This window comes from Girardinichthys multiradiatus, chromosome 24 (genome assembly GCF_021462225.1).
Source record: "Girardinichthys multiradiatus isolate DD_20200921_A chromosome 24, DD_fGirMul_XY1, whole genome shotgun sequence".
Taxonomy (NCBI): domain Eukaryota; kingdom Metazoa; phylum Chordata; class Actinopteri; order Cyprinodontiformes; family Goodeidae; genus Girardinichthys; species Girardinichthys multiradiatus.
Window position 1 is genome coordinate 206,613 of NC_061816.1, and position 52,867 is coordinate 259,479.

The 52,867-nt window shown below is 44.3% G+C and overlaps 3 protein-coding genes and 1 long non-coding RNA gene across 7 annotated transcripts; 3 read left to right on the forward strand and 1 right to left on the reverse strand.

Annotated features, from left to right (window-relative positions):
* Positions 1 to 2,969: 2,969 nt before the first annotated feature.
* Positions 2,970 to 7,363, forward strand: LOC124861734 (CD59 glycoprotein-like). The gene is made up of 5 exons (XM_047355665.1): positions 2,970 to 3,045; positions 3,121 to 3,198; positions 5,125 to 5,226; positions 5,306 to 5,379; positions 6,855 to 7,363. Exons 2-5 carry the CDS (start codon positions 3,144 to 3,146, stop codon positions 6,975 to 6,977), a joined length of 354 nt encoding a protein of 117 aa, XP_047211621.1. The 5' UTR covers positions 2,970 to 3,045; positions 3,121 to 3,143; the 3' UTR covers positions 6,978 to 7,363.
* Positions 6,918 to 15,008, reverse strand: LOC124861735. The gene is made up of 2 exons (XR_007036729.1): positions 14,884 to 15,008; positions 6,918 to 7,859 (listed from the first exon to the last, which is right to left on the reverse strand). It is a non-coding gene; the product is annotated as an uncharacterized LOC124861735 (long non-coding RNA).
* Positions 12,140 to 17,836, forward strand: LOC124861732 (sorting nexin-9-like). Of its 3 annotated transcripts, none has more exons than XM_047355662.1 (17): positions 12,140 to 12,403; positions 13,265 to 13,351; positions 13,418 to 13,492; positions 13,619 to 13,718; positions 13,782 to 13,926; positions 14,224 to 14,308; positions 14,390 to 14,515; positions 14,648 to 14,765; positions 14,918 to 15,048; positions 15,146 to 15,249; positions 15,585 to 15,688; positions 15,981 to 16,058; positions 16,167 to 16,243; positions 16,330 to 16,419; positions 17,190 to 17,304; positions 17,378 to 17,469; positions 17,556 to 17,836. In XM_047355662.1, exons 1-17 carry the CDS (start codon positions 12,392 to 12,394, stop codon positions 17,601 to 17,603), a joined length of 1,587 nt encoding a protein of 528 aa, XP_047211618.1. In that variant the 5' UTR covers positions 12,140 to 12,391; the 3' UTR covers positions 17,604 to 17,836. The 3 variants fall into 3 exon arrangements, with proteins under 3 accessions (XP_047211618.1, XP_047211619.1, XP_047211620.1); XM_047355663.1 differs by having other exon boundaries at positions 12,143 to 12,403; positions 13,785 to 13,926; XM_047355664.1 differs by lacking the exon at positions 12,140 to 12,403 and adding an exon at positions 12,431 to 13,116.
* A 3,993-nt stretch (positions 17,837 to 21,829) lies between these two features.
* On the forward strand, positions 21,830 to 25,567 carry LOC124861276 (atypical chemokine receptor 3-like). 2 transcript variants are annotated; one of them, XM_047354851.1, is made up of 2 exons: positions 21,830 to 22,012; positions 24,440 to 25,567. In XM_047354851.1, the coding sequence occupies exon 2, from the start codon at positions 24,453 to 24,455 to the stop codon at positions 25,557 to 25,559; it is 1,107 nt and encodes a 368-aa protein (XP_047210807.1). In that variant the 5' UTR covers positions 21,830 to 22,012; positions 24,440 to 24,452; the 3' UTR covers positions 25,560 to 25,567. The 2 variants fall into 2 exon arrangements, with proteins under 2 accessions (XP_047210807.1, XP_047210806.1); XM_047354850.1 differs by lacking the exon at positions 21,830 to 22,012 and adding an exon at positions 22,030 to 22,183.
* The last annotated feature ends 27,300 nt before the right edge of the window (positions 25,568 to 52,867 follow it).

Genomic DNA, 52,867 nt, shown 5'->3' on the forward strand with positions numbered 1-52,867 from the left:
GAACACAGCCGCTGTTGTTGTCCTCATCTGCTCTTTGTTCAGCTTCACACCGAAGCTCCTTGTTTGGCTGTGGTCTGTCGGAGAAGCGAACACTGGAGCTTTTCATCATCTGAGCTGAGCTGAACAACTGGAGACGGAGCTGTCGTTCAGTTTCACCATCACAGAGGCAGAGGCTGTCCTTGGAATGACCCTGAACTGCTCTGTTCCTGGCTGTTATTGATCCATAAAACCACAAAAACTTTGACAGAAAGGCGGAACCACTTCCCTTTATTATCCTCTAAATGACTGGAAAAGGTCCAGCGACACATAAGAACAACACACATAAAGAAAGTGCTTTTAAATGCAGGGATGGAACCCCACTCTGCCACCAAAGACAACTTCAGCTGATGGAGATTTACTTCTTCACCTTATTTTTGTATGCAGAAGACATCAGCAATGACCTCAGAGAAGCAACTGTTTATTAACCTGGGAAGGGTTATAAGGTCATCCCCAAACCATCTGAAGCCCATCCTCCTACATAGAGGAAGATTATTCCCAAGAGGAAAACAGCTCAGACAGCTGCCAATCTTCCCTGGAGTAGAAGTCCCAGCAGATTCAGCCCAAGATCAAAGCATGAAGCTCAGAGAAATGACCAAAAACCCAAGAGCTCCATCTCAGACTCTTCAGGCCTCAGTTAGCAGGTTAAAGGTCATGAAGCTGTACCAGTCTAGCTGTTTGGAAGGGTTGAAGGAGAAAGCCTCTTCTCCCTAAAAACAAAATGGCAGCAGGACTGAGGTTAGGAAAGTTGCATCTGAATGAAGGACAAGACGTCAGAGTCCGTTGGACACAGCATCTCAGCAAAAACACCCGATACCAACCGTCAAGCACTTTTAGGTACCAGCTGTTCGAGCCCGTTTTGCAGCAACACGTCCTGGGCACCTTGCAGTCACTGAATAGACTGTTTGCTTGGGCTCTTAGCAACTATTAATAATTATAATGAATTATTATTAACAAAATCATTAACAATGCTTGATTATTTACTTTAGCCAAACAACTTTTGGTCGGTCTGGTATTGTCCTGGTAATCCCGGCCCAAAATGGCAGTACTATGTAACAGATGGAAGAGAAGATACAAGCCTTGGTGTTCAGTTAACAGTAAGCCCTGCACACATATACAGAATAAACACACATGACTTATCTCCAAAATTGATTTAAAAAATAATTACATTTAAAAACAACAAACTACACTAGTAACATTCAACTGGAGTTAGAACTATGGAAAGTTTGAAGAAAACTATTAAACTATGAAAAAGATAAATAAAATGACGCCTGAACCAAGGTTTGGCTTAAGGAGTTTGGGACGAGGTCAAATTATTTTGAACTAATTAGGAACAATAGTTTTTATGTGTCCAACAACCAGTTCACAATTCAAATCAGAAGGGTAAATAAAACATTAAAATATTATAAAAATATAATTTGCCAAATTAGAAACCAGTAGCCTTTTGAAAAAACGATTCTTCATGCTGTGTAATCAGCCATCACAGGAAGTGATGAAACACTAAAAATGGCGGCCTAAAGCGATTTTATTCACAATTTGACAAACGAACAGACATGATGTCACATCTGGAGTTAGCAGCTCAGCGAACACAAAGAAAAATAGCCTATTTTAGCAACCCTTTTAGTTCCACATGTACTTTCAAGTATAATTAATACAAATATTAAAGCTGTAGTAAGGAGTTCTGTGAAAACTGTGGACTTAGCCTGAAAATTTGAACAAGCACACCTTAAAGGTCCCTCCCTCTTGCTCTCTGCCCTCCCTCCACAGCAGAGCCTGCCGTGAACGTGCAGCTTGCTTTTCATCATAGGTCTTCTTCTGTTTATCCGTTTTGTTTTCTGAGTAGGTGCCACTCCAGAAATTGGCAGTTTTCCTGTAATATTAGGTAGTTGTTTATTTGCAATTTGCAAAGCTGCAGCACACCAGCAATCTTAAATGTCAACGACAGTATACGCTGTGCAGAAAAGGGGTGTGACCAGCGCGTATGCAAGTGTGATTGACAATCCTAAGATTTTCTTCCTGGCTCTTATTGGATGTTTCTGACAGGGACCAGTGTATTTCTTTCTGCAAATGGCAGACGGACCACTGGGAGGAACCAGAAGAGCTGGATTTTTCACAGACCATCTGTTTAATAGTGAGTTCGATTCCAGCTTCCTCCTGCCACATGTCGGTGTGCCCCTGGGCAAGGCACTTAACCTTAAATTGCCTACCAATCTGCGCATCGGTGTATGAATGTGTGAGTGTTAGTGAGTGCGTCTAGGTGAATGTGGCGCAAGTGTAAAGCGCTTTGAGTGGTCTGTATGACTGGAAAGGCGCTATATAAGTTCAGTCCATTTACCATTTAATATTTTACTGTCAGGACATAGTGACAGTTTTAACAAATATAAAGTGTTTCAGCGGATCAGTGTTTAAACTATTCATTAAAGTAAAGTTTGAGGTTGCAACGTTAAAATACAACCCAAAATAAGTAACTAGCATGAAGGCTTAGAGGCCTGTTAGTAATCAGGCTGTTTAGCACCACAATGAAAAAACCACAATGAGAATAAACAATTTTTAAATTGTTATACCCCTAACTAATTTTCTCTGCCCAGACGCAACCTCTTACATGAACCATTCTGATGAACAGGAGGTAGTTCTATAGAAGCAGCGGACGATTAACAGAGAAGACATAACGGTCGCTCTCAGCCTAGCTACCTAGAGAAAGTGTCTGCTCGGATTGACACATACAGGCAGCCTGTACATGTCTCTGTTTGATTCCAGATGGGCCTGCAGTCTGGACTTGGTTCTGAGACGTGTTGATCCAGAATCTGTCCCTGCAGGTATGTTAGTGATGCTTAATTGTGTCCACCTTCGAGTTCCTCAGTCAAAAAGGGTGGACTTGAAAACAATGGTGGCCTTTGAGACAGGCTCCTCCCAGTGGGCGGGGCATGTGAGGTGCAGTCATCCTTCAGTGTGAGTGGCTCAGTTTCCACTCCTCATCCTCATCAGTAACAGTCTTGCTGCTGCTGCTGGGTGAGTACACAGAGAGTAGCTACAGGAGTCCACAGACAGTTGATGTCTTCAATCACACCCTGTTTCTGTCTACAGGTGAGACTGTAAGCTGCAAAAAGATGAAGTGCTCCCTGGTGATCTGCCTGCTCGTCTGCTTCTCTCTGGTTGGATTTGGTATGTCTGGTTCTGACTGACAACTGTTAATAAGGTCATTAATAAGAATATTGATTGTTGGTTCTGTGTGTGAGAAATTAGTCGAGAAACTGGGATATTGGGTTCATCAGAGATTCAGGATTTAAAGGTTTCCAAAAGAAAAAGTTTCCATGTTTGATGTGTTTTAATCTGCTGCTGAAGGTTGAAGGAATTAAATTGAGGGTCTGACCACAAGGGGGCAGCATCTCCGAGCCCTGTCAGTTAGTGATGGGACTTATGGGTCGTTGAGCGGAACCAACCGAATCTTCAAGATCCGTTGAGGCGCCGCCGCTGAAATGATCCGTTTTTAGAAATGTGCATTTTACAAAGAATAGGCAGTTTTACCCCTAATATAGTGTTAAATATATTAATTTTAGAAAACCTGGCATGTGTGGGTGAAATGTACAACCAAATCATCTGTGTTTAGTAAGAATATTTTATTTAAAAAGTGCAAAATAGAACCACAGTATGTTCATACAAAAAAAAACTTTATGTATATATTTTCCCAAAACATAAATACAAAATATTAAAACATAAATATCAAATATCCTTGTAGTTCTTCCCTACAAGTGTGTGCATTACTAGCATTAAAATGCTATATATAATATAGAACGAAAATAAAGAGAAAAATGTAACAAAATAGAAGAAAAAAGGTGAACTTGAGTTGCGTTGGCAAAAATAGAAATCACAAACTGTAGCATTAATTATAACTAACAAGGCAACTGGAAACATGAACCATATGAGGTGTACAAACTTTTTGTTGCACCACTTATTGTTTGTTCCTTGAGCGACGAGCACGCCGTGACCTCCTGCTCTCTCTCCCACTGCATGTGTCGGCGTTGCAGCCATGTCGCACACAGCGCCACAGGTCTGCCGCCATGACTGGTGACCAAAACAACCTGGGAGCAATGAGCCGGCGCCATGTATGCTGGTACCTGCCCCCCTTCTGTTTCTGCATTTATTCGCCTAATTAATATAACATCATTTCAATTACATTGAACTGAACAAGTAGCATTATCAGCAAGCAAAGTAGTAATAAACAAAGAACGTCTCTCACTAAGACTCGAGTCCTTTCGAGTCCTTTCGTTCAAAGTAAGGAGCCGTTCAAAAGAATCGGTTCGATCTGGATCACTAGTCAGAGTCTGAGCAGGAGGCCAACCATGATCAGCCCAGGTTCTATTCAGATCTTTTAGTGAGAGGGTTCAGTTCCCCAGTCCACATCGACACAAAGTGGTTCATTTTCAGCATATTTAAAGGTCCAAACAGACAGAACAGGACTTTTCCAGCACACATTAAAGAGGTTTTATTGTCTTCCAGAGTGAGGTGTGGACAAACTTTTCTTCTGCACGTGCTCTGTAGAGGGTAGTTTCCTGTGCAGGTGTTTACCTGGCTTTCTGCTGCACCTGCTTCAGTTTTCAGAATACTCTTGGTATTGGCTGACTCATAAATGTCCTTCATGATGATGTCTGAGGAAACTAAAAAGCTTCAGGTACAACAGATACCTTGGAACCTCTCTGGATAGAGACTCCTGGGACCGCTCAGGACAACTTTCAGAAACAGTACAAGAACGTTTGGGGAATTCATTTTTTAGGAACAGAAGGTTTAGAGGATTTTACAGGAAGGAACCTTTACAGTTGAAAAATAAAAAGTTTTTAAAAAATCACAACGACATTTTGGGAACCTTTTAGAAACATTCTAGGCACTTTCTGCATATTTTCCAGGGACATTCAAAAGAGTTCACAAAGATTTCAGGAATTTTCCCATAGTCCAAAGAAAGAGAAGTGAAATTTGTGAAATGTCTGATCCAGAACCTGAACCATGGTTAAAGTTCTGCACAGTCTCTGAATCTTTGATGCTGTTCATAAACCACCATTAAGATGAACTCCAGGTGTGCTGCTGTGATTTTAGGATCAGCCATCCGCTGCTACAGCTGTAAGGACTACACCGGTAGCTGCACCAAACAAAGAGACTGCAGCTACGACGACGCATGCCTCACGCTCAACGAAAGAGGTCCGTATGGTACACCTGTCCTCCTGACCTCAGAGATCCCAGCAGCTCAGGTTTGCTTGTTTCTGCTGTTGTTCTGCAGGTGGGATGACCTTTCGTCAGTGTATGAAGTACTCTGACTGTGAGAAGAACCGCCTGTCTCAGATGTTCCCCCAGGTATCTGCTCCATCATTCATACAGCAGCCGACTTCTGGCCGAACCAGAATCAACCAGAGCCTGTATTTACTAAGAACACCATCTGGCTAAATGAACCTTTAGAGCTCAGGTCGATTAAGTTGTCTGATCCAGGACCGGGTCCAACCAGCTCAGGTCGTCACTCACGTTTCTACTCATTTTAATCCTACTGCTGGTCTTGGTCTAAACCAGACAGATGGAGGTAGGAACATCAGTCCTGTCAGAACCCGTCTCTGCACAGTCAGAACCCCTGAATGGACCTGTATATTCAGGTAGTAATTATTTGGTCAAGGACAAATAAACCACAGATCAGGTCTGAAACTAGTCAGAAGACAACCTCTCTCCCAGTCACCCAGCTGGTTCTGGTTCTGTTGGACATTAAAAATGAGCTCTGGGTTCTGTTTGATCCTCTGGTTGGTCTAGAGGTCAGATAGGTTTTACTCTTCAGCCTCTTTGTGTGTTAGGAGTCCTGAACTGATCAACTCCAACTGGAAGCAGGGACTAGTTGCTGAAACACACTGCTGGCTGTCATCTGACCAGCTTGGTTCTGGTACCATCAGAAATGATCACCAGCTCAGACCCTGGTCCTGGTTCCACCAGCTCAGTCCATGTGGCTTTTCTGTCTCGACTGCTTTTGTTTTTGCCCTTTGGTCCACTGATGATGAAAATTCAGCGGGGTTCTGGTTCAGTTTGGTGGAGGTCTCAGTGGCGCTTCCCTTTCAGTTCAGAAACAACAGAAAGGAAGCATGATCTCATCTGTCAGGATGATGCTAAAACGTTTAAGAAGGTTCCACCATGAACAAACAAAAATGCAGCAAAATCTTTAAAAAGCTGGTCAGGCTGGTTTTTATTTGGATTGGCCTGAAATTTCTGGTTCTGATTCTGTTCCTTGTCTATCTCAGACTCTGATCTCACCCATTTAAGGCTGGAGCAGCATCTACTAGATCTCCAAACCCTTAGTTTAGCCTCCCAGAGAGACTTCCAGAACCATCTGTAGATAAGACTGCCCTTCTAGCTTGAAGCTGAAGCTCCTTCAACATCTCAAAAAGGAGACGTTCTGTGCAGGTTCCTCTGGTTCCTGCGGTTCCTTGACCGCACAAAGACCACATCAAACCACTTTGACAGAACACCTGCATAGATGGACTCACAACTGAAATCAGGTCTTTGTGTTTAACACCCTTCTGAGCTGCTCAGAGCTGTTCTCGCTGGTCCAGAATTGTTCTGATGCCGGTCCAAACTGGTTCCGATTCTGGTGCAGACTGGCTCTGCGTTGGATCCAAGCTGGATTGGGGCAGATGGGTCATGTTTTTGGGTTTTCAGTTAAAAACGGATTCTGGTCCAAACTACTCCTGGTTAGTTCTAAACTGATTCTTGTGTAGACTGGTTCTGGTCCAGTCTATGTAGAATACTGCTGATAGTATAAGCTGATTTTTGACCATGTCAATGATTCCTTCCAGGTGTCCAGCTTCTACTTCAAGTGCTGTGACTCTGACCTGTGTAACTCCGCCCCCTCCTGTGCAGCCAGCTCTCTGATTGGTCTGCTGGCCTCCGTGCTGGTCATGTGGTGGTGTGTCCACTGAGGGCTCCGCAGCGCCCCATGCAGTCAGCTTGTGTAACAGACTTATTGATGACCCAGTGTGGGATCTAATCTCAGCTAACAGCAGGATGGGATCAAGTATCAGCATCTTCAGCGCCCCCTGGTGTCCGAATTGATCAGACTGATGGATGGACAGGAAGCTGATGGAGGTCTTTCAGTCATTAATAAAAGACCAAGATGTACCAGATCACATTAATCAATAATTAAACTACAGATCTGATCTGTTCACCTGCTTACTTCCACATTAACTACTGAAATGTTTGAGGAACATGTTCCAGAAACTTCTAGATGTCCTGCTTCTGTAACTGACTCCATCATTGACCTGCAACCAGCTATATCATTAAAAGGGCTTGAAAAGAGAATAAGAAATGTTTCCTCTATTCTTTATGAAACTGTGCTGATTAAAACTCTTACATGAATTTATACGGAAAATAAAACATCTGGAAACACAGAAAAATCCTTCAAACAGCTTGACAAGCACACCTGGAGAAACCTGGAGACACCTGGAGACAGCCGCAGGTGAGCTGCAGAGTCTGCAGGCTAACTAAGACAGACTGCCGCTGCAGCGCCCCCTGCGGATGGAGCACATGAACAACATTCAGATGTTAAAAACCATTTTATTTTAGGTGTTTAATTCTCAAAAATAAATAATGAGAAATTTCTCATCTCCAGCTTTAGGAGTTACATTCAGTGGAAGATGGTTGAAAAAGATTCGACATTAATTGAACTAAACAGAATGAGTCAAAGCTGGAGGATGAATCACTGGGTGTCAGTCAGGACATAAACTGTAGATGGAGGTTTCTCTGAATCTTTAATGAGCAGTTAGAGCAGCTGTACAGGCATGACGAAGATGGAGGGATGTGGTCTAAATCACAATAGAAATGAAAACCATATTAATTTACTCAAAGAAAACTCAACAGATACAAAGTACAGCAGTGGCACCTGCTGGTCATAAACTCACTGCAGGTGCCTATTAACTACTACAGAAGATAATTTACCTTTAACTACTAAGTTAAATGACTTAGGCGTCACATTAATCAAGCCATATAAAACTCAAATAATTACTGATAAGAGCACAGCAGGAAAATAAGTACAGCACCCAACCAATTACACCGCCTGTGCTCAGGGAAGAAAGGTTATCGAGGCGCAGCACGCCAACAACACTTCAATTCAGTTTTATTTATATAGCACCAATTCACAGCACATGTCGTCTCAAGGTTCTTCACAACAGTCAGGTTCATACATTCCAATTAATCCTAACCATTGAACAGTTCAGTCAGATTCAGTTATTTATTCAAATTGGATAAAAAGTTTTTCTATCTAAGGAAACCCAGCAGATTGCATCCAGTCAGTGACTTGCAGCATTCACTCCTCCTGGATGAGCATGTAGAGACAGTGGACAGTCACTGGCGTTGACTTTGCAGCAATCCCTCATACTGAGCATGCATGTAGCGACAGTGGAGAGGAAAAACTCCCTTTTAACAGGAAGAAACCTCCAGCAGAACCAGAACCAGGCTCAGTGTGAGCGGCCATCTGCCACGACCGACTGGAGGTTTGAGAGAACAGAGCAGAGACACAAAGAGAACAAAGAAACACTGATCCAGGAGTACTTTCTATGGGAAGGAAAAGTAAATGTTAATGGATGTAGCTCCTTTAGTCGTTTCATCTAGAAAGAAAGAACAGATAAACTCTGATCCAGTTTTCAAGGTTAGAGTCTGAAAGAGAGAACATAGAGTTAGTTACAGTAGAAGCTCAGTCAGTAGCCATGTCTAGGAGAGAGAAAGGGTTAAACACTGAAAGACAGGGCCATGTGGATCATCTGTAGAAGGTGAGCATTAAGTTGTTACCAGCAGAAGCTCGGACGATTCCCCTCTCCAGAAAGGTGTCACAGGTAGACACAGAGCCAGGCCAGGTGTAGCTTCTAGGAAGAGAAAAGAGAGAATATAAAGTTAAAAACTGAAATAACAGCAAATAATGAAAAATTGGAGAGTAGTGTGAGAATGTAGCGAAGAGGGTGAAAGTGGTCATTATGTCCTCCAGCAGCCTAAGCCTATAGCAGCATAACTACAGAGATAGTTTCAGTTTATTTATTTATATATATTTATTTACAACAGTCCAAATATCGACATAACTTCACATCGCAGGACGAAACTACATCAATACACTCAACTAATTCACCTGTGGGGATTAATAAAGAATGACTTACAATAAGTCAGTAACGCACATCAACTAGAGAAGGGAACAGTCTGCACCACCTAAAGCAACAAAAATCTCACCAATAGGTGGCACCCTTACTCCACCCAGGCTGAAACCAACATCAACTTAACACAACTGCACTGTAAAATGTTCATGTCCAGCAACAAGCATGAGCTTTTCTAACAGATTCCTTTTCACTGACTGTGGATGAGAACCGACTCACCATCTTGAAGGATGGTTGAACATGTAAGTCTTGGTTTATTTGTTTCATAATGAGAGAAATGGCCGACCTTAACCCGTTCTAATGGGGTGCAGCTTTCAGGCGTGGTAACCGAGCTGGGCTCCCTCCTCCTCTACTTCTGGGCAGATCTGAGAGCAGAGTTAGCAAGACGAGAAGCAGAGACAAAACACCAGAAACAGGCTCTGGAAGAGCAACTCTGGCCCGATGAGAAGACAGGAAGAAATCAGGCTTCCACAGAAATGTGATTGGACTATACCAATGCAGTACAAGGGTTACCATGTCAACAGACTCCACTTGAGTCTTGCAGCCTCTCTTGCAGGACAGGATGCCTTTTTAGTTTTTTGCTGCAAAACTGTCAGTTTATAGTTTATTAGCAATGATGTGGATTAATGTGTTAGAAGTGGTCCAGCTTCTTCCCATCTGAGAGAGACAGTCCAACAAACAGGACATGGAAAAGGAACCACCCCTGAGGTCAGAGGTCAAAGTCAAACTCAGCATACAGTCAATTAGGCAATGCAATAAAACATGGTTGTGGATTACCAATAATTTGTTTACTTCTTAAAGACCATTCCTATGTCAAAGGATTGAAAAGAGGTCCTTTGTCTTAAGAATATAGGGAAGGTTTTACTTTTTCTTGGAATGAAGACGAAGGAATTATTCATTTCCAGATAAACTCTCCAGTTATGCGGCTAAACAGATTTACTCCGTAACAAATAAAACCCTGAAATAACCCACACTGAACCGTTAGACCTCATCTGAGTCACATCTGTGTTTAACGTCCACTCAGTGGTGAAAGCAGCAGCAGCCTGAGAACAATGAGCTGGCAGTCAGGTGTCCTCTGCGGGTAGAGAGAGAGCAGCGACCGCCTGGTCAGCTGACTGCTGGCGGGCCAACAGGTCATTTATCAAACTTCTGGTGCTCTTCTCTGCCGTTGCTGCTCTGACCCACAATGAATCGTGGGATATGTAGTCCACTGCACAGGCAACTGAGACTGTGTCCTCTGCCGTCACCTAAGTGAACTGCATGTGCTTCATGGTGATTGCCACTGAAATATTTAGATATAGTTTATGTTTTTAAAGATTTTCCCTAATCGTTGCAGCCCTTGGGCACAGATTAACAGCTTCTGCAAGAGCATAGTGCCAGTCTTAATCACAATGCCAAAACATGAGGGATTGTCTCTGGTTATGTGACCATAGAGTTCTTGGAAAACATGACCCGACATTAATTTGGAATTGGGATGGAGCACCAGTCTTCAAAAGTTCAAAATACAGCATTTAGGCAATTCAGAGTCAGGTTTCGGAACTGCGTCCAGGTGTGAGGGAAAAACACTTTCAAATGTTTGTGTTATGGTTTGGGTCTGGTAAGCCATCCATATTTACATTACTAACACCATTAGTCAAAGAAACGGCATTATGGAGACTGAAGGCGCTGACTGTCAAGGCATACAGGGTAAGCATCATGTTTCTGAAGCGTTTGTGCTGATCTGTAGCTCTCATTCAGTGGCTCGGACGTTACTTTGTAACCCAAAGCAGTTCGGTGGCTTTTATGGCTGGGATTTTTGTTATTACAAAGGTGGATCCATAGGACTGACCTGAACCCCCAGCCCATTTTATTCATGCAATGTCTACATCAGTTGATGATCCCATGTTTGGAACCCCCTTTAATGATGCTTGGTCACCTCCAAATGATGACTGGTTTCATTGCTAAATATCAACACAAGATGCGTCTTGGAATCACTCTGCAACACAAGTCACACCAAGTGTCAAACACTGGGGGCCTTTATGGGATACCTCAACTTTGAGTCCAATAAGTATTTTCATGGAACGCAGTATGTCTCTTTACAAATAGCTACAAAATTCGTTTGAAATGAGAATTTCCTGAAAACGCCAGGCACACAAACATCTCTGGAAATACACAGGTTCAGTCATTTGTTGAAGAGCTTTAAGTCTATAAGTGTAGAACAGTAAAAATGCAACACACTGAATGGAAGTATCAATGGTTCTGGTCATCCCCCACGGCCAGAAAATATCCCGGCTCCACTTCGGCTTGAAACTGTTGAATTAGGTGGAAACCTAAGCTACTGCTTCTGCTATTCTAGATGATTTTGGTTGATGGAGTTCGGCATCAACGTCAGACATGACCAACTAATGAAGACAGGACCATAAAGATGGTTAACTGTGTTTAATTAAAAACTTGGCTGTCTTTAAACACGAGCCCTGGGCATCGGGCATGTTCCAAACCTTGCTGTGTTTCGGTTGAGAGAGTGACTAAATGAATGTACAGAGTTATTTCATACATGAGGTTAGGAAGACTGGAAACCTAAGAGCCATCTGGCCTGATATGGTAATAGTGGGATCCTTGACCAAATCCATATGAACGTTATGAAAGGAGCTGCTACTGCCTTACTCAAAGCCGTTTGACCTATGTGTACATAAAAAGCACATGTATTATAGTAATGGCTTATGTTAGGTGCCAGTCTGAATCAAGAACATAGACAGTAAGCTGAAAGTATTATTTCTGGTTGCTGTTTTAAAGTGTAAAATGATTTAAAACGGCAAAAATCAGTGTATAAATGTGGTTTTTAAACAGTGTGTTCAACCCGACGCTGTTCAGGGAACACCCTCTTCTTCCGGAAGTGTGACGTCACACGTCAACACCGGGGAACAGGAAGCTGACTTTCACAACAAAGCGTGAAGTTGCCACCAGTTTGGGATGCAGGTTTTATTGTGCGCAGTTATGCCTCCTTTAAAGTTGGCTGGGAGTTATGGACCGGGTCCATCTATGGAACCATCGCTGCTGCTGTGCTGAGAACACGGAGAACTGAATCCAGAAGGCTTTTACTTTGAAAGGAACAACCGGACGCCACCACTGCGATCCATCCAGCTTGATGAAGACAGCGGACAGGATGGATCTGTGATCGGAACCGCGCGCGGATCGGAACCATCTGCAGTGACGTTAGCATGGCTGTGAAGGTAAGACCTGACATGGACCCGGACCCGGACCAGGTACCAGAGGTGCAGTAGAAAGTCCGGACAGAAAAACAGCTGATTTCAGAAAACAGCTCGCGCACAGGTACCGTTCGAGCGGTACCTCAAAGATCTGGTGGAGTCCAAAACACACAGATCACCTGCGCACGAGGCTTCCACGTCGGTACTATTAACACCTGCAGAGATCAAAGACAAGGCGGCAAGGTGGGCGGGGCCTACAGGTGAACAGAACACGGAAATAAAACATCGTAGCAGCTGGTAAAGGATTCTGGGAGGTTGACCAGTTTAACCAGCATGGTCCCAGCTGCCTGCTGGTTGGAGACCAGAACCAGAACAAAATCATCTGGTGTCATTCCTCCTTCCTATAGTTAGTTTTAAAAGGGTGTTTTGGATCAGAACCTTCACCCGTCCATATATCACCATGGCAACCGCATAGGGTTTTTCTACATTTGATGACCGGAACCAACCTAAAACAAGGCATGTGGACAGACTGGGCCAGGACTAAAACTAGACGTAGAGTTGGTTTAATCATTGGACCTGCACTGAATAAACCACACATGCAAGAAAACCAGAATCATTGATGCTGTGGTTCCGTTCTGTAGCCTCCAGTGTAAGAAAAACCAGTCAGTAACAAAACAAGGGATTTAACGAACCTTACACCTCAGTTGTTTGGGTTCCCACCCGCCCTGACCATGAAGGTGAAGGAAACAAACACATGTTGGTCTCTGTAGAACCAACACAACAAACAAGCAGAACCATTTGAAGTTTAAATTCAGTCTGGGTACCTGTTTAACGATTCATTTATTCCCAGCAGTCAAGTCGGTTTGGGTCTTTGTTCTGTTTTAGGCTCTGGTTCTGTATGACTTCTCAGCTGAACCTGGAAACAACGAGCTGTCAGTCAGAGAGGGAGAGACGGTGACGATCGTCGACCAGGTACTCTCAGTACTTACAGAAATACTCCCAGAACACACTCAGTACTAACTGGTCTCTGCTGCACAGGCTGTGGGAGGAGGCTGGATCGCAGCTCAGAACTCCAGCGGACAGACTGGGCTGGTACCTGAAGGGTATTTACAGGTGAGTCTGATGATAGGTCACAAACTCAGCTCCTCCTCCAGATCATCATCATCATCTTTCTGCTGTTGGTGGCTATCAAGAACAAACAAATCTCAGCTCAAACTACTTCCTTTAATCATGATTCAGATTGGTGGTGGAGGAGACGGAGAATCCAGGTCAGGGGGCGGGGCTTGCGTCAGGAAAGGCGAGGGATGGGACACTCAAGCTTATGAACAGTCCCCTCCAGGTAATACACACCTGCATTGTTTCATTTGAAAGCAACTGTTCTGAAATGAAAAGTTATCTCCAGCAGCTGTGGAGGATGATGACGGTGAGTGGGACGACGACTGGGATGACCAATCGGTCAGCAGTTACCATGGAAACGGCCCCACGGAGGAGGCCGGGACCTCAGGATGGAGTACCCATGGACACTCCGTCAAGATCTCCCTCAACAAGTAATCACTTCTTCACGACACGTCAACATGAGCTCGACTTTCTGTACCAGAGGTTCAGGAGAGTTTCCAGTGTACTTCAGTGTAGTTCCCAGTACAACACACTGTAGTTCATGGCACAATCAAGTATAACTCTCAAGAGATTCTAGTAAAGTTCCCAGTACAGCACAGTTTAGTTCTTAGTACAACTTCATAAAGATTCCAGCATTATCCAGAATAGTTTAGAGCAGAATCCAGCATAGTTCCCAGTAAAACACAGTATAGTTCCCAGTAGAATCCAGTGTTGCGGTTTGTCCTTAGGTTCCCATTCTCCAAAGGACCGAGCCCAGAAGTCTTCCTATTGACCAGTCCGCCTGGGAACGACAGAGACAGCCTTCCTGTCTATGTGAGTCATCACTGTGATTGGTCACTGTCATAGATCCCTGTTTTATGCGCCGTGATTGACTCCTGCTTTCCGTCCAATCAGATGGGGGAGGTGGGACCAGTCTGGCTTTACCCCATGTCTGCTCTGGACTGCATCATCGCTGATCCAAAGAAAGAGTCCAAACTATATGGACTGAAGAGCTTCATTGAGTACCAGATCACTCCCAATGTGAGCCCACTGTCTGCAATACACTGTAGTATTCTAGAGTAGTCTGTAGTACTGCACATTGTTCTGTAGTACTCTGTAGTAGTCTGTAGTACTCATTATGACGGTGACACTCAAAATGACATTGTCCTGCAGACCACCAACAGACCAGTCAATCATCGCTACAAGCACTTTGATTGGCTGTATGAGCGTCTGCTAGAGAAGTTTGGCTCCTTGCTGCCAATCCCCTCCCTGCCTGACAAACAAGTGACAGGTAAGCTGTCGCTATAGCAACGAAACCTGACTCAAACAGCTGTATAACCCAACCAACCTGCTAAACATCTACTCCACTTTATCTGTTTAACACCTGTAACATTTCTATGGTCTACTACCTTCTGCATCACTGAGTTTGATCTGGTCTCTCAGGTAGGTTTGATGAGGACTTCATCAGGATAAGGATGGAGCGCTTGCAGGCCTGGATGACTCGGATGTGTCGCCACCCCGTGGTCTCTCAGAGTGAAGTCTTCCAGCTCTTCCTCACCTACAAGGATGAGAGGGTAGGTTAGGGCCTACACCCTGCAGGTGAGGTCTCATAGATGTGAGGAAATCTGGTTCTTTGTGCTGATTGGCTTTGGTGGTTTTCTGATGTTTCAGGACTGGAAATCTGGGAAAAGAAAGGCGGAGAAAGATGAGACAGTGGGTCCGATGATGTTCAGCCTGGTTGAACCTGATGCTGCAGAGCTGGATGTGGCCCAAGTGTAAGCTACCTGTCTGAGTGCAGTCCACACTGCAGTTGGTTTTTACAGTAGGCAGCAGGTTTCTAGAGTTTGCAGCAGGTTTCTAGAGTCTGCAGCAGGTTTCTAGAGTCTGCAGCAGGTTTCTAGAGTCTGCAGCAGGTCTTTACAGTCTGCAGCAGGTTTCTAGAGTCTGCAGCAGGTTTCTACAGTCTGCAGCAGGTTTCTAGAGTCTGCAGCAGGTTTCTAGAGTCTGCAGCAGGTCTTTACAGTCTGCAGCAGGTCTTTACAGTCTGCAGCAGGTTTCTAGAGTCTGCAGCAGGTGATTACATTGTGTTTAGATGAGTATTGTTGTGCAGGGAACAGAAGTGTGAGCACTACAGTCGGTTTACCAAGTCTATGGACGATGGAGTCAGAGAACTGCTGAACGTCGGACACACACATTGGAAACGCTGCACTGGACGTCAGTAAAACCAGCATACATACTCTTTTTACACACAGTTATCAGGGTTTACTCATCTGTATCCACCATGTCCTCCACCTTGTCACTCAGCCACTTTCTACCATCTCATCACATATGCACCCTGTCTTCCACTTCATAATGCATGCATCCCATCCTCTACCTCCTGACACATGTACTATGTTCTCCAGGTTGTGACCTATGTTCTCTGTCCTCCACCCCATGATGTGTGCATTATGTTCTCCGTCAGTTCCTCACCAGTGCATATTATTCACCTCTGCTTTTTGTGATGCAGCTCTGCCTAAAGAGTACGAGCGGATTGGTCAAGCCTTCAAGAACCTCTCGACTGTGTTCAACAGCAGCAAGTATCCAGGTGAGGTCAATCAGAGGTAAAGGGGTTAAGCCATGGTGCTTTCAAGAACGCTGGAACATCTAAGTTTTTGAAATTTCACTTTGATTAAAGGAAATGTTTATGTTATAGGAGAGGAGACGCTGACGAACGCATTGACAGCAGCTGGAAAAACATATGAGGAGATCGCTCAGATCGTTGCGCAACAGGTAGCATACAACCACATACACACACAGACACAAGCACACACACAAATAAAAACACCTTTTAATATGAATCAACGTGATGTTTTCAGCCACAGAAAGATCTCCACTTCTTGCTGGAGACCAACAGCGAATATAAAGGCTTGCTGGGATGCTTCCCTGAAATAATCTGTGTACACAAGGTACTGCTGGTATTATACACATTAACACTAGGTTCTAATACACTGGATCTGTTAAACAGCACTGTTGTCCAAAGTCAGTTCTTAAGGGCTGGTGTCCTGCATGTTTTAGATGTTTCCCAGGTTCAGTGCGCTTCTATCAAATGAACGAGTCATTAACAGGTTCCTACACCACCCAACATGTCCAGAAGCCAATTCTCCACCAGAACCAGCTGTGTTAGAGCAGAAACCCCTTTATAAAACATCCAGGACAGCGGCCCTATAGGACTGGAGTTGGCCAACCCTGATCTAGAGCATCAAAGCCAGTGGACACATAGAAGAAAATGACTGAAAGAAGCTCTTTTTAGTGATTACTTTCATTTATTGTGGCTTTTATTTTGAAGAATTCTCTTTAACGTTGTTTGTAGTTTTATTTTTTCAAAGCTCCTGGTCTCAGAGCTTTTGTTTAAGTATGCTGTTTTATTCAGTTACGCTTTTATTTTGTACTTTGGCAAAAATCAGTTTAAACTTTTATTATGTAGATTTATAATATTAGAGCATTTCATGATGGTTTACAGCTTTTTTGTAATTTTTCAATTAAATCTTTAATTTTGTAGTTTTTTTAATGAGTTCAACCAAATTTTTTTGTTTAGTTTTGTGTAGTTTTATTCTATCAAAGTTTTCAAATAAAGGCTTTTATTTTGTAGCTTTCAGGTTATTCAGTGTAAATAACTGCATCATATAAACACAGCCTATGGGCGGGGCTTAATGAAGGGACCATGCTTTGCGTGTAGGCTGCAGTGGAGAAGGTGAAGGAAGCCGATCGTCTGGTTTCTGCAGGAAGGATCAGCAGCAGCGACAAGAAGCTCATGAACCAGCGCCTCAGCTGCATGAACTACTCCCTGCAAGGTGACTGGACTACAAACAGTACATCACACTGAGCGCACTCAGAACCTAACATGTCACTTCCTGTCTCCTCCAGCTGAGATGAACCATTTCCACAGCAACCGGATCTATGACTACAACCGAGTATTGCAGTTCTACCTGGAGCAACAGGTGGCCTTCTACCAACAGGTAAGCTGACAGGAGGGGAAGAGGTAGGGTCTGGAAAGGTGAGCCGACCTGTGACATCACCTCCTGTGTGCTCTCTGATTGGACAGATTACAGACAAGCTGAGAGAAGCTCTCAGTCATTTCACCACCCTGTGAGGATGGAGCCTGGTGAAGTCATCTTCCGTTACTATCTTAACAAATTAAAAGCCTTTGAACTGTTTTAACAAAATAGAAGCCTTGATGTTTTCTTAACAAAATAAAAGCCTTTTACCTGTTACTGAGGTGGTCACATGAGACTACCAGTTTCTGTTTTGATTTATTTCAAAATATTTTTCACTCTTATTCCTGATGATTTGTCTAAAACAATAAATAACGTTTCTACCTCGTCACTCAGTTCTGTCTTTAATGTTCTAACAGTGGAACAGTGGGCGTTTTCCATGTCCTCCAACCGTTTCATTCATATTATGACATCAGAGAGGGAGAATGGGCTTCTGCAATAAAACTCAAACCAATGATTGTGTCACAGCACTTTATAACCTATATAGAGTCACTACAGGGGGGAGTAACTGTAACCATTTTGACAAGGATTCACCATCAAAGACCTCGGCTAGAAGAGAGAGCCGAGCTCCGGTTGGGACAAACAACCTAATAGGATAACCTGGGACTGCTTCACAGCGGTTACACTTTATAACCTATATAGAGTCACTACAGGAGGGAGTAACTGTAACCAACTCTGACAGGGTTTCACCATCAAAGACCTCGGCTAGAAGAGAAGGCCGAGCTCCGGTTGGGACAAACAACCTACTAGGATAACCTGGGACTGCTTCATAGCGGTTACACTTTATAACCAATATAGTCACTACAGGGGGGAGTAACTGTAACCATTTTGACAAGGATTCACCATCAAAGACCTCGGCTAGAAGAGAAGGCCGAGCTCCTGTTGGGACAAACAACCTACTAGGATAACATGGGACTGCTTCACAGTGGTTACACTTTATAACCTATATAGAGTCACTACAGGAGGGAGTAACTGTAACCAACTAAAAGGGTTTCTCTATTAAGACCTCAGCTAACAACCCGCTGGGATAACCTGTTACCTGTGGGTACACTCTGATATCAGCAGCAACAGTGGGTTTGTTTCAAATAAATGGAGCAGAGTTTGTTTCTTTGGATGGTCCGCTTCATTTCAACAGGTCTGAGAGCTCATCCTAATTTGGGCTCAATTTCAACAGACCAGAATCTTTATTATTTTCTGTAACATACAAAGCACTACTTGCAGAGAGAATGGCTGTGGATTCTGAGCCTGGTTCGGGTTCTGCTGGAGGTTTCTTCCCGTTAAAGAGTTGTTGCTTTGCACCTTGACTACAGGATCATTCAGCATAATTAACTGAACCTGACTGCATCGTTCTAGAAAGGTTGGATCCAAATGGATTCAACAGGAGTCTTGATTAGACTGATTATATATTTCTGTATATAAACTGGATTTGTTTATCTTGACGCTGTAAACTGCTGCAGTATAAAGAAACTGAACTGGACTGGAATGAAAGTTCTGTGATTTTTGGACCTTTTTTTCATTCCAGGCGAGTTTTAAAGAGTTAATCTGGTAAACCAGAAGAACCATTCAGAAGTTCTGATCCAAACCAGCAGAGAATCAAAGAACTGACACTACTTCTACTGACTATTATTATTATTACTATGATTAATATTATTATCATTACTATTATTATCATTATTATCATTACTATTATTATCATTACTTTGATTATCATTATTATCATTATCATTACTATGATTATCATCAATATTACTATTATTATCATTATTGTTATTATCATTACTATTATTATCATTATTAATATTACTATGATTATCATTATTATTATCATTACTATTATTATCATTACTATGATTATCATTAATATTACTATTATTATCATTATTATTATCATTACTATTATTATCATTATTAATATTACTATGATTATCATTAATATTACTATTATTATCATTATTGTTATTATCATTACTATTATTATCATTATTAATATTACTATGATTATCATTATCGTTATTATCATTACTATTATCATCATTACTATTATTATCATTACTATTATTATCATTATTAATATTACTATGATTATCATTATTATCATTACTATTATTATCATTACTATGATTATCATTAATATTACTATTATTATCATTATTGTTATTATCATTACTATTATTATCATTATTAATATTACTATGATTATCATTATTATCATTACTATTATTATCATTACTATGATTATCATTAATATTACTATTATTATCATTATTAATATTACTATGATTATCATTATTATCATTACTATTATTATCATTATTAATATTACTATTATTATCATTGCTATTATTATCATTACTATGATTATCATTATTATCATTACTATTATTATCATTACTATTATTATCATTATTAATATTACTATTATTATCATTATTGTTATTATCATTACTATTATTATCATTACTATGATTATCATTAATATTACTATTATTATCATTATTGTTATTATCATTACTATTATTATCATTATTAATATTACTATGATTATCATTATTGTTATTATCATTACTATTATTATCATTACTATGATTATCATTATTATCATTACTATTATTATCATTACTATGATTATCATTAATATTACTATTATTATCATTATTAATATTACTATGATTATCATTATTAATATTACTATGATTATCATTATTATCATTACTATTATTATCATTATTATTACTATGATTATCATTATTATCATTACTATTATTATCATTACTATTATTATCATTACTATTATTATCATTACTATGATTATCATTAATATTACTATTATTATCATTATTGTTATTATTATTATTATTATCATTATTAATATTACTATGATTATCATTATTATCATTACTATTATTATCATTATTAATATTACTATGATTATCATTATTATCATTACTATTATTATCATTATTAATATTACTATTATTATCATTACTATTATTATCATTACTATGATTATCATTATTAATATTACTATTATTATCATTACTATGATTATCATTATTATCATTGCTATTATTATCATTACTATGATTATCATTAATATTACTATTATTATCATTATTGTTATTATCATTACTATTATCATTATTAATACTACTATGATTATCATTAATATTACTATTATTATCATTATTGTTATTATCATTACTATTATTATCATTATTAATATTACTATGATTATCATTATTATCATTACTATTATTATCATTACTATGATTATCATTAATATTACTATTATTATCATTATTATTATCATTACTATTATTATCATTATTAATATTACTATGATTATCATTAATATTACTATTATTATCATTATTGTTATTATCATTACTATTATTATCATTATTAATATTACTATGATTATCATTACTATTATTATCATTACTATTATTATCATTATTAATATTACTATGATTATCATTATTATCATTACTATTATTATCATTACTATGATTATCATTAATATTACTATTATTATCATTATTGTTATTATCATTACTATTATTATCATTATTAATATTACTATGATTATCATTACTATTATTATCATTATTATTATCATTACTATTATTATCATTATTAACATTACTATGATTATCATTATTGTTATTATCATTACTATTATTATCATTATTAATATTACTATGATTATCATTACTATTATTATCATTATTAATATTACTATGATTATCATTATTATCATTACTATTATTATCATTACTATGATTATCATTACTATTATTATCATTATTGTTATTACTATTATTACAATTACTTTGATTATCATTATTATCATTATCATTACTATTATTATCATTATTAATATTACTATTATTATCATTACTATGATTATCATTACTATGGTTATCATTATTATGGTTATCATTATTATCATTACTATGATTATCATTATTAATATTACTATGATTATCATTATCATTATTAACATTACTATGATTATCATTATTGTTATTATCATTACTATTATTATCATTATTAATATTACTATGATTATCATTATTATCATTACTATTATTATCATTACTATGATTATCATTAATATTACTATTATTATCATTATTGTTATTATCATTACTATTATTATCATTATTAATATTACTATTATTATCATTACTATGATTATCATTACTATGGTTATCATTATTATCATTACTATTATTATCATTACTATGATTATCATTATTGTTATTACCATGCATCTTCATCGCATCTGTGTCCCTGTGAAGGTTCTGCTGTCGCTGTTTTCTGCAGTATTTCTGCAGGGCTTCTTGCGGGTGACGTTTGTCTCCCCTCGTCTCCAGCGGTGGGAGGTTCTTCCTCTAAAGTTCAGCCTGCAGTCCTCCTCGCTCTTTGCAGGGCTCTAAATCTGACTTTCCCTGGACCCTGTTCAAACCCGCACTGGACCGAGCCGAACCCTTCTGTCTGAGCTGTAAGTCTTGCAATACAAACTCCGCCGTTAGCTGATGCAAACTGCACCGTTTTTTAAACTTTGCTCGGTGTTTGTACATCCCGGTTGGATCAGAACCGAACCACCTGCGACAGGATAAGGCGCGTGGATTGTCCTGCTGGAGAAGAACACCTGGATGGTTACTGCCAGCAGGTACATGAGGATGTTAATCTGCTGTCTGATCACGGAACAGCAGATAACCTGTATCTACCGAGCGCGCTGCAGTGAAATCAGGGATCTGATTGGTGACCCACAAACAGAACCTGCAGGGTGGTGGTTCTGTCTGGACTCAGACAATCTGAGCCGAATTGAAGCTGAGGGTCAGTTTAATGTTAAAGTGGTAAATAAATATCGGTTTCAGGGATCTGAACTGTGTAGAGGACGCAGAAAAGCTGAAATTGACAGATTTCTGAATGGAGTCTGGTGGTTTCTGTGGGAACAAATCAAAGTGCTTTACGACCCTCTAACTGCTGCTGCTTTATGGGTTGATGGTGGTGAGTCTGAGGGGTCAGATGAACCTCAGCATGACACAGGTTTCAAGTTCTGATCCGGTCTGATACCCGGGCAGGTTCTGTGGGTGGTTTAGTCAGTTACTGTCCTGTTGTTCCGACTGTGTTTACTGCTAACTGATGCTGTGCAGAACCTGACTCAACTTCTTCATCTTGACTGAAAACTGCAACCCCTGGTTCTCCTCTGACCATCTGGATCTCTGCAGCATCGAACCTACTCTTTCTGTCTGCTGCATTAAGGCCAATAGATTCTGTGCAAGAACATAGAAATCTCTTCTTTTACTCCAGGAACAAGGACAACGTTGTTTCTGGCCCGTTTCTGACCCTTAGAGAGATTTCATGGTTCTGTTCTACTACAGCCTTTGAATATAAAACTGTTCAGAAACCATGAAACCTATCAAGTTCTGCCCAGAAGAACTCCCAGCCAAAGCTGCAGGCTGATGTTCTCTGTCCTTGTGTAGTAAGTGTTGGCCTTCAGTTTAGATGTTTTTGCCCTTTGAACTACGCCACCATCAGTGATTTTCTTTTTCTCCTCCTCCGATTCCTACAGCTGCAGCTCCTTTCAACCTCCAATTGGCTCTTTGTTGCTGCAATAAACCTTTTATTTTAAAGGTCATGACCCTTCAGCCTAAAGCGTCCTGCTGGGTTTGTGTTCTGCAGCTGAAGCTCCAGTGAGATCTCCTGTCGTCCATCTGTGGGACCAGCTCTCCCAGTACCTCCCAGAATGCTTCAGGACAAACAGGAAGAGCTTTAAACAGACCAGACAAAAAAATCTTCTTTTCTGTGTTGAAATGTGGTTAAATTGGTTTGTTATAGAATGGAAAACGTCAGATGTTCAACAATTATTGATGTTTTTAGCTAAAAAGATGCGTTTTTCTCAAACTGACGTCCAGAAATCTGAAGGATGTTCAGGTTTTAATCAATGATAAGGAGCGGTTAAGAGATGTGAGGAGAATGTCTGCTGTTTTCAGAGATGATCGACCCGTCTGTCGGTTCTGTTACTGATCACTGATTATCTGAGGCATCCTGAAACAGAACCTGCTGCTGTCCATCTGGGTTCAGCAGTAAAACCTTCAGGCTTACAGCCTCCTGTGGTCCTCACAATCAGCTTATTGTTCTTCATCACTCTGACCTCCATCCTCCTCCTCCTCCAGCTGATCGACACCATCAGCTGAATCGGAGCTGCAGGGTGTTCTTCCAGCAGCCTGAGGAGGGTCAACATGAGGCCCGCTGGCCGACTCAGGGTCACTGATCAGCAGTCGCTCTGAAACAACTGAGGGAAAATATCCCGATTTTAAATGTATTTATTGATGAGATATTATGACGCTCCTGATTATTTAATTACATTTTTATTACTTATACTGTCTTGGTATTAATAATGCCCACTGATCATTTCCTGTTATATCAGTCAGACTGTTTCTAGTAATCAGTCCTCGTTAACCTCATCACAGGAAGCAAAACTTCACAGAGTCTACTGACCTTCAGCGTTCTGAACAACCTGCAACTGGTTCAGAGAGGTTCTGGTCCGATATATGTAAAATGCATTACATTAATCCAGATGGGATGAAGCAGAATCCTGAATTATCATTTCCAGTTCAGGACAAGAGGCGATGGATTCAAGCTTGGCAGAAACAGAGACGAGACGAGACATGATTATCCAGAAAAGTGTGAGGTTCTTACTGGTTCTTCCAAGGGTTCTAACTAAGGCCCAGCGATCTCCTTGATCATAACGTTAGAGTATGGCCCACTCTGGCCCTCTTCTCTTGCATCTGGAACCTTTCCAAGATGAGCAACCAGTCCAAGCTAGTGGAGCTGAACCTCAACCAGAACCTCATGCTGGCTCTAAATTTAGATTCATGTTCTGGTTCTGGCTTCTGACTAATTGCCTCCTGTCTTTCAGCTGGAAACTCTCTATGATGAGTGTAAGCACCAGTGACCTCTCTGAGCTGGTGGAGCTGTGGGAGGAGCTGAACCTGACTGCCGCCCCGTCCAATCTGTCTCGAGTGGAGACCTTGATGTGTTCTGGTGCCATCAGCCACGCCACACTTCTCCACTTTCTCTCCATCTTCTATATCTTCATCTTCCTGGTGGGTCTGGCCTCCAATGTCCTGGTGTTCTGGGTGAACCTGTGTCCTGACAGGAACCGGTACCAGTCTCACCTGTACGTGGTGAACCTTGCGGTGGCTGACCTGTGCGTGGTGCTGACCCTACCGGTCTGGGCGACATCTCTGCTGCAGGGCGGACTCTGGCCGTTTGGAGAGGCTGTCTGCAAAGTCACCCATCTGGTGTTTGGCGTCAACCTGTTCAGCAGCATCTTCTTCCTCACCTGCATGAGCGTTGACAACTACCTGTCCATCACTCTGCTCCCCGGTGCCCTCAGCAGCAGTAGGAGAAAGATGCTGCAGCAGCTGATCTGTGCTCTGGTCTGGCTGCTGGCGTTGGTGGCGTCCATCCCTGACACCTACTTCCTGCAGGCTGTAAGGTCTCCTTACCGTGACGGCACCGTGTGTCGACCCGTGTACCCGTCAGAAAACCCCAGGGACTGGATAGTGGGAGTCCAGCTCAGCTTCTTCGTGCTTGGCTTTGCCATCCCCTTTCCAATCATCGCCATCTTCTACCTTCTCCTGGCAGCATCCATTGCTCCCAACCCGGACCAGGAGTACAGGATCGGCCGGCGGATTGTCCTGTCCTATGTCCTGGTGTTCCTGGTTTGCTGGCTGCCGTTCCACGCTGTCCTGCTGTTGGACACTCTGACTCTGCTGAACGTCCTGCCCTTCACCTGCCGGCTGGAGAGCTTCCTGGATGTGGCGCTGCACCTGACGCAGTGCTTCTCTTTGGTGCACTGCTGCGTGAACCCCATCCTGTACAACTTCTTGCACCGAAACTACAGTTATGACCTTATGAAGGCCTTCATCTTCCAGTACTCAGCCAGAACTGGGCTGGCTAGGCTCATCGACAGCTCACAGACCTCAGAGACTGAGAACTCTGTAGTAATGCTGGACCACAATGATCCGATCTGAACCATGCTGAAGGAAGGCTTCCTTAACACAGGAAATCTGCTGGTCCTTTTTATCTGTCAATCTTTACCTGCTCTTGGGGATGTTATCAGCAGGAACTACGTCTACAACCTCATGAACGCCTTTATCTTCTGGTACCAGGACAGTGCCAAAATCTTCATCAACACCTCAGCCCTGCAGTCATGATGGACCACAGCGGTCCAGTTTGAGGTAAACCAAAGGATGGCTTCCTAAGGACTTCTTCGGAGATCCAACATTGGAGAGGTTTTTGATTTCAGACTTTTTGGACCACCTGGTTCTGGTGGTTGGGATCTTTCAAACATCCCAGCAGAAACTTCCCTCCAGTTGTGGACGTTGGGAACACTTCACATTTGCCATGCTGGCAGGAGACTCTGGGAGCCATAGAAATATTTGAGAAGAAAACCTTTGAAGGTCTAAAAGTGAGAGAAACTGGGTTACCTTGACTGAGACCCATGAGATATCGTGTAAAGACTTCACTTTTTCCTTCCAGGTTAGAGATTAGTTTGGTGAGAAGGATTCTGCCTTTGTTCAGAAAGCTGTGTCTAGATGTTTTAGTTCTCATTGCTTATTTGACTTTCTGGATGTGTAGATATTAGTGAGTGATGATAAATACTTCAGTAAATCTCTGAAGTTCTGGTTCTGCTCTTGCTGGTCCCTGTGGTGACACCTAGAGGCTGTACTGTGAACCTGTTGATGAGTGCCCACTCCAGATGAACCAGTACAACAGCACATATTAACACAACAACAATGGCTTTATTGTCATTATTGAAGTGTGGATTTTTCTTGTCCAGCTAAAAACTGGTTGATCATTTGTCTGAAGGACCGTTCTGTCAGAACTGAGCTCAGATCCACTTGTGTATAAAGTATAGAATAGTTGCTGAGTCTCATTTAGGAACAACTCCAACTCACATCTCTTTAGGTTCTTCTTCCATTAAAAATCAATGATTTTAGATCATAGAGCTGGGATCACATGTGCAGGTCTTATCTACATGGTCTTGCATGTGTAGAAGGGTGCGTGTGAAAGGAGGAGTCCGGTAATCCCACATGTGGGTTCTGGGTTGATTAAGATGGACCAAGGAAATGTGTTTGGATCTGGACATTTCCACCTTGGTTTTGTAGGAAATCCCAGAGGCCTGTGGATGTTCAAGTATATTTGGTGAAGAAACAGAGTGAGCACAACCAGTTCGGACCAGTTCTAAAACCCTCCAGTCCAGTGAGTGTTAAAACTGGGCCTTTTTAAACAGAACCATGGTGGGAATGACTTTAGGGGTGCTTGAACCCCCCTAAAAGAGGTAAACTAATAGATGGGAGACATGTCTGTAAAGCATGGTATCTATCCTTGTACATTAAGTGTATTAAAAACAAATGTTTATTAGGATTTCAGAACCTTTCAGGTGGACTGAATTAACTCCCGACCAGCCGGTACTGTAACCTCCTCCTGGTGCCAGTCAGATACAGTAAAACCAACCTTTAACTTTTCTCTGAAGTATCTTGATTCCATCTTGCTAAGTTTCTGAGTGTGAGTGCTAACCTTAGCTAACAGTTTAGCTACGTAGCTCCTGTTGAAGTTGGCCTGTGATTTGAAGCTGGATGGATGAATGACTCACCAACTGAACTGCAGAGCTGGAAGCATCCACTCACATGCCAACACCGTGTTTCCTAGTAAAGAGCTGTGAGCTTGGAGTGGAACACCTGCCAGGCCCAAAATAAATTAATCATTGTTCATAACCATCTCTTTTTTCCAGTTCAGACCCGATATTCCCTGTGATGGACCGGGAACCTGTCTAGGGTGGACCCCGCCTCTCGCCCGATGACCTCTGGAGATGGGCAGCAGGTGTCATAATAACCACAACATGATGTGGGTTTTAGCTGTTAATCCATGTGGACTTGAACAATGTGAGGCTCTGTTCATCAGTAGGATCCTGCTACCTAAACCCTAACAGGAAGGAACAAATATGACCTTTACAGATAAATTATATCAAATATAAACATTTGACAGTTCTCTACAGTTGAACAGAGAGCTGAAAGAGTGAAGAACAATTCCATATTTTAGTCCCACACAGAAGAAATTATTGGACCAGGTCTTGATAGTGAGGAACAGAGCTGGTGAAAATGCTGTTTAGTAGGGACATCTCTCTCTGTGTTGATGGAGTCTTCTGGGTGTATCTGCTCAGGTCTTGGTTTTCAGTGTTGCATCAAAATAATTAGGGAATGATGTCTCACTACGAAGATTATTGTGCAGTTAATACCCAGTAACCATATGATTAACTGGAATCAGTACTGATGGCATTTTGTTAAGGGTTAGCATTGATTGAAGTTTGTGTCTGCATTGTACAGGTCTGCTTCTTCCTGGTCATGGTCTACCTGAAACCAGGACCTGAACCTCATATCAGCCAATCAGCTTCATATCTGCAGATATGAAGCTGATTGGCTGATCACCCACTTTCACTGGATGATTCAATCTGATAGGTTATGTTATTCCAAAAAAGTCTGCCTGGTAACCAATCACTAGGGGCCTTCATGTACGCACAAAAACCTGGCGTTTTCCCCCCAAACGTCCTGAGGTATCCATCATGAACTGTCTCCATGAGTCGCACGCATGTTTCTATAGGTATTGGACTGGTTTGAAGACACCTACAGGAGGTACTGAGAAACTGTTGATGTGAAAACAGAGACATGAAGAACAATTAATTTATTCGTGTGTTTGTAATACAGGAGTAAATATGTGCCAATTTAGCAACGACTGCTTGTTATTATTATACGTCACATGTAAATGGAGGCGTGTTGAGGGAGGAGTCTGGTAATCTCAGGTGAGACTCCTTTCAGTGTTGATAGGGATGCTGAAACGTGCTTGGATCCAGATGAACCACAGGTTCACACATCTGGACCTTTTGTGTGGAAGTAGTCTTCTGGATCTCGGTGAACGTCAGGTTTCAGTAGTAAATCCACGAGGCCCCAGAACTTCTGACTGGCTCATTTTTAACACAGCAAAGTTTACAGAACCAACTCAAAGAACGTTTTCTTCTTTCTGGATTTGATTAGAGTCTGACAGACCATCATCATCATCAACCACATGCACCTCACCCTAAATCTCAGAACCAGAGTCCAGTTCAGACTGGGACATGTTTCAGGAACACCGGCTCTTTTTCAGAGGGCACTCTGTAAATATTGTGATGCTCAACATGTGGGACCTGATGTAGTTCCTGGACTGAATAATTAGAGCTCTGGACCCCAAGATAACATAAATCTATTTAGACCACATCTTTACCACCAGTAAAGCTTTGAGTGGGTTCTGTTCTATTAGTGGGACACAGCTGACCCAACTACCAGTGAACACTGTGGAACCAGTGTTTTTTAAGTAGAGCCTGGCTCAGCTGGTTCTGGTACGTTTGTAGCAGCAGCTAACTGGTTCCTATCCTGACTGCAGCAGGAAGCTACTGGTTCTGTGATTCAGACTGGTCCAAGACCGCTGTTGGTGGTCGGCTGCATTACGGAGCTGCTGAGAGCAGACAGGAGGTGCCACTCTGACTCAGAAACTGATGGTGACACAAACAGGACAGGTGTGAAGCTCAGCTCATGTTTACCTGAAATCGGACTCAATTAAACCGTTTCCAGAAACACACCATGGCCGTTACCATGGCAACCAGCAACACTACTGACAGAGAAGAAGCAGGTCTATCTTCTCTCTCCTCCATCAGCTGATCTGATGTCTCAGGGTCAGTCTGAGCGTGCTCGGTGAATCGTTACGGGGCCTCATTTTGCTGCGTATCCATGGCAACCAGACACTGTGGGAATGAAAAGTAGGAATAAAGAGAAGCGCCCAAAGCAGCAGAGCAGAGTCCAGAAAACCCTAGAGACATGGTTCTGGTCCTACATGTTCCTGAAGGCATCATGTTCAAGTACTGTAGGAAAAATGAAGATGTTCAGAAGAACAACAGGATTATTAGTTTTCCAAAAACATTTATTTTTAAATATCCCCCAGAATCTCCAGAGCAAATCTTTTTGAAGAAAAGTTATTTATAAAGTTTACATTTTAAAAAGTCTAAAATGTGTTTTTCTTGTTATTCATTTATTTTATTTATTATTTAGCCACCAGCTAACCAGAGTTAAAGATAGCGTCCCCTGCTGGTCAGAAACACACTGCAGCTCTGTTACCTTCATGACATAACATCTGGTGATCAGATTAATGATCATATCCTGAAATGGGTCAAGCGCCGACCCAGAGGGACCTGAACCATTCCTCAGCAGCAGGAGGACATTCCAGTTTCAGACTGGAGGATCGGGAGCTGTTCAGTGTCTGACAGATGTTAGTATTTGGGTCAGAACCTGTTTCTAGATTCAGTAGCTGATGGACCGAGGCAGGATGGGAACCATCCTGGGTCCAGATCAGGGGCTTCTAACATCACAGGACAGACTGTGACCCACAGGAGGTCACATTACCGCCAGAACTAGATTCTCTGTGCAGGGTCCTTAGCTTGGATCAGGACCAAGTTTGGGTCTGTGATGGAGAGAAACCAGGTCAGAACATAAGTTGTCCAAACAGATGGATAACAAGGGCAGTGGAGGGTCCAGAGGTCCATCTGAGACAAAATCAGACAGAACTTGCAAAACCTGACATTAAACAGGTCTCAGAACCTCCGAGGATAAAAGCTGTCTTCAGTCCCCGGTACCAATCCAGTACTGGGCAGCTGTCCAGGTGTTCTGATGTTACTGGGTCAGGGTTCAGAACTCATTCTCAAAGATATAGATCTGGATCAGCTGGATCTTCAAGCTGTTTCAGAACCGGAGCAGATTAATATACAGGTCCTTCTCAAAATATTAGCATATTGTGATAAAGTTCATTATTTTCCATAATGTCATGATGAAAATTTAACATTCATATATTTTAGATTCATTGCACACTAACTGAAATATTTCAGGTCTTTTATTGTCTTAATACGGATGATTTTGGCATACAGCTCATGAAAACCCAAAATTCCTATCTCACAAAATTAGCATATCATTAAAAGGGTCTCTAAACGAGCTATGAACCTAATCATCTGAATCAACGAGTTAACTCTAAACACCTGCAAAAGATTCCTGAGGCCTTTAAAACTCCCAGCCTGGTTCATCACTCAAAACCCCAATCATGGGTAAGACTGCCGACCTGACTGCTGTCCAGAAGGCCACTATTGACACCCTCAAGCAAGAGGGTAAGACACAGAAAGACATTTCTGAATGAATAGGCTGTTCCCAGAGTGCTGTATCAAGGCACCTCAGTGGGAAGTCTGTGGGAAGGAAAAAGTGTGGCAGAAAACGCTGCACAACGAGAAGAGGTGACCGGACCCTGAGGAAGATTGTGGAGAAGGGCCGATTCCAGACCTCGGGGGACCTGCGGAAGCAGTGGACTGAGTCTGAAGTAGAAACATCCAGAGCCACCGTACACAGGCGTGTGCAGGAAATGGGCTACAGGTGCCGCATTCCCCAGGTCAAGCCACTTTTGAACCAGAAAGAGCGGCAGAAGCGCCTGACCTGGGCTACAGAGAAGCAGCACTGGACTGTTGCTCAGTGGTCCAAAGTACTTTTTTCGGATGAAAGCAAATTCTGCATGTCATTCGGAAATCAAGGTGCCAGAGTCTGGAGGAAGACTGGGGAGAAGGAAATGCCAAAATGCCAGAAGTCCAGTGTCAAGTACCCACAGTCAGTGATGGTCTGGGGTGCCGTGTCAGCTGCTGGTGTTGGTCCACTGTGTTTTATCAAGGGCAGGATCAATGCAGCTAGCTATCAGGAGATTTTGGAGCACTTCATGCTTCCATCTGCTGAAAAGCTTTATGGAGATGAAGATTTCATTTTTCAGCACGACCTGGCACCTGCTCACAGTGCCAAAACCACTGGTAAATGGTTTACTGACCATGGTATCACTGTGCTCAATTGGCCTGCCAACTCTCCTGACCTGAACCCCATAGAGAATCTGTGGGATATTGTGAAGAGAACGTTGAGAGACTCAAGACCCAACACTCTGGATGAGCTAAAGGCCGCTATCGAAGCATCCTGGGCCTCCATAAGACCTCAGCAGTGCCACAGGCTGATTGCCTCCATGCCACGCCGCATTGAAGCAGTCATTTCTGCAAAAGGATTCCCGACCAAGTATTGAGTGCATAACTGTACATGATTATTTGAAGGTTGACGTTTTTTGTATTAAAAACACTTTTCTTTTATTGGTCGGATGAAATATGCTAATTTTGTGAGATAGGAATTTTGGGTTTTCATGAGCTGTATGCCACAATCATCCATATTAAGACAATAAAAGACCTGAAATATTTCAGTTAGTGTGCAATGAATCTAAAAATATATGAATGTTAAATTTTCATCATTACATTATGGAAAATAATGAACTTTATCACAATATGCTAATATTTTGAGAAGGACCTGTAGAGGCTGTTCCTCTGCAGTGCCTCCTGGTGGTCAGGTTCAGAACGTCAATTAAACCTGATTGTTCTACATCCGACCGAAAGGTTAAAAGTCACTCTGACCCTGGCAGCTATGGAAGTGTTCAAAATGAACTAAATCAATGAAACGTGATGAAATAAGTCTCTACATCAATAAATAATAGATACTGATTTTATGTGACAATGAAATTGTAAAATAACTGAATGCACATTAAATTCTCAGCTCATTATTATGAAATATATTTCATTGTCCATTAAAAATCAGCTTTATTATATAGAAGAATTTTCATACAAAATTTTTACCCAATAATTGAAATTATTGTTGAGGCTATTTTTATGTAATTCTGGCATTTTTTTTATTTCAAAATGTCACTTTTTAAAAGCCAGCTTTTATCTTATAAGGGTGATTTTTCCTCATGGCCATTTATTTCATAATGTCACTTTACAACTGAATGACTGTGGGCCAATCAGCATCAACGGGCTGGAGCTGCATCCTCATTGGCTGAGCCGTACATAGAGATTAGTTTCCTGGGTACCTGCTCCCTGAGCAGCTACAGCGCCACCTCAATGTGTAGGAAGGATGGTGGAGTTTCTTTAACTTCATTCAGCTCTGGTTACCTTAGTAGATCAAACTGAGGGGAATAATTTATCAATTTATTTATTTATTGAGCACCGTATTCGCATGGAAAATGCAGAGCACAGCACTGAAGACTTTAGTGGGGTCTGGCGCAACCATTGGGGTTATGTTTTCTGTGTCGCCCAGGACAGTTCACTGCGGTCCAGTGAGCCGACAGTCAGGCCAGCCGAGAGTACCGTCAGCTCTCTGGTAAAGATCAGCTTCACCCAGACAAGGGACCAGAGCAGACCAGACGCCCATCCAGGCAACAGTTGAGGAGTTCAGAGGAAAACAGAAAATGAACCTTAAGAACATTTATATTAATGACATATTTACAGCTTTCGCATACATGTTTATGTAAAAAATGATTATTTAAGTTTTTTACTGTAGATTTTTGGAGAAATAACAGGATAAATACCTACTGCTGCTTATCTCTTATTTACTTTTGTTTCATTTTCAGCAATTTATTTCTCCAGAATGATGAGAGGTGACAACACGATCTCAGATTATGTCAGAGGGTCATCTATACCAGCGTTTCCCAACCTTCCTGAAACATTTATGAAATAAAAAAAACTGCTGGAATTACATAAAAATAGCCTCAGCAATAATTTCAATAATTAGGTAAAAATTCTTTTATATAATAAAGGTGATTTTTAATAGAAAATGAAATATATTTCATTACAATGAGCTATAAATAATATAAATAATTTGTCATGTGTATTTCCTCTGGCAGCTTTAATTGACCTCAGGGTTTAATGTCTTTAATTTTACTTCTTAACAGAAACAATTCAACTCCAAGTTAAACATATTTCAGTCAACAAACTCTTTAAATAGGCTTGAACAATTCAACTAAAGACTACCAAGCAAAATGAAGGAAAAAACAACTAATGAACTAAACTAATATGCTCTGCCCAGACACGGCCTCTTACCTGAACCATTTTGATGAACAGGAAGATAGGTGGTCCGATGGGCGATGAGTTATGTGGCGGACAGTGAACAAAGAACCATGGAGTCTGCTCCCAGTAGCAGCTTGGGGTAGCTTATGTTAGATTGACTCAGAAAGTTAGATTTAAGACAGATTGTCTTAATTAACTCTTTTTTTTAGATTGATCGCCGTATTTACAAAGTGCTTGACTTTTGTTATCCTCGATGGGCGGGTACACCAACACCTGGTCATGGTCAACTTTGGATCCAAGAATTCTTAGAATTTGAGACTTTCTCACCAGTGTGTTTCAGACTCGCGCTTCCTCCCCGTTGTGCTGCCGTTGCCGGAGTGGCTAAATGAGAATGACGTGTGGCTGGAGAACTGGTTTGTTCAGGGATTCCATGACTTTACTGGGATTCCAGGTGTGACTCTTCCTTCCTGGGCTGGACTAAGAGTAGGTTAGGTGTGTGTGATCAAAGATGCAGAGTTTCCTATTAGCCTCTTTGATTGTGTACAGTTCAGTCAATGTTTCATCCCATGGCTGGGGAACAACAGGTGTGTCTGCAGGTGGTTTCAGGTATCTCCACTGAGTGTCTGCAGGTGTTTTCAGGTATCTCCACTGAGTGTCTGAAGGTGTTTTCAGGTATCTCCAGAGTGTCTGCAGGTGGTTTCAGGTATCTCCAGTGTCTGCAGGTGGTTTCAGGTATCTCCACTGAGTGTCTGCAGGTGGTTTCAGGTATCTCCAGAGTGTCTGAAGGTGTTTTCAGGTATCTCCAGAGTGTCTGCAGGTGGTTTCAGGTATCTCCAGTGTCTGCAGGTGGTTTCAGGTATCTCCACTGAGTGTCTGAAGGTGTTTTCAGGTATCTCCAGAGTGTCTGCAGGTGGTTTCAGGTATCTCCAGTGTCTGCAGGTGGTTTCAGGTATCTCCACTGAGTGTCTGCAGGTGGTTTCAGGTATCTCCACTGAGTGTCTGAAGGTGTTTTCAGGTATCTCCAGAGTGTCTGCAGGTGGTTTCAGGTATCTCCACTGAGTGTCTGAAGGTGTTTTCAGGTATCTCCAGAGTGTCTGCAGGTGTTTTCAGGTATCTCCAGAGTGTCTGCAGGTGGTTTCAGGTATCTCCACTGAGTGTCTGCAGGTGTTTTCAGGTATCTCCAGAGTGTCTGCAGGTGTTTTCAGGTATCTCCACTGAGTGTCTGCAGGTGGTTTCAGGTATCTCCACTGAGTGTCTGCAGGTGTTTTCAGGTATCTCCACTGAGTGTCTGCAGGTGTTTTCAGGTATCTCCACTGAGTGTCTGCAGGTGGTTTCAGGTATCTCCAGAGTGTCTGCAGGTGTTTTCAGGTATCTCCACTGAGTGTCTACAGGTGGTTTCAGGTATCTCCACTGAGTGTCTGCAGGTGTTTTCAGGTATCTCCACTGAGTGTCTACAGGTGGTTTCAGGTATCTCCACTGAGTGTCTGCAGGTGTTTTCAGGTATCTCCACTGAGTGTCTACAGGTGGTTTCAGGTATCTCCACTGAGTGTCTGCAGGTGTTTTCAGGTATCTCCACTGAGTGTCTGCAGGTGTTTTCAGGTATCTCCACTGAGTGTCTGCAGGTGTTTTCAGGTATCTCCACTGAGTGTCTACAGGTGGTTTCAGGTATCTCCACTGAGTGTCTACAGGTGGTTTCAGGTATCTCCACTGAGTGTCTGAAGGTGTTTTCAGGTATCTCCACTGAGTGTCTGAAGGTGTTTTCAGGTATCTCCAGAGTGTCTGCAGGTGGTTTCAGGTATCTCCAGTGTCTGCAGGTGGTTTCAGGTATCTCCACTGAGTGTCTGCAGGTGGTTTCAGGTATCTCCAGAGTGTCTGAAGGTGTTTTCAGGTATCTCCAGAGTGTCTGCAGGTGGTTTCAGGTATCTCCAGTGTCTGCAGGTGGTTTCAGGTATCTCCACTGAGTGTCTACAGGTGGTTTCAGGTATCTCCACTGAGTGTCTGCAGGTGTTTTCAGGTATCTCCACTGAGTGTCTGCAGGTGTTTTCAGGTATCTCCACTGAGTGTCTGCAGGTGTTTTCAGGTATCTCCAGAGTGTCTGCAGGTGGTTTCAGGTATCTCCAGTGTCTGCAGGTGGTTTCAGGTATCTCCACTGAGTGTCTGCAGGTGGTTTCAGGTATCTCCAGAGTGTCTGAAGGTGTTTTCAGGTATCTCCAGAGTGTCTGCAGGTGGTTTCAGGTATCTCCAGTGTCTGCAGGTGTTTTCAGGTATCTCCACTGAGTGTCTACAGGTGGTTTCAGGTATCTCCACTGAGTGTCTGCAGGTGTTTTCAGGTATCTCCACTGAGTGTCTGCAGGTGTTTTCAGGTATCTCCACTGAGTGTCTACAGGTGGTTTCAGGTATCTCCACTGAGTGTCTGAAGGTGTTTTCAGGTATCTCCACTGAGTGTCTGAAGGTGTTTTCAGGTATCTCCAGAGTGTCTGCAGGTGGTTTCAGGTATCTCCAGTGTCTGCAGGTGGTTTCAGGTATCTCCACTGAGTGTCTGCAGGTGGTTTCAGGTATCTCCAGAGTGTCTGAAGGTGTTTTCAGGTATCTCCAGAGTGTCTGCAGGTGGTTTCAGGTATCTCCAGTGTCTGCAGGTGGTTTCAGGTATCTCCACTGAGTGTCTGAAGGTGTTTTCAGGTATCTCCAGAGTGTCTGCAGGTGGTTTCAGGTATCTCCAGTGTCTGCAGGTGGTTTCAGGTATCTCCACTGAGTGTCTGCAGGTGGTTTCAGGTATCTCCACTGAGTGTCTGAAGGTGTTTTCAGGTATCTCCAGAGTGTCTGCAGGTGGTTTCAGGTATCTCCACTGAGTGTCTGAAGGTGTTTTCAGGTATCTCCAGAGTGTCTGCAGGTGTTTTCAGGTATCTCCAGAGTGTCTGCAGGTGGTTTCAGGTATCTCCACTGAGTGTCTGCAGGTGTTTTCAGGTATCTCCAGAGTGTCTGCAGGTGTTTTCAGGTATCTCCACTGAGTGTCTGCAGGTGGTTTCAGGTATCTCCACTGAGTGTCTGCAGGTGTTTTCAGGTATCTCCACTGAGTGTCTGCAGGTGTTTTCAGGTATCTCCACTGAGTGTCTGCAGGTGGTTTCAGGTATCTCCAGAGTGTCTGCAGGTGTTTTCAGGTATCTCCACTGAGTGTCTACAGGTGGTTTCAGGTATCTCCACTGAGTGTCTGCAGGTGTTTTCAGGTATCTCCACTGAGTGTCTGCAGGTGGTTTCAGGTATCTCCAGAGTGTCTGCAGGTGTTTTCAGGTATCTCCACTGAGTGTCTGCAGGTGGTTTCAGGTATCTCCAGAGTGTCTGCAGGTGTTTTCAGGTATCTCCACTGAGTGTCTGCAGGTGGTTTCAGGTATCTCCACTGAGTGTCTGCAGGTGTTTTCAGGTATCTCCACTGAGTGTCTGCAGGTGTTTTCAGGTATCTCCACTGAGTGTCTGCAGGTGGTTTCAGGTATCTCCAGAGTGTCTGCAGGTGTTTTCAGGTATCTCCACTGAGTGTCTACAGGTGGTTTCAGGTATCTCCACTGAGTGTCTGCAGGTGTTTTCAGGTATCTCCACTGAGTGTCTGCAGGTGTTTTCAGGTATCTCCACTGAGTGTCTGCAGGTGTTTTCAGGTATCTCCACTGAGTGTCTACAGGTGGTTTCAGGTATCTCCACTGAGTGTCTACAGGTGGTTTCAGGTATCTCCACTGAGTGTCTGCAGGTGTTTTCAGGTATCTCCACTGAGTGTCTACAGGTGGTTTCAGGTATCTCCACTGAGTGTCTGCAGGTGTTTTCAGGTATCTCCACTGAGTGTCTGCAGGTGTTTTCAGGTATCTCCACTGAGTGTCTACAGGTGGTTTCAGGTATCTCCACTGAGTGTCTGCAGGTGTTTTCAGGTATCTCCACTGAGTGTCTGCAGGTGTTTTCAGGTATCTCCACTGAGTGTCTACAGGTGGTTTCAGGTATCTCCACTGAGTGTCTGCAGGTGTTTTCAGGTATCTCCACTGAGTGTCTGCAAGTGGTTTCATGGGTACCTCCACTGAGTGTCTGCAGGTGTTTTCAGGTATCTCCACTGAGTGTCTACAGGTGGTTTCAGGTATCTCCACTGAGTGTCTACAGGTGGTTTCAGGTATCTCCACTGAGTGTCTGCAGGTGTTTTCAGGTATCTCCACTGAGTGTCTGCAGGTGTTTTCAGGTATCTCCACTGAGTGTCTACAGGTGGTTTCAGGTATCTCCACTGAGTGTCTGCAGGTGTTTTCAGGTATCTCCACTGAGTGTCTGCAGGTGTTTTCAGGTATCTCCACTGAGTGTCTACAGGTGGTTTCAGGTATCTCCACTGAGTGTCTGAAGGTGTTTTCAGGTATCTCCAGAGTGTCTGCAGGTGGTTTCAGGTATCTCCACTGAGTGTCTGAAGGTGTTTTCAGGTATCTCCACTGAGTGTCTGCAGGTGTTTTCAGGTATCTCCACTGAGTGTCTGCAGGTGTTTTCAGGTATATCCACTGAGTGTCTACAGGTGGTTTCAGGTATCTCCACTGAGTGTCTGCAGGTGTTTTCAGGTATCTCCACTGAGTGTCTGCAAGTGGTTTCATGGGTACCTCCACTGAGTTTCTGCAGGTGTTTTCAGGTATCTCCACTGAGTGTCTGCAGGTGTTTTCAGGTATCTCCACTGAGTGTCTGCAGGTGGTTTCAGGTATCTCCACTGAGTGTCTGCAGGTGGTTTCAGGTATCTCCACTGAGTGTCTGCAGGTGTTTTCAGGTATCTCCACTGAGTGTCTGCAGGTGTTTTCAGGTATCTCCAGAGTGTCTGCAGGTTTCAGGTATCTCCACTGAGTGTCTGCAGATGTTTTCAGGTATCTCCAGTGTCTGCAGGTGTTTTCAGGTATCTCCACTGAGTGTCTGCAGGTGGTTTCAGGTATCTCCAGTGTCTGCAGGTGTTTTCAGGTATCTCCACTGAGTGTCTGCAGGTGGTTTCAGGTATCTCCAGTGTCTGCAGGTGTTTTCAGGTATCTCCAGTGTCTGCAGGTGTTTTCAGGTATCTCCACTGAGTGTCTGCAGGTGGTTTCAGGTATCTCCAGAGTGTCTGCAGGTGGTTTCAGGCATCTCCACTGAGTGTCTGCAGGTGTTTTCAGGTATCTCCACTGAGTGTCTGCAGGTGGTTTCAGGTATCTCCACTGAGTGTCTGCAGGTGGTTTCAGGTATCTCCAGAGTGTCTGCAGGTGGTTTCAGGCATCTCCACTGAGTGTCTGCAGGTGTTTTCAGGTATCTCCACTGAGTGTCTGCAGGTGGTTTCAGGTATCTCCACTGAGTGTCTGCAGGTGTTTTCAGGTATCTCCAGTGTCTGCAGGTGTTTTCAGGTATCTCCACTGAGTGTCTGCAGGTGTTTTCAGGTATCTCCACTGAGTGTCTGCAGGTGGTTTCAGGTATCTCCACTGAGTGTCTGCAGGTGTTTTCAGGTATCTCCAGTGTCTGCAGGTGTTTTCAGGTATCTCCACTGAGTGTCTGCAGGTGTTTTCAGGTATCTCCACTGAGTGTCTGCAGGTGGTTTCAGGTATCTCCACTGAGTGTCTGCAGGTGGTTTCAGGTATCTCCACTGAGTGTCTGCAGGTGGTTTCAGGTATCTCCACTGAGTGTCTGCAGGTGTTTTCAGGTATCTCCAGTGTCTGCAGGTGTTTTCAGGTATCTCCACTGAGTGTCTGCAGGTGTTTTCAGGTATCTCCAGAGTGTCTGCAGGTGGTTTCAGGTATCTCCACTGAGTGTCTGCAGGTGGTTTCAGGCATCTCCACTGAGTGTCTGCAGGTGTTTTCAGGTATCTCCACTGAGTGTCTGCAGGTGGTTTCAGGTATCTCCACTGAGTGTCTGCAGGTGTTTTCAGGTATCTCCAGTGTCTGCAGGTGTTTTCAGGTATCTCCACTGAGTGTCTGCAGGTGTTTTCAGGTATCTCCACTGAGTGTCTGCAGGTGGTTTCAGGTATCTCCACTGAGTGTCTGCAGGTGTTTTCAGGTATCTCCACTGAGTGTCTGCAGGTGGTTTCAGGTATCTCCACTGAGTGTCTGCAGGTGTTTTCAGGTATCTCCAGTGTCTGCAGGTGTTTTCAGGTATCTCCACTGAGTGTCTGCAGGTGTTTTCAGGTATCTCCAGAGTGTCTGCAGGTGGTTTCAGGTATCTCCACTGAGTGTCTGCAGGTGGTTTCAGGTATCTCCACTGAGTGTCTGAAGGTGTTTTCAGGTATCTCCAGAGTGTCTGCAGGTGGTTTCAGGTATCTCCACTGAGTGTCTGAAGGTGTTTTCAGGTATCTCCAGAGTGTCTGCAGGTGGTTTCAGGTATCTCCACTGAGTGTCTGCAGGTGGTTTCAGGTATCTCCACTGAGTGTCTGCAGGTGTTTTCAGGTATCTCCAGAGTGTCTGCAGGTGTTTTCAGGTATCTCCACTGAGTGTCTGCAGGTGGTTTCAGGTATCTCCACTGAGTGTCTGCAGGTGTTTTCAGGTATCTCCACTGAGTGTCTGCAGGTGTTTTCAGGTATCTCCACTGAGTGTCTGCAGGTGTTTTCAGGTATCTCCACTGAGTGTCTGCAGGTGGTTTCAGGTATCTCCAGAGTGTCTGCAGGTGTTTTCAGGTATCTCCACTGAGTGTCTGCAGGTGTTTTCAGGTATCTCCACTGAGTGTCTACAGGTGGTTTCAGGTATCTCCACTGAGTGTCTGCAGGTGTTTTCAGGTATCTCCACTGAGTGTCTGCAGGTGTTTTCAGGTATCTCCACTGAGTGTCTGCAGGTGGTTTCAGGTATCTCCACTGAGTGTCTGCAGGTGTTTTCAGGTATCTCCACTGAGTGTCTGCAGGTGTTTTCAGGTATCTCCAGTGTCTGCAGGTGTTTTCAGGTATCTCCACTGAGTGTCTGCAGGTGTTTTCAGGTATCTCCAGAGTGTCTGCAGGTGGTTTCAGGTATCTCCACTGAGTGTCTGCAGGTGGTTTCAGGTATCTCCACTGAGTGTCTGCAGGTGTTTTCAGGTATCTCCACTGAGTGTCTACAGGTGGTTTCAGGTATCTCCAGAGTGTCTGCAGGTGTTTTCAGGTATCTCCACTGAGTGTCTGCAGGTGTTTTCAGGTATCTCCACTGAGTGTCTACAGGTGGTTTCAGGTATCTCCACTGAGTGTCTGCAGGTGTTTTCAGGTATCTCCACTGAGTGTCTGCAGGTGTTTTCAGGTATCTCCAGTGTCTGCAGGTGTTTTCAGGTATCTCCACTGAGTGTCTGCAGGTGTTTTCAGGTATCTCCAGAGTGTCTGCAGGTGGTTTCAGGTATCTCCACTGAGTGTCTGCAGGTGGTTTCAGGTATCTCCACTGAGTGTCTGAAGGTGTTTTCAGGTATCTCCAGAGTGTCTGCAGGTGGTTTCAGGTATCTCCACTGAGTGTCTGAAGGTGTTTTCAGGTATCTCCAGAGTGTCTGCAGGTGGTTTCAGGTATCTCCACTGAGTGTCTGCAGGTGGTTTCAGGTATCTCCACTGAGTGTCTGCAGGTGTTTTCAGGTATCTCCAGAGTGTCTGCAGGTGTTTTCAGGTATCTCCACTGAGTGTCTGCAGGTGGTTTCAGGTATCTCCACTGAGTGTCTGCAGGTGTTTTCAGGTATCTCCACTGAGTGTCTGCAGGTGTTTTCAGGTATCTCCACTGAGTGTCTGCAGGTGTTTTCAGGTATCTCCACTGAGTGTCTGCAGGTGTTTTCAGGTATCTCCACTGAGTGTCTGCAGGTGTTTTCAGGTATCTCCAGAGTGTCTGCAGGTGGTTTCAGGTATCTCCACTGAGTGTCTGCAGGTGGTTTCAGGCATCTCCACTGAGTGTCTGCAGGTGTTTTCAGGTATCTCCACTGAGTGTCTGCAGGTGGTTTCAGGTATCTCCACTGAGTGTCTGCAGGTGTTTTCAGGTATCTCCAGTGTCTGCAGGTGTTTTCAGGTATCTCCACTGAGTGTCTGCAGGTGGTTTCAGGTATCTCCACTGAGTGTCTGCAGGTGTTTTCAGGTATCTCCACTGAGTGTCTGCAGGTGTTTTCAGGTATCTCCAGTGTCTGCAGGTGTTTTCAGGTATCTCCACTGAGTGTCTGCAGGTGTTTTCAGGTATCTCCAGAGTGTCTGCAGGTGGTTTCAGGTATCTCCACTGAGTGTCTGAAGGTGTTTTCAGGTATCTCCAGAGTGTCTGCAGGTGGTTTCAGGTATCTCCACTGAGTGTCTGCAGGTGGTTTCAGGTATCTCCACTGAGTGTCTGCAGGTGTTTTCAGGTATCTCCAGAGTGTCTGCAGGTGTTTTCAGGTATCTCCACTGAGTGTCTGCAGGTGTTTTCAGGTATCTCCACTGAGTGTCTGCAGGTGTTTTCAGGTATCTCCACTGAGTGTCTGCAGGTGTTTTCAGGTATCTCCACTGAGTGTCTGCAGGTGGTTTCAGGTATCTCCAGAGTGTCTGCAGGTGTTTTCAGGTATCTCCACTGAGTGTCTGCAGGTGTTTTCAGGTATCTCCACTGAGTGTCTACAGGTGGTTTCAGGTATCTCCACTGAGTGTCTGCAGGTGTTTTCAGGTATCTCCACTGAGTGTCTGCAGGTGGTTTCAGGTATCTCCACTGAGTGTCTGCAGGTGTTTTCAGGTATCTCCAGTGTCTGCAGGTGTTTTCAGGTATCTCCACTGAGTGTCTGCAGGTGTTTTCAGGTATCTCCAGAGTGTCTGCAGGTGGTTTCAGGTATCTCCACTGAGTGTCTACAGGTGGTTTCAGGTATCTCCACTGAGTGTCTGAAGGTGTTTTCAGGTATCTCCAGAGTGTCTGCAGGTGGTTTCAGGTATCTCCACTGAGTGTCTGAAGGTGTTTTCAGGTATCTCCAGAGTGTCTGCAGGTGGTTTCAGGTATCTCCACTGAGTGTCTGCAGGTGGTTTCAGGTATCTCCACTGAGTGTCTGCAGGTGTTTTCAGGTATCTCCAGAGTGTCTGCAGGTGTTTTCAGGTATCTCCACTGAGTGTCTGCAGGTGTTTTCAGGTATCTCCAGAGTGTCTGCAGGTGTTTTCAGGTATCTCCAGAGTGTCTGCAGGTGGTTTCAGGTATCTCCACTGAGTGTCTGCAGGTGTTTTCAGGTATCTCCACTGAGTGTCTGCAGGTGTTTTCAGGTATCTCCACTGAGTGTCTGCAGGTGTTTTCAGGTATCTCCACTGAGTGTCTGCAGGTGTTTTCAGGTATCTCCACTGAGTGTCTGCAGGTGTTTTCAGGTATCTCCAGAGTGTCTGCAGGTGGTTTCAGGTATCTCCACTGAGTGTCTGCAGGTGGTTTCAGGCATCTCCACTGAGTGTCTGCAGGTGTTTTCAGGTATCTCCACTGAGTGTCTGCAGGTGGTTTCAGGTATCTCCACTGAGTGTCTGCAGGTGTTTTCAGGTATCTCCAGTGTCTGCAGGTGTTTTCAGGTATCTCCACTGAGTGTCTGCAGGTGGTTTCAGGTATCTCCACTGAGTGTCTGCAGGTGTTTTCAGGTATCTCCACTGAGTGTCTGCAGGTGGTTTCAGGTATCTCCACTGAGTGTCTGCAGGTGTTTTCAGGTATCTCCAGTGTCTGCAGGTGTTTTCAGGTATCTCCACTGAGTGTCTGCAGGTGTTTTCAGGTATCTCCAGAGTGTCTGCAGGTGGTTTCAGGTATCTCCACTGAGTGTCTGCAGGTGGTTTCAGGTATCTCCACTGAGTGTCTGAAGGTGTTTTCAGGTATCTCCAGAGTGTCTGCAGGTGGTTTCAGGTATCTCCACTGAGTGTCTGAAGGTGTTTTCAGGTATCTCCAGAGTGTCTGCAGGTGGTTTCAGGTATCTCCACTGAGTGTCTGCAGGTGGTTTCAGGTATCTCCACTGAGTGTCTGCAGGTGTTTTCAGGTATCTCCAGAGTGTCTGCAGGTGTTTTCAGGTATCTCCACTGAGTGTCTGCAGGTGTTTTCAGGTATCTCCACTGAGTGTCTGCAGGTGTTTTCAGGTATCTCCACTGAGTGTCTGCAGGTGTTTTCAGGTATCTCCACTGAGTGTCTGCAGGTGGTTTCAGGTATCTCCAGAGTGTCTGCAGGTGTTTTCAGGTATCTCCACTGAGTGTCTGCAGGTGTTTTCAGGTATCTCCACTGAGTGTCTACAGGTGGTTTCAGGTATCTCCACTGAGTGTCTGCAGGTGTTTTCAGGTATCTCCACTGAGTGTCTGCAGGTGGTTTCAGGTATCTCCACTGAGTGTCTGCAGGTGTTTTCAGGTATCTCCAGTGTCTGCAGGTGTTTTCAGGTATCTCCACTGAGTGTCTGCAGGTGTTTTCAGGTATCTCCAGAGTGTCTGCAGGTGGTTTCAGGTATCTCCACTGAGTGTCTGCAGGTGGTTTCAGGTATCTCCACTGAGTGTCTGAAGGTGTTTTCAGGTATCTCCAGAGTGTCTGCAGGTGGTTTCAGGTATCTCCACTGAGTGTCTGAAGGTGTTTTCAGGTATCTCCAGAGTGTCTGCAGGTGGTTTCAGGTATCTCCACTGAGTGTCTGCAGGTGGTTTCAGGTATCTCCACTGAGTGTCTGCAGGTGTTTTCAGGTATCTCCACTGAGTGTCTGCAGGTGGTTTCAGGTATCTCCACTGAGTGTCTGCAGGTGTTTTCAGGTATCTCCACTGAGTGTCTGCAGGTGTTTTCAGGTATCTCCACTGAGTGTCTGCAGGTGTTTTCAGGTATCTCCACTGAGTGTCTGCAGGTGTTTTCAGGTATCTCCAGTGTTTGCAGGTGTTTTCAGGTATCTCCACTGAGTGTCTGCAGGTGTTTTCAGGTATCTCCACTGAGTGTCTGCAGGTGGTTTCAGGTATCTCCAGAGTGTCTGCAGGTGTTTTCAGGTATCTCCACTGAGTGTCTGCAGGTGTTTTCAGGTATCTCCACTGAGTGTCTACAGGTGGTTTCAGGTATCTCCACTGAGTGTCTGCAGGTGTTTTCAGGTATCTCCACTGAGTGTCTGCAGGTGTTTTCAGGTATCTCCAGAGTGTCTGCAGGTGTTTTCAGGTATATCCACTGAGTGTCTACAGGTGGTTTCAGGTATCTCCACTGAGTGTCTGCAGGTGTTTTCAGGTATCTCCACTGAGTGTCTGCAAGTGGTTTCATGGGTACCTCCACTGAGTTTCTGCAGGTGTTTTCAGGTATCTCCACTGAGTGTCTGCAGGTGTTTTCAGGTATCTCCACTGAGTGTCTGCAGGTGGTTTCAGGTATCTCCACTGAGTGTCTGCAGGTGGTTTCAGGTATCTCCACTGAGTGTCTGCAGGTGTTTTCAGGTATCTCCACTGAGTGTCTGCTGGTGTTTTCAGGTATCTCCAGAGTGTCTGCAGGTTTCAGGTATCTCCACTGAGTGTCTGCAGATGTTTTCAGGTATCTCCAGTGTCTGCAGGTGTTTTCAGGTATCTCCACTGAGTGTCTGCAGGTGGTTTCAGGTATCTCCAGTGTCTGCAGGTGTTTTCAGGTATCTCCAGTGTCTGCAGGTGTTTTCAGGTATCTCCACTGAGTGTCTGCAGGTGGTTTCAGGTATCTCCAGTGTCTGCAGGTGTTTTCAGGTATCTCCACTGAGTGTCTGCAGGTGGTTTCAGGTATCTCCAGTGTCTGCAGGTGTTTTCAGGTATCTCCACTGAGTGTCTGCAGGTGGTTTCAGGTATCTCCAGTGTCTGCAGGTGTTTTCAGGTATCTCCAGTGTCTGCAGGTGTTTTCAGGTATCTCCACTGAGTGTCTGCAGGTGGTTTCAGGTATCTCCAGAGTGTCTGCAGGTGGTTTCAGGCATCTCCACTGAGTGTCTGCAGGTGTTTTCAGGTATCTCCACTGAGTGTCTGCAGGTGGTTTCAGGTATCTCCACTGAGTGTCTGCAGGTGGTTTCAGGTATCTCCAGAGTGTCTGCAGGTGGTTTCAGGCATCTCCACTGAGTGTCTGCAGGTGTTTTCAGGTATCTCCACTGAGTGTCTGCAGGTGGTTTCAGGTATCTCCACTGAGTGTCTGCAGGTGTTTTCAGGTATCTCCAGTGTCTGCAGGTGTTTTCAGGTATCTCCACTGAGTGTCTGCAGGTGGTTTCAGGTATCTCCAGAGTGTCTGCAGGTGGTTTCAGGCATCTCCACTGAGTGTCTGCAGGTGTTTTCAGGTATCTCCACTGAGTGTCTGCAGGTGTTTTCAGGTATCTCCACTGAGTGTCTGCAGGTGTTTTCAGGTATCTCCAGTGTCTGCAGGTGTTTTCAGGTATCTCCACTGAGTGTCTGCAGGTGTTTTCAGGTATCTCCACTGAGTGTCTGCAGGTGTTTTCAGGTATCTCCAGTGTCTGCAGGTGTTTTCAGGTATCTCCACTGAGTGTCTGCAGGTGGTTTCAGGTATCTCCAGTGTCTGCAGGTGTTTTCAGGTATCTCCACTGAGTGTCTGCAGGTGGTTTCAGGTATCTCCACTGAGTGTCTGCAGGTGGTTTCAGGTATCTCCACTGAGTGTCTGCAGGTGGTTTCAGGTATCTCCACTGAGTGTCTGCAGGTGTTTTCAGGTATCTCCACTGAGTGTCTGCAGGTGGTTTCAGGTATCTCCAGTGTCTGCAGGTGTTTTCAGGTATCTCCACTGAGTGTCTGCAGGTGGTTTCAGGTATCTCCAGTGTCTGCAGGTGTTTTCAGGTATCTCCAGTGTCTGCAGGTGTTTTCAGGTATCTTCACTGAGTGTCTGCAGGTGGTTTCAGGCATCTCCACTGAGTGTCTGCAGGTGTTTTCAGGTATCTCCACTGAGTGTCTGCAGGTGGTTTCAGGTATCTCCACTGAGTGTCTGCAGGTGGTTTCAGGTATCTCCAGAGTGTCTGCAGGTGGTTTCAGGCATCTCCACTGAGTGTCTGCAGGTGTTTTCAGGTATCTCCACTGAGTGTCTGCAGGTGGTTTCAGGTATCTCCACTGAGTGTCTGCAGGTGTTTTCAGGTATCTCCAGTGTCTGCAGGTGTTTTCAGGTATCTCCACTGAGTGTCTGCAGGTGTTTTCAGGTATCTCCAGTGTCTGCAGGTGTTTTCAGGTATCTCCACTGAGTGTCTGCAGGTGGTTTCAGGTATCTCCACTGAGTGTCTGCAGGTGTTTTCAGGTATCTCCACTGAGTGTCTGCAGGTGTTTTCAGGTATCTCCAGTGTCTGCAGGTGTTTTCAGGTATCTCCACTGAGTGTCTGCAGGTGTTTTCAGGTATCTCCAGAGTGTCTGCAGGTGGTTTCAGGTATCTCCACTGAGTGTCTGCAGGTGGTTTCAGGTATCTCCACTGAGTGTCTGAAGGTGTTTTCAGGTATCTCCAGAGTGTCTGCAGGTGGTTTCAGGTATCTCCACTGAGTGTCTGAAGGTGTTTTCAGGTATCTCCAGAGTGTCTGCAGGTGGTTTCAGGTATCTCCACTGAGTGTCTGCAGGTGGTTTCAGGTATCTCCACTGAGTGTCTGCAGGTGTTTTCAGGTATCTCCAGAGTGTCTGCAGGTGTTTTCAGGTATCTCCACTGAGTGTCTGCAGGTGTTTTCAGGTATCTCCACTGAGTGTCTGCAGGTGTTTTCAGGTATCTCCACTGAGTGTCTGCAGGTGTTTTCAGGTATCTCCACTGAGTGTCTGCAGGTGGTTTCAGGTATCTCCAGAGTGTCTGCAGGTGTTTTCAGGTATCTCCACTGAGTGTCTGCAGGTGTTTTCAGGTATCTCCACTGAGTGTCTACAGGTGGTTTCAGGTATCTCCACTGAGTGTCTGCAGGTGTTTTCAGGTATCTCCACTGAGTGTCTGCAGGTGGTTTCAGGTATCTCCACTGAGTGTCTGAAGGTGTTTTCAGGTATCTCCAGAGTGTCTGCAGGTGGTTTCAGGTATCTCCACTGAGTGTCTGAAGGTGTTTTCAGGTATCTCCAGAGTGTCTGCAGGTGGTTTCAGGTATCTCCACTGAGTGTCTGCAGGTGGTTTCAGGTATCTCCACTGAGTGTCTGCAGGTGTTTTCAGGTATCTCCACTGAGTGTCTGCAGGTGGTTTCAGGTATCTCCACTGAGTGTCTGCAGGTGTTTTCAGGTATCTCCACTGAGTGTCTGCAGGTGTTTTCAGGTATCTCCACTGAGTGTCTGCAGGTGTTTTCAGGTATCTCCACTGAGTGTCTGCAGGTGTTTTCAGGTATCTCCACTGAGTGTCTGCAGGTGTTTTCAGGTATCTCCAGTGTCTGCAGGTGTTTTCAGGTATCTCCAGAGTGTCTGCAGGTGGTTTCAGGTATCTCCACTGAGTGTCTGCAGGTGGTTTCAGGTATCTCCACTGAGTGTCTGAAGGTGTTTTCAGGTATCTCCAGAGTGTCTGCAGGTGGTTTCAGGTATCTCCACTGAGTGTCTGAAGGTGTTTTCAGGTATCTCCAGAGTGTCTGCAGGTGGTTTCAGGTATCTCCACTGAGTGTCTGCAGGTGGTTTCAGGTATCTCCACTGAGTGTCTGCAGGTGTTTTCAGGTATCTCCACTGAGTGTCTGCAGGTGGTTTCAGGTATCTCCACTGAGTGTCTGCAGGTGTTTTCAGGTATCTCCACTGAGTGTCTGCAGGTGTTTTCAGGTATCTCCACTGAGTGTCTGCAGGTGTTTTCAGGTATCTCCACTGAGTGTCTGCAGGTGTTTTCAGGTATCTCCACTGAGTGTCTGCAGGTGGTTTCAGGTATCTCCAGAGTGTCTGCAGGTGTTTTCAGGTATCTCCACTGAGTGTCTGCAGGTGTTTTCAGGTATCTCCACTGAGTGTCTACAGGTGGTTTCAGGTATCTCCACTGAGTGTCTGCAGGTGTTTTCAGGTATCTCCACTGAGTGTCTGCAGGTGTTTTCAGGTATCTCCAGAGTGTCTGCAGGTGTTTTCAGGTATATCCACTGAGTGTCTACAGGTGGTTTCAGGTATCTCCACTGAGTGTCTGCAGGTGTTTTCAGGTATCTCCACTGAGTGTCTGCAAGTGGTTTCATGGGTACCTCCACTGAGTTTCTGCAGGTGTTTTCAGGTATCTCCACTGAGTGTCTGCAGGTGTTTTCAGGTATCTCCACTGAGTGTCTGCAGGTGGTTTCAGGTATCTCCACTGAGTGTCTGCAGGTGGTTTCAGGTATCTCCACTGAGTGTCTGCAGGTGTTTTCAGGTATCTCCACTGAGTGTCTGCAGGTGTTTTCAGGTATCTCCAGAGTGTCTGCAGGTTTCAGGTATCTCCACTGAGTGTCTGCAGATGTTTTCAGGTATCTCCAGTGTCTGCAGGTGTTTTCAGGTATCTCCACTGAGTGTCTGCAGGTGGTTTCAGGTATCTCCAGTGTCTGCAGGTGTTTTCAGGTATCTCCAGTGTCTGCAGGTGTTTTCAGGTATCTCCACTGAGTGTCTGCAGGTGGTTTCAGGTATCTCCAGTGTCTGCAGGTGTTTTCAGGTATCTCCACTGAGTGTCTGCAGGTGGTTTCAGGTATCTCCAGTGTCTGCAGGTGGTTTCAGGTATCTCCACAGAGTGTCTGCAGGTGGTTTCAGGTATCTCCAGTGTCTGCAGGTGTTTTCAGGTATCTCCAGTGTCTGCAGGTGTTTTCAGGTATCTCCACTGAGTGTCTGCAGGTGGTTTCAGGTATCTCCAGAGTGTCTGCAGGTGGTTTCAGGCATCTCCACTGAGTGTCTGCAGGTGTTTTCAGGTATCTCCACTGAGTGTCTGCAGGTGGTTTCAGGTATCTCCACTGAGTGTCTGCAGGTGGTTTCAGGTATCTCCAGAGTGTCTGCAGGTGGTTTCAGGCATCTCCACTGAGTGTCTGCAGGTGTTTTCAGGTATCTCCACTGAGTGTCTGCAGGTGGTTTCAGGTATCTCCACTGAGTGTCTGCAGGTGTTTTCAGGTATCTCCAGTGTCTGCAGGTGTTTTCAGGTATCTCCACTGAGTGTCTGCAGGTGGTTTCAGGTATCTCCACTGAGTGTCTGCAGGTGTTTTCAGGTATCTCCACTGAGTGTCTGAAGGTGTTTTCAGGTATCTCCACTGAGTGTCTGCAGGTGGTTTCAGGTATCTCCACTGAGTGTCTGCAGGTGGTTTCAGGTATCTCCAGTGTCTGCAGGTGTTTTCAGGTATCTCCACTGAGTGTCTGCAGGTGGTTTCAGGTATCTCCAGTGTCTGCAGGTGTTTTCAGGTATCTCCAGTGTCTGCAGGTGTTTTCAGGTATCTCCACTGAGTGTCTGCAGGTGTTTTCAGGTATCTCCAGTGTCTGCAGGTGTTTTCAGGTATCTCCACTGAGTGTCTGCAGGTGGTTTCAGGTATCTCCAGAGTGTCTGCAGGTGGTTTCAGGCATCTCCACTGAGTGTCTGCAGGTGTTTTCAGGTATCTCCACTGAGTGTCTGCAGGTGGTTTCAGGTATCTCCACTGAGTGTCTGCAGGTGTTTTCAGGTATCTCCAGTGTCTGCAGGTGTTTTCAGGTATCTCCACTGAGTGTCTGCAGGTGTTTTCAGGTATCTCCACTGAGTGTCTGCAGGTGTTTTCAGGTATCTCCAGTGTCTGCAGGTGTTTTCAGGTATCTCCACTGAGTGTCTGCAGGTGGTTTCAGGTATCTCCAGTGTCTGCAGGTGTTTTCAGGTATCTCCACTGAGTGTCTGCAGGTGGTTTCAGGTATCTCCACTGAGTGTCTGCAGGTGGTTTCAGGTATCTCCACTGAGTGTCTGCAGGTGGTTTCAGGTATCTCCACTGAGTGTCTGCAGGTGTTTTCAGGTATCTCCACTGAGTGTCTGCAGGTGGTTTCAGGTATCTCCAGTGTCTGCAGGTGTTTTCAGGTATCTCCACTGAGTGTCTGCAGGTGGTTTCAGGTATCTCCAGTGTCTGCAGGTGTTTTCAGGTATCTCCAGTGTCTGCAGGTGTTTTCAGGTATCTTCACTGAGTGTCTGCAGGTGGTTTCAGGCATCTCCACTGAGTGTCTGCAGGTGTTTTCAGGTATCTCCACTGAGTGTCTGCAGGTGGTTTCAGGTATCTCCACTGAGTGTCTGCAGGTGGTTTCAGGTATCTCCAGAGTGTCTGCAGGTGTTTTCAGGTATATCCACTGAGTGTCTACAGGTGGTTTCAGGTATCTCCACTGAGTGTCTGCAGGTGTTTTCAGGTATCTCCACTGAGTGTCTGCAAGTGGTTTCATGGGTACCTCCACTGAGTTTCTGCAGGTGTTTTCAGGTATCTCCACTGAGTGTCTGCAGGTGTTTTCAGGTATCTCCACTGAGTGTCTGCAGGTGGTTTCAGGTATCTCCACTGAGTGTCTGCAGGTGGTTTCAGGTATCTCCACTGAGTGTCTGCAGGTGTTTTCAGGTATCTCCACTGAGTGTCTGCAGGTGTTTTCAGGTATCTCCAGAGTGTCTGCAGGTTTCAGGTATCTCCACTGAGTGTCTGCAGATGTTTTCAGGTATCTCCAGTGTCTGCAGGTGTTTTCAGGTATCTCCACTGAGTGTCTGCGGTGGTTTCAGGTATCTCCAGTGTCTGCAGGTGTTTTCAGGTATCTCCAGTGTCTGCAGGTGTTTTCAGGTATCTCCACTGAGTGTCTGCAGGTGGTTTCAGGTATCTCCAGTGTCTGCAGGTGTTTTCAGGTATCTCCACTGAGTGTCTGCAGGTGGTTTCAGGTATCTCCAGTGTCTGCAGGTGTTTTCAGGTATCTCCACTGAGTGTCTGCAGGTGGTTTCAGGTATCTCCAGTGTCTGCAGGTGTTTTCAGGTATCTCCAGTGTCTGCAGGTGTTTTCAGGTATCTCCACTGAGTGTCTGCAGGTGGTTTCAGGTATCTCCAGAGTGTCTGCAGGTGGTTTCAGGTATCTCCACTGAGTGTCTGCAGGTGTTTTCAGGTATCTCCACTGAGTGTCTGCAGGTGGTTTCAGGTATCTCCACTGAGTGTCTGCAGGTGGTTTCAGGTATCTCCAGAGTGTCTGCAGGTGGTTTCAGGCATCTCCACTGAGTGTCTGCAGGTGTTTTCAGGTATCTCCACTGAGTGTCTGCAGGTGGTTTCAGGTATCTCCACTGAGTGTCTGCAGGTGTTTTCAGGTATCTCCAGTGTCTGCAGGTGTTTTCAGGTATCTCCACTGAGTGTCTGCAGGTGGTTTCAGGTATCTCCAGAGTGTCTGCAGGTGGTTTCAGGCATCTCCACTGAGTGTCTGCAGGTGTTTTCAGGTATCTCCACTGAGTGTCTGCAGGTGGTTTCAGGTATCTCCACTGAGTGTCTGCAGGTGTTTTCAGGTATCTCCAGTGTCTGCAGGTGTTTTCAGGTATCTCCACTGAGTGTCTGCAGGTGTTTTCAGGTATCTCCAGTGTCTGCAGGTGTTTTCAGGTATCTCCACTGAGTGTCTGCAGGTGGTTTCAGGTATCTCCAGTGTCTGCAGGTGTTTTCAGGTATCTCCACTGAGTGTCTGCAGGTGGTTTCAGGTATCTCCACTGAGTGTCTGCAGGTGAGGTCAGGTATCTCCACTGAGTGTCTGCAGGTGGTTTCAGGTATCTCCACTGAGTGTCTGCAGGTGGTTTCAGGTATCTCCACTGAGTGTCTGCAGGTGTTTTCAGGTATCTCCACTGAGTGTCTGCAGGTGGTTTCAGGTATCTCCAGTGTCTGCAGGTGTTTTCAGGTATCTCCACTGAGTGTCTGCAGGTGGTTTCAGGTATCTCCAGTGTCTGCAGGTGTTTTCAGGTATCTCCAGTGTCTGCAGGTGTTTCAGGTATCTTCACTGAGTGTCTGCAGGTGGTTTCAGGCATCTCCACTGAGTGTCTGCAGGTGTTTTCAGGTATCTCCACTGAGTGTCTGCAGGTGTTTTCAGGTATCTCCACTGAGTGTCTGCAGGTGGTTTCAGGTATCTCCAGAGTGTCTGCAGGTGGTTTCAGGCATCTCCACTGAGTGTCTGCAGGTGTTTTCAGGTATCTCCACTGAGTGTCTGCAGGTGGTTTCAGGTATCTCCACTGAGTGTCTGCAGGTGTTTTCAGGTATCTCCAGTGTCTGCAGGTGTTTTCAGGTATCTCCACTGAGTGTCTGCAGGTGTTTTCAGGTATCTCCAGTGTCTGCAGGTGTTTTCAGGTATCTCCACTGAGTGTCTGCAGGTGGTTTCAGGTATCTCCACTGAGTGTCTGCAGGTGTTTTCAGGTATCTCCACTGAGTGTCTGCAGGTGTTTTCAGGTATCTCCAGTGTCTGCAGGTGTTTTCAGGTATCTCCACTGAGTGTCTGCAGGTGGTTTCAGGTATCTCCAGAGTGTCTGCAGGTGGTTTCAGGTATCTCCACTGAGTGTCTGCAGGTGGTTTCAGGTATCTCCACTGAGTGTCTGAAGGTGTTTTCAGGTATCTCCAGAGTGTCTGCAGGTGGTTTCAGGTATCTCCACTGAGTGTCTGAAGGTGTTTTCAGGTATCTCCAGAGTGTCTGCAG

What these genes read in the sequence shown, in the direction of transcription:
- LOC124861734 (XM_047355665.1), top strand. Translation starts at nt 3,144, where the DNA reads ATGAAGTGCTCCCTGGTGATCTGCCTGCTCGTCTGCTTCTCTCTGGTT. An exon ending in CCTCACGCTCAACGAAAGAG is followed by an intron (nt 5,227 to 5,305) that starts GTCCGTATGGTA and finishes GTTGTTCTGCAG; the next exon opens with GTGGGATGACCTTTCGTCAG. An exon ending in TGTCTCAGATGTTCCCCCAG is followed by an intron (nt 5,380 to 6,854) that starts GTATCTGCTCCA and finishes GATTCCTTCCAG; the next exon opens with GTGTCCAGCTTCTACTTCAA.
- LOC124861732 (XM_047355662.1), top strand. An exon ending in CGGTGACGATCGTCGACCAG is followed by an intron (nt 13,352 to 13,417) that starts GTACTCTCAGTA and finishes TCTGCTGCACAG; the next exon opens with GCTGTGGGAGGAGGCTGGAT. An exon ending in AAATAATCTGTGTACACAAG is followed by an intron (nt 16,420 to 17,189) that starts GTACTGCTGGTA and finishes CTTTGCGTGTAG; the next exon opens with GCTGCAGTGGAGAAGGTGAA.